The sequence below is a fragment of the Mytilus trossulus genome, unplaced genomic scaffold, assembly GCF_036588685.1.
Source record: "Mytilus trossulus isolate FHL-02 unplaced genomic scaffold, PNRI_Mtr1.1.1.hap1 h1tg000110l__unscaffolded, whole genome shotgun sequence".
NCBI lineage: Eukaryota > Metazoa > Mollusca > Bivalvia > Mytilida > Mytilidae > Mytilus > Mytilus trossulus.
Window position 1 is genome coordinate 1355393 of NW_026963297.1, and position 72089 is coordinate 1427481.

The 72089-nt window shown below is 34.5% G+C and overlaps 1 long non-coding RNA gene across 2 annotated transcripts; it reads right to left on the minus strand.

Moving 5' to 3' along the window:
- Positions 1 to 4401: 4401 nt before the first annotated feature.
- On the minus strand, positions 4402 to 60044 carry LOC134700024 (uncharacterized). Of its 2 annotated transcripts, none has more exons than XR_010103730.1 (5): positions 59941 to 60044; positions 49662 to 49859; positions 48026 to 48225; positions 44968 to 45034; positions 4402 to 5167 (listed from the first exon to the last, which is right to left on the minus strand). It is a non-coding gene; the product is annotated as an uncharacterized LOC134700024 (long non-coding RNA). The 2 variants fall into 2 exon arrangements; XR_010103732.1 differs by having other exon boundaries at positions 48026 to 48234.
- Between the last annotated feature and the right edge of the window lie 12045 nt (positions 60045 to 72089).

Consider the following 72089-nt stretch of genomic DNA (forward strand, 5'->3'; position numbering starts at 1 on the left):
TTCATATAAATGTTAATTGCAAAAAACTAAGTCAATTTATCAGTAAAATATGGAAAATTCGTAAGGGTTCCCCGGAACCCATGCAGTGTCTCGCCTACTTTTGCTATTAATCGCGCACTAAACAAAAACGAGGGAAAAAAATCAATAAAAATATTTTTCTCGATACTGTCTTTGTAAGAAGCTTCAGTGCAAGTTTGGAAAAAATCTGGGATATTTTCTGAATCTTATAAATGTTTTAAAAACTTTAATTCCAGACTGTATGTAATGTTTAATGAAAGAAAAACTAAGTCCATTTATAAGTAAAATACGGAAAAAAAGGATTTTTTTACAATACATTTGTATTTACTACTGGATACTATCTTATGATCAGAAACAACCCGGCTCTTTAAGTTTGGTAAACAATCCAGGATAGTTTAAGAAAGTTATTAAGATTTTAAAAAAATTAACAAACAAAGTGAATGTAATGTTTCCAGGCAGAAAAACTAAGTCCAGTTATAAGTAAAATACGGAAAAAATGGAAAACTATTTTTACAAAATTTAGATACTATCTTATGATCATAAAGAAGCTTCTGTCCAAGTTTGGTAGAAATCCAGAATAGTTTAAGAAAGTTTATCATTTTAAAATCTTTAACCACAGAGTGAATGTAATGTTTCGTGGCAGAACAACTAAGTCCATTTATAAGTAAAATACGGAAAAAAGGAATTTTATTTTTATTTTTACAAAATTTACTTCTGGATACTATCTTATGAACATAAACAAGCTTCTGTCCAAGTTTGGTCGAAAACCAGGATAGTTTAAGAAAGTTATTAAAATTACAAAAACCTACACCACAGAGTGAATATTTGTGGACGCCACCGACGACGGCGACGCCGACGACAGCGACGCCGACGGAATGTAGGATCGCTATGTCTCGCTTTTTCGACTAAAGTCAACGGCTCGACAAAAATGAAAAAAAAATGTTTTAATATTACTGTCTTTTTGGACGTAAAAAGCTTCTGTAAAAATTTAATAAAATGAAGTTTTGCAAAGTAAATGATGTCTGAAAAATCTTAATCCACAGACTGAGAATAATGTTGACGCCGTCACTGACGATGATGGAATATAGGATTGTTATGTCTCGCTTCCGCTACATAAATGTTGCAGGCTGATCAAAGGAAAAGGTAATATCTGTACATTTACATTACTGACATGAATTGTGTCTATGTTGAATCCCAGCTGATTATCATATGAGTAAAATAAACGCTCAAATTAATGGCTTTCTCATCTATGGAATGAGACAATAAACTGTCTTAAATTGGTATAAATCAAATCTGGTTTTGGCAACCAATTTGAGTCGAAGAATTCCTGTAAACCCTTATGGAACCCTGTTAAGAAGATATAAACAACAACCACCAAGGAATCTTCTGACTAAAAGTTCAGAAATGATTATTTATGAAAAGATTATTAAACAAGTTCTGTGTTGGATAAAAGTATAGAATTTCAAATTAATCACCAGAGTTGCATTCTAAAATTGGGAATACTCTTCCATGTTGATCTCATCAAGTTACTGTAATGCCATGAAATAACCCAGAAGGAAAAGAAACGAAAAAAAAAGGAAACTTTTTAAAGTATAACTGTAGCACTATAATTATATAAATATGACACATTCCACATGTATCTACAATTGGTAATATGCATTTTGTAACATAATCTCTTATTCAAAATAAAATACATCATTAAAAACCCATCAGTCCTAAAGGTCTTGAACATATTATTTTACATTATAACAATCATTTAGATAGCTTCTTTATATATACATTTATGCATTTAATTTAATAGGATAACAAGTATATGTTACATACAATTATGACAAAATTATAATCATTTATAACATGTGCAACAAGATACAAAATAGCCCACAACTGATGCTTACAGTAAATCAATGCAATACAAATGACGTATTGTTAGCTTTGACAAATGCTGTGTCATTTTTTGGTTCAAATAGTTGTGTAGCAAAAAGTAAGAACTTCATATACTTTATTATTTCCCTAGAGCATAAAAAATAAAAGCTGCCTTCACAAATGTCATTTAAAACACTATTATTATCTGTTTCTACGTTTGTTTATCTTACTTCTTATTTTTCATAACCGAAAATTGAAAAAGAAACAAGGACATTCGTTTATCTTGTATTGTATTTTTATAGTATATTTCTTTTTTACATTTAGGCAGAATATAAATACAACTAATGCTCTTTATGGTGTATGCCTTTTATCTATTTATCACATGAAGAGACATTTCTTGTGTCATACTACTGCATGGAATGTGATACGAAAATTGTGTAATTTGATTGACTTATTCAGCATCTTGAAGCAATATTGCGGCATTTCTATCGGCTATTCATTGGGTCATTAATGACTTTGAAAGGTCAAAACGATGCACATATCCTCCATGTCAAAGGAGATATGCGATTTTCCATCATGTACAAAATACTCGCACTTTTAACCTGCAAATATTATTTTTGTCAAATTTTATTACATTCTGAAGGGTGCAAAAAGTTTTAAAATGTCAATAGTTCAAGTTTGATGCCAGAACAGGATATATGATGTCATGTTGGTACATCAATTATGGGCAAAAAACTATCTATATATTAGGGTTGTCAACGAGTACTCGAGTACTCAAATATTGCTTGGTAGTACTGACCATCGAACACCAAAAGGATACTCTACTTATCAGTTTCCTGTTAGAATACCCTTTTTATATAAAATTAATTTTCCTGTGAATGCCCATCTAACAATTAAATAGTAATCAAAGATTATTCATAGTTAGAATACGTTTTGTTAAGCTTGTTTGTGCTTAATTGTCATTTAAAATGGTCCCAAGAAGAAGTCGTCTATACACAAGGACAGTTTCCCTAAGCTAACATTTTAGTCAAAAATGTTGACCTTAGCCTATCCGCTACAACCGTGTAATTCAAGCAGACATTTTCGTCTGCAGGACTGTTTGTTCAAAAATTGTGAACCAAGCTTTCAGAAATAGTTGGCAATAATATTACTTAATAAACACAAATTTGTAGCACCCTCTTGTGGCCCCCAATGAATGTATAATCACACATTTTTTAAATGATCAAAGATTTTTCTTTATGGTTACCAAATACTGTTGTTTAATCTGGTTTGACTTTGACCCCACCATGTATACATTTTAAATTGGTTATTTCAATTAAACGTTCAAGCAATCTTTCTTAAATAACCACCACCCACTAAATTGTAATAAAAGTGCCGTCCTTCCTCCCCCTCCCCCCATACAATTAATTCTTGGTTTTTTTTGCCTAAAAAAGTGGATATAACTTATATCTAAATAAAGTATGTCCATCATTAAAATGGTCTGAATAAGCTGTTTTTTAGGCATCAATTATATACAGTCCGCCAAAAGTTAAGCACCACCGAAACATAACTGGCAATATTTTTATAACTATTGCGAAAACAATATTTATGTTTGGTGTTATGAATTACCTTTAACATACACTAAGAAAATCCATTTCGACCAAAAAAATTTAACTCCGATAAAGCAGTCAAGCAACCTCTTATCAAAGGTCATCTGCGCGCTTACACATACACTGTTTCTTCAAGTGATCGTGTTAGTGTTCGCACATTGATCAGTCTACTTCTCAGAGGCAACCAAAGAGCAAGTCTTGGTGTATAGAGACCTGAACTTTCAGGTAGGCACTCTACCGTCAGGTTTTAATGGGAAAATGACCATATATGCTTGAACATAATAAGCTGACAAAACACTCATTGTTCAGATGGTAGTCAATTTCTGTTACTGCCAATAGACGCCATAATACGAATTTCGGTGGGAAATAAAACGGCCTATGACCAAAAACAATGTTTGCACAAGGACTGCATTCAGTGCAGGTGATGTTCCAATACGGGATTGCTTCTTATGCCGTTATAAGCTGGGTATACATTTCCTGCAGGGTAACATCAACGGACAGACATACAGTAATTTGGTGCCTTTAAACATTGTTGTCCCTCATTTTAATAATCCCCCACTTGCGTCTTCATTGCCAAGACCTTTGTACATGGACGACAACACTAGAACACACATGGCAAGCATTTTAACCGAGTCCAAAGAGCAACAAGCCATTTACACTATTTTTTAACCTTCCATGCCCCATACATAAACCCTATCAAACATGTCTGAGATGCCATTGATGGAAATCTCAATCACAGAGATCCACCTTCACAATATTTTGTCGATTTAAAAGTGGTATTTGTTGCTTAATGCAACAGATTTCCTAAACTAAAGCTTGAAGGCTTGCACCGAGAATGATACGTCGTGTTATGAAACTGTAGCGGAAGTGACGTTGTAACACATGCTTTTGACTCAAATATTGACATAAATTTTGCCAAATATACCAAAGCTAATGTGTAGAAAATTTTATTAATATTGGGTGATCAATTGTTGTAAAAAAGTAAAATCACACTGAAACTTAAATTATGTTTCTGAATTGTGTAATTCACACTATTTCTATGAACGGAAAACCTACATGCATAAAACCTTTATAAGTGACTAAAATTACATTTCTGGTTTGTTTATGGTATACATAAGCAAAATTGCTAAATGATTGTTTTCTTTTTTTTGTGGAATAATTGATTTTTTTAATTTGCAAAAAAATCTATGCAATAAAAATAGGTGGTGCTTAACTTTTGGCGGACTGTATATTATTGTAATCAATTGCATTGCACCAAGTAAATGTTAACACACAATGATAATGCACATGTACCAATACACCGTATATCAGGTTACTTTTGCATCAAATTTTGTATGCAGTTTGGGCCTTTGAAAAGTTAAATAATCACTGCTTTTATTTTTTTCTCCTTTCATGGCCAAGTACAATCCATTTCAATGAACAAAAACATTGGGGTACAATAACTACCGATTAAGTTGCACAATATTTCCAGATATACAGTATAATTTTATATTATTTGGTGAAATAAAAACATGTCTATTTATATTCAATATTGTTTAATCTCATAAAGCAGTCAATTAAAGTGTTTCTATCATTAACATAAATGATATCAAAAGGTCTGGAGTAATAAATAACAGCTTTGTCACTTTCCTCAATTCGTTGTTGATTTTTTAGTTTATCAAAGTGATCCAGCGACATTTCCAACATGTTAGTATCACCTGAAACAAAACAACAATAATCAATATATATGTACATTTCCAAAAAAAAAAAATATGAGGGTAAATTTGGTAAATATGAATAAAAGTTCCAGTCTCCCCCACGTTCAACATTTTTTATAGGTCCAAGGGCAAAAACTAAAAAACAATTTTTATTTTTTTTGTACTTTAAAACGTTTTATAAATATCTTATAGAAATGTAAGCTTTGGAATGCTTCAGTGCAATTTTCAATGTAATTGATATTTTCAAGAGGCATAACTCTTTTAAAAACAATTGATCGGCACTGATTATCGAACTTATCTGACACATTGCTAATATAAGTTTCATAAAAATCTGGCAAGAATTGTATACAAGATAGCGCTAACAATGCAACTTTCCATGTAATTAATTCCAAGGGGCATACCTCTTTTAAACATAGTACATTTTCAAACTTGTCTAAGACATTGCTGATATAAATCTATGATATAAGATTCATAAAAATCTGGCAAGAATTATACACATGAGAGTGCTAGCAATGCAATTTTCCATGTAATTAATATTTCCAAGAGACATAACTCTTTTAAAAATAGTTGATCGGCACTGATTTTCGAACTTGCCTTAGACATTTCTGATATAAACCTATGATATAAGATTCATAAAAAATATGGCAAAAATTATACACATGAGAGTGCTAGCAATGCAATTTTCCATGTAATTAATATTTCCAAGGGACATAACTTTTTTTAAATAGTTTAATAACATTTTATACTGCATATCTTGCTGATCTGATTCATATCTTTTATATGTCAATGAAGGTGTTACCTAACACTACAGGGATATAACTCTGTAAAATCAGCTAAACATTTATTCACATTGTGTTGTTAAGGAAATATTTAGCTTCTCAATGATCAAAATTATTGTTTGTCAAACTGCTATGTAACCATTGCATTTTTCTGATAAAATGGTTGGTTTAATTTTTTTTTTTTTTTATGTTTTTGTCAAAGAGTCAAAGTAAATGCTTTGTCAAAATTTTATGAAAATTAAACGAATCAAATTAATTTTAGTGCAGGTGTTGGGTATCACCATAAGGTGTATACTTAATATTTACATCTGTTTTGTTTACTTTAATTCCTGGTATCGTAAGTTTTGTCATTTTTAAAGTCTTTCCTCTACGCGAGGAAAGACCTTATTGTTTTTCTAATGTTTTTTTCCAACATTTTCTTGACATGCCCGCATCTTGTTTATTTTAAAGTTATGAATACCAAATAAGAACCATCGATAGACCTCATCATGAAGTATTACCAGATGACATTGTTAAGGATTTCATCATCCCCTTATGAAGGTATCTCCCTTTTATTGATTTTTTTTCAACATAGCCCCCCCTCGTTGTTTTTAAAGATATCATGACCTTATTTGTCTCATCATGATGTATTACCATATGAGGCTGAATAGGATTTCATCTTCCCCTATGAGAGTTATATCCCCTTGAAACGATTTCTTTCCTTTGCATTTTTTTTTTTAAAGTATTTGAGATAGAATCGATTTGAAAACGGCAACATGTACAGGAACAGAGAGCAATGTTAATGAACATAAAGAATTATTTTATTATTAACCCTTATAAGGAGTTATTTCCCTTGATAAATTGTACACAATTTTAGAAAAAATCTATTTCGAGAACCGGAAGTCGTAGAGACTTTGGAACTTCACCAATAATCTGTAATGCATGTGACCTTCAATATGCACACAAGGTCAATTTAAAGCTTACATATTAGGAAAACGATAAGACTTGGCTGCCTACATACAGCGTATAAAATGTTCCTCTCGACGAGCTCTACATTTTATATAATTCGCCCAAAAATGTCCGACCGTCTGTTCAAAAGTTACAACGGGATGATTCTTATAAATATAGTATTTTGTGTATATCTTTTTAAAGGTGCAAAGGGAATCTTGGTAGCTGGGGTATACTGGAGAAGAAACCCAAGGTGTTCTTCCGCACATTTTTTTTGGAACGTAGGTCCAAATTTAGGGTAAGACACCCAATCCCGCTACCTTACAGAAAAGTTAATGAAAAATATTGTACGGCAATACTTTTGTCGCACTAGGTCCAAAGAAAAGCCAGGTTGCAATGGTTTACTTTAGAAAAAAACACAGGGTGTTCTTCGGCTTAGTTTATTCTGTTTAAAAGAAAGTGCAAAGTTGGGGCCGGACACCCTACCCCACTACTTTAAAGAAAAAAATTATAAAAAATGTTCTTTGTCAAATCCTTGTCCACAATAGGCGTAAAGGGGATCTGGGTAGCTGTGGTCTACTTGAGAAAAAACACAGGTTGTACTTCGGCTTAGTTTATTGTTTTTCATGTAGGCTCAAGGATTGAGTCGGACAGTCTTCTCACCTTAAAGTCTTCCATGCAGAAAAGTTAATAAAAAATGTTCTACGGCAAAACTTTTGTCTGCACTAGGTGCAAAGGGAAGCTGGGGTATACTGGAGAAGAAACCAAGGTGTTCTTCCGCACAGTTTGTTTGGAACATAGGTCCAAATTAAGGAACAGACACCCAACCCCGCTACCTTACAGAAAAGTTAATACAAAATATTGTACGGCAATACTTTTGCCCGCACTAGGTGCAAAGAAAAGTCGGGACACCCTACCCCATTGAGAAAAAACACAGGGTGTTCTTCGGCTTAGTTTATTTATTTGAAAGAAAGTGCAAAATTGTTGTCGGACACCCTACCCCATCACCTTACAGAAAAATTAATAAAAAACATTTTGACGTCAAATAATTGGCCGCAATAGGCATAAAGATAAGCTGTGTAGCTGTAGTCTACTTCAGAAAAAAATAAAGTGTGTTCTACGGCTTAGTTTATTGTTTTTTTAAGCAGGTTCAAGGATTGAGTCCGTCAGTCTTAGTACCTTAAAGTCTACCTTACACTTACAGAAAAGTAAATAAAAAATGTGCTACGGCAAAACTTGTGTCTGCACTAGGTGCAAAGGGAAGCTTGGTAGCTGGGGTATACTGGAGAAGAAACCCAAGGTGTTCCTCCTCACAGTTTTTTTGGAACGTAGGTCCAAATTTGGGAACAGACACCCAACCCCGCTACCTTATAGAAAAGTTAATAAAAAATATTGTACGGCAATACTTTTGTCCGCACTAGGTGCAAAGGAAGGTCGGGTAGCTGTGGTTTACTTGAGAAAAAACACAGGGTGTTCTTCGGCTTAGTTTAATTTTTTGAAAGAATGTGCAAAATTGATGTCGGACACCCTACCCCATCACCTTACAGAAAAAAATAATAAAAAAAATATTGACGTCAAATAATTGTCCGCAATAGGCACAAAGGGAAGCTGTGTAGCTGTGGTCTACTTCAGAAAAAAACACAGTGTGTTTTACGGCTTAGTTTATTGTTTTTTATGTAGGTTCAAAGATTTAGTCCGTCAGTCTTATTACCTTACAGTCTACCTTACACTTACAGAAAAATTAATAAAAAATGTTCTACGGCAATACTTGTGTCTGCACTAGGTGCAAAGTGAAGCTGGGTAGCTGAGGTATACTGGAGAAGAAACCCAAGGTGTTCTTCTGCACAGTTTTTTTGGAACGTAGGTCTAAATTTAGGAACATATACCCAACCCCGCTACCTTACAGAAAAGTTAATAAAAAATATTGTACGGCAATACTTTTGTCCGCACTAGGTGCAAAGGAAGGTCGGGTAGCTGTGGTTTACTTGAGAAAAATACAGTGTGTTCTACGGCTTAGTTTGTTTGTTTTTTGAAAGAAAGTGCAAAATAGATGTCGGACACCCTACCCCATCACCTAACAGAAAAATTAAAAAAAAAATATTGACAAATAATTGTCCGCAATAGGCACAAAGGGAAGCTGTGTAGCTGTGGTCTACTTATGAAAAAACACAGTGTGTTTTACGGCTTAGTTTATTGTTTTTTATGTATGTTCAAAGATTTAGTCCGTCAGTCTTATTACCTTACAGTCTACCTTACACTTACAGAAAAGTTAATTTAGGAACAGACACCCAACCCCGCTACCTTACAGAAAAAATAATAAAAAATATTGTACGGCAATACTTTTGTCCACACTAGATGCAAAGGAAGGTCGGGTAGCCGTGGTTGACTTGAGAAAAACACAGGCTGTTCTTCGGCTTAGTTTATTTTTTTGACAGAAAGTGCAAAATTGATGTCGGACACCCTACCCCATCACCTAACATTAAAATTAATAAAAAAAATATTGACGTCAAATAATTGTCCGCAATAGGCACAAAGGGAAGCTGTGAAGCTGTGGTCTACTTCAGAAAAAAAAATACAGTGTGTTTTACGGCTTAGTTTATTGTTTTTTATGTAGATTCAAAGATTTAGTCCGTCAGTCTTATTACCTTACAGTCTACCTTACACTTACAGAAAAGTTAATAAAAAATGTTGTAAGCAAAAATACTTGTGTCTGCACTAGGTGCAAAGGGAAGCTGGGTAGCTGAGGTGTACTGAAAAAGAATCCCAAGGTGTTCTTCGGCACAGTTTTTTTTGGAACGTAGGTCCAAATTTAAGAACAGACACCCAACCCCGCTACCTTACAGAAAAGGTAATAAAAAATATTGTACGGCAATACTTTTGTCCGCACTAGGTGCAAAGGAAGGTCGGGTAACTGTGGTTTACTTGAGAATAAACACAGGTTGTTCTTCGGCTTAGTTTATTTACTTGAAAGAAAGTGCAAAATTGGTGTCGGACACCCTACCCCATCACCTTACAGAAAATTAATTAAAAAAATATTGACGTCAAATAATTGTCCGCCGTAGGCACAAAGGGAAGCTGTGTAGCTGTGGTCTACTTCAGAAAAAAATACAGTGTGTTTTACGGCTTAGTTTATTGTTTTTTAAGTAGGTTCAAAGATTTAGTACGTCAGTCTTATTACCTTTCAGTCTACCTTACACTTACAGAAAAGTTAATAAAAAATGTTCTACGCCAATACCTGTGTCTGCACTAGGTGCAAAGGGAAGCTGGGTAGCTGAGGTGTACTGGAGAAAAAACCCAAGGTGTTCTTCCGCACATTTTTTTTGGAACGTAAGTCCAAATTTAGGAACAGACACCCAACCCCGCTACCTTACAGAAAAGTTAATAAAAAATATTGTACGGCAATACTTTTGTCCGCACTAGGTGCAAGGGAAGGTCGTGTAGCTGTGGTTTACTTTAGAAAAAAACACAAGGTGTTCCTCGGCTTAGTTTATTTTTTGGAAAGAAAGTGCAAAATTGATGTCGGACACCCTACCCCAGCACCTTACAGAAAAATTAATAAAAAAATATTGACGTCAAATAATTGTCCGCAATAGGCACAAAGGGAAGCTGTGTAGCTGTGGTCTACTTCAGAAAAAACACAGTGTGTTTTACGGCTTAGTTTATTGTTTTTTATGTAGGTTCATAGATTTAGTCCTCAGTCTTATTACCTTACAGTCTACCTTACACTTACAAAAAAGTTAATAAAAAATGTTCTAAGGCAATACTTGTGCCTGCACTAGGTGCAAAGGGAAGCTGGGTAGCTGAGGTGTACTGGAGAAGAAACCCAAGGTGTTCTTCGGCACATTTTTTTTTTGGGAACGTAGGTCCAAATTTAGGAACAGACACCCAACCCCGCTACCTTACAGAAAAGTTAATAAAAAATATTGTACGGATATACTTTTGTCCGCACTAGGTGCAAAGGAAGGTCGGGTAACTGTGGTTTACTTAAGAATAAACACAGGGTGTTCTTCGGCTTAGTTTTTTTTTTTGAAAGAAAGTGCAAAATTGATGTCGGACACCCTACCACATCACCTTACAGAAAAATTAATAAAAAAAATATTGACGTCAAATAATTGTCCGCAATAGGCACAAAGGGAAGCTGTGAAGCTGTGGTCTACTTCAGAAAAAAACACAGTGTGTTTTACGGCTTAGTTTATTGTTTTTTATGTAGGTTCAAAGATTTAGTCCGTCAGTCTTATTACCTTACAGTCTACCTTACACTTACAGAAAAGTTAATAAAAAATGTTGTAAGCAAAAATACTTGTGTCTGCACTAGGTGCAAAGGGAAGCTGGGTAACTGAGGTGTACTGGAAAAGAATCCCAAGGTGTTCTTCGGCACAGTTTTTTTTTGGAACGTAGGTCCAAATTTAAGAACAGACACCCAACCCCGCTACCTTACAGAAAAGTTAATAAAAAATATTGTACGGCAATACTTTTGTCCGCACTAGGTGCAAAGGAAGGTCGGGTAACTGTGGTTTACTTGAGAATAAACACAGGTTGTTCTTCGGCTTAGTTTATTTACTTGAAAGAAAGTGCAAAATTGGTGTCGGACACCCTACCCCATCACCTTACAGAAATATAATTAAAAAAATATTGACGTCAAATAATTGTCCGCCGTAGGCACAAAGGGAAGCTGTGTAGCTGTGGTCTAGTTCAGAAAAAAATACAGTGTGTTTTACGGCTTAGTTTATTGTTTTTAAAGTAGGTTCAAAGATTTAGTCCGTCAGTCTTATTACCTTTCAGTCTACCTTACACTTACAGAAAAGTTAATAAAAAATGTTCTACGGCAATACTTGTGTCTGCACTAGGTGCAAAGGGAAGCTAGGTAGCTGAGGTGTACTGGAGAAAAAACCCAAGGTGTTCTTCCGCACATTTTTTTTGGAACGTAAGTCCAAATTTAGGAACAGACACCCAACCCCGCTACCTTACAGAAAAGTTAATAAAAAATATTGTACGGCAATACTTTTGTCCGCACTAGGTGCAAGGGAAGGTCGTGTAGCTGTGGTTTACTTTAGAAAAAAACACAAGGTGTTCTTCGGCTTAGTTTATTTTTTTGAAAGAAAGTGCAAAATTGATGTCGGACACCCTACCCCAGCACCTTACAGAAAAATTAATAAAAAAAATATTGACGTCAAATAATTGTCCGCAATAGGCACAAAGAGAAGCTGTGTAGCTGTGGTCTACTTCAGAAAAAACACAGTGTGTTTTACGGCTTAGTTTATTGTTTTTTATGTAGGTTCATAGATTTAGTCCTCAGTCTTATTACCTTACAGTCTACCTTACACTTACAAAAAAGTTAATAAAAAATGTTCTAAGGCAATACTTGTGTCTGCACTAGGTGCAAAGGGAAGCTGGGTAGCTGAGGTGTACTGGAGAAGAAACCCAAGGTGTTCTTAGGCACAGTTTTTTTTGGAACATAGTTCCAAGTTTAGGAACAGACACCCAACCCCGCTACCTTACAGAAAAGTTAATAAAAAATATTGTACGGCAATACTTTTGTCCGCACTAGGTGCAAAGGAAGGTCGGGTAGCTGCGGTTTACTTGAGAAAAAAACACAGGATGTTCTTCGGCTTAGTTTATTTTTTTGAAAGAAAGTGCAAAATTGATGTCGGACACCCTACCCCATCACCTAACAGAAAAATTAATAAAAAAAATATTGACGTCAAATAATTGTCCGCAATAGGCACAAAGGGAAGCTGTGTAGCTGTTGTCTACTTCAGAAAAAAAACACAGTGTGTTTTACGGCTTAGTTTATTGTTTTTTATGTAGGTTCAAAGATTTAGTCCGTCAGTCTTATTACCTTACAGTCTACCTTACACTTACAGAAAAGTTAATACAAAATGTTCTACGGCAATACTTGTGTCTGCACTAGGTGCAAAGGGAAGCTGGGTAGCTGAGGTGTACTGGAGAAGAAACCCAAGGTGTTCTTCGGCACATTTTTTTTTTTGAAACGTAGGTCCAAATTTAGGAACAGACACCCAACCCCGCTACCTTACAGAAAAGGTAATAAAAAATATTGTACGGCAATACTTTTGTCCGCACTAGGTGCAAAGGAAGGCCGGGTAACTGTGGTTTACTTGAGAATAAACACAGGGTGTTCTTCGGCTTAGTTTATTTTTTTGAACGACAGTGCAAAATTGACGTCGGACACCCTACCACATCACCTTACAGAAAAATTAATAAAAAAATATTGACGTCAAATAATTGTCCGCAATAGGCACAAAGGGAAGCTGTGAAGCTGTGGTCTACTTCAGAAAAAACACAGTGTGTTTTACGGCTTAGTTTATTGTTTTTTATGTAGGTTCAAAGATTTAGTCCGTCAGTCTTATTACCTTACAGTCTACCTTAGACTTACAGAAAAGTTAATAAAAAATGTTCTACGGCAATACTTGTGTTACGCACTATGTGCAAAGGGAAGCTGGGTAGCTGAGGTGTACTGGAGAAGAAACCCAAGGTGTTCTTCCGCACAGTTTTTTCGGAACGTTAGTCCAAATTTAGGAACAGACACCCAACCCCGCTACCTTACAGAAAAGTTAATAAAAAATATTGTACGGCAATACTTTTGTCCGCACTAGGTGCAAAGGAAGGTCGGGTAACTGTGGTTTACTTGAGAATAAACACAGGATTTTCTTCGGCTTAGTTTATTTTTTTGAAAGAAAGTGCAAAATTGATGTCGGACACCCTACCCCAGCACCTTACAGAAAAATTAATAAAAAAAATATTGACGTCAAATAATTGTCCGCATAAGGCACAAAGGGAAGCTGTGTAGCTGTGGTCTACTTTAGAAAAAACACAGTGTGTTTTACGGCTTAGTTTATTGTTTTTTATGTAGGTTCAAAGATTTAGTCCGTCAGTCTTATTATCTTACAGTCTACCTTACACTTACAGAAAAAATAAAAAAAAATGTTCTACAGATGGGTGCGGTCCTAACCTTGACAAAAGTTAACTTAGAGTTAACTTGTTGACTGCTTTCTAAGTTAACTTGATAATTTTTAAGCAGTCAAGCAAGTTAACTTCGTCGTTGGTGGACCAGACCTACGGTCTGCTTTTTTAGGACTGCTGCAGACCTATCGACAAGTCTGCTCCAGACCAGACCTGTGGACAAGTCTGCTTTTGACCAGTCCTGAGGACAGGTCTGCCCAGACCAGACCTGTGGACAAGTCTGCTTTTGACCAGTCCTGAGGACAGGTCTGCCTCATACCAGACCTGTGGACAGGTCTGCTCCTGACCAGACCTGAGGACAGGTCTGCTTTTGACCAGACCTGTGGACAAGTCTGCTATTGACCAGACCTGAGGACAGGTCTGCTTATGACAGATTATCGTTATAAGAGTTTTCATATCAGACTTGAGCTTTCAATAAAATATGTAAACAATTAAACATTCGCATTGTTTTTCCACAGATATCATTTATTATTTACTGACTCTACTAGATATCATACAAATGCTCTCTTTTATTTGATATACATGTATTCTTATATAAATAAAAAATGGCTATACGATCACACAGAGGTTTTTTTTATTAGAAGGCGGATAGAAAGGTTATCCAACGCATCGGAACACTATTCTTATATCACGGGATATCGGCAACATTGTCTACGTTACTTCGTTCCCCGTTGTTTACCTGTCCCTTCCTAAATTTTACTTTATGCATAAATTTATGCTTGCATGGATATTTCATTGATATTCAACTTGTTTGCATTGGATTTACTATTCTATTTCCCGCAGAATATTCTAACAGAGATTGTACAGGGTCCGTAAGCATACGGTGTGGTAAAACTATCAACAATCTCGTCAAATTTGTCAGATTTATCGAGAGATTTGTCATTGCCGATATTTATATGGGACGTCCTAAAATTATACTCAATGCGCACTTTAATGAAATAGTTGCCACTTGACGTTTAACTATAAACAAAATCAATCAACCGACATAATAGATTCCAAATAGAGAACCTCGTATACTTTTTTTTTATTAAATCATTGTAAATAGTACAAATGAATTCAGACATGTCAGTGTTGGTACTTTGATGATGTGGCATAATAGTTTTGTTTTACACGTACACCGTCATGAACTCCTATATATATGATGTGACTGTTATTATGAATAAAGAGATGAAATTCTGACATTCTCAATTTATTCAGAATATTTTTTGCATTAATAGTTTTCTAATATTATTGATTACGTGTACATTTACGGTATTACTAAAATGTGAACAGGAGCGCCAGGAAAAGACATAAAGGCGCTCGATACAATGGTATGCGGGTATATAGATTTGCAAATAAAAGTGCACATATGATCAGTTTTGGTCAAATAGTTTTGTTTTCCAAGTCAGCATGAGGTATTAAAACTACTGAAATTTTGTTACGTATCAATATTTTGAATAAAAGGAGGACACACTGGTATCCTAAATTTATGCGAACAAAAATTTGTTGTTATTAAATTGCAATATTGCTGTCCATTGTCATGATTATATTATACATTGATTCCTGACATAAAAAATATGGCTGATTAATACTATGCGGGTATGTCATGGTGTATATAGATTTACAAATTAAAGTGCACATATGGTCAGTTTTGGTAATGCGGTCAAATAATTTTGTTGTACAAGTCAGCTGGAGGTATCAAAACTACTGAAATTTTGTTACGTATCAATATTTTGAATAAAATTAGGACATGCTGGTATCCTTAATTAAGGCGAACAAAAATTTGTTGTTATTATATTGCAATATTGCTGTCCATTGTCATGATTGTATTATACATTGAATCCTGACATTAAAAATAAGGCTGATTTACTATGCTGGTATATAGATTTACAATTTAAAGTTCACATATGGTCAGTTTTGGTAATGTGGTCAAATAATTTTGTTGTACAAGTCAGCTGGAGGTATCAAAACTACTGAAATTTTGTTACGTATCAATATTTTGAATAAAATGAGGACATGCTGGTATCCTTAATTTATGCGAACCAAAATTTTTTGTTATTGTATTGCAACATTGCTGTCCATTGTCATGATTGTATTATACATTGAATCCTGACATAAAAAAAATATGGCTAATTTACTATGCAGGTATATAGATTTACAAATTAAAGTGCATATATGGTCAGTTTTGGTTGATGCGGTCAAATAATTTTGTTGTACAAGTCAACTGGAAAAATCAAAACTACTGAAATTTTGTTACGTATCAGTATTTTAAGTAAAAAGAGGACATGCTGGCACCCTTAATTAAGGCGAACAAAAATTTGTTGTTATTATATTGCAATATTGCTGTCCATTGTCATGATTGTATTATACATTGAATCCTGACATTAAAAATAAGGCTGATTTACTATGCTGGTATATAGATTTACAATTTAAAGTTCACATATGGTCAGTTTTGGTATTGTGGTCAAATAATTTTGTTGTACAAGTCAGTTGGAGGTATCAAAACTACTGAAATTTTGTTACGTATCAATATTTTGAATAAAATGAGGACAAGCTGGTATCCTAAATTTATGCGAACAAAATTTTTTTGTTATTGTATTGCAATTTTGCTGTCCATTGTGATGATTGTATTATACATTGAATCCTGACATAAAAAAATATGGCTGATTTACTATGCAGGTATATAGATTTACAAATTAAAGTGCACATATGGTCAGTTTTGGTGGATGCGGTCAAACAATTTTGTTGTACAGGTCAGCTGGAGGTATCAAAACTACTGAAATTTTGTTACGTATCAATATTTTGAATAAAATGAGGACATGCTGGTATCCTAAATTTATGCGAACAAAAATTTGTTGTTATTATATTGCAACATTGCTGTCCATTGTCATGATTGTATTATACATTGAATCCGGACATAAAAAATATGGCTGATTTACTATGCAGGTATATAGATTTACAAATTAAAGTGCATATATGGTCAGTTTTGGTGGACACGGTCAAATAATTCTGTTGTAGAAGTCAACTGGAGGCATCAAAACTACTGAAATTTTGTTACGTATCAGTATTTTAAGTAAAAAGAGGACATGCTGGCACCCTTTATTTAGACGAACAAAAATTTGTTGTTATTATATTGCAATATTGCTGTCCATTGTCATGATTGTTTTATCGTTGAATCCTGACATTAAAAATAAGGCTGATTTACTATGCTGGTATATAGATTTACAATTTAAAGCTCATATATGGTCAGTTTTGGTAATGTGGTCAAATAATTTTGTTGTACAAGTCAGCTGGAGGTATCAAAACTACGGAAATTTTGTTGCGTATCAATATTTTGAATAAAATGAGGACATGCTGGTATCCTAAATTTATGCGAACCAAAATTTTTTGTTATTGTATTGCAATTTTGCTGTCCATTGTCATGATTGTATTATACATTGAATCCTGACATAAAAAAATATGGCTGATTTACTATGCAGGTATATAGATTTACAAATTAAAGTGCACATATGGTCAGTTTTGGTGGATGCGGTCAAACAATTTTGTTGTACAGGTCAGCTGGAGGTATCAAAACTACTGAAATGTTGTTATGTATCAATATTTTGAATAAAATGAGGACATGCTGGTATCCTAAATTTATGCGAACCAAAATTTTTTGTTATTGTATTGCAATTTTGCTGTCCATTGTCATGATTGTATTATACATTGAATCCTGACATAAAAAATATGGCTGATTTACTATGCGGGTATATAGATTTACAAATTAAAGTGCATATATTGTCAGTTTTGGTGGATGCGGTCAAATAATTTTGTTGTACAAGTCAACTGGAGTCATCAAAACTACTGAAATTTTGTTACGTATCAGTATTTTGAGTAAAAAGAGGACATGCTGGCACCCTTAATTTAGACGAACAAAAATTTGTAGTCATTATTTAAATGAATTAAACTATTGCTGAATGTGGATGCATAGTTCAAGGATGTATAACTAACAAGGACGTATACACCTAACATCAAATATACTTCTTTTCAAAAATATACATAATAAGATTGAATTTGATCTCGGAATATATATATATTCAGTGCCTGTTATCATTGTAACCGAGATCGTTTATATAATAGATAAATTTTCAGATCACAGATAAATTTGTATTACGTTCTGTGCGTACTTATTTTCAAATATTTGTATTTAATCCTGTTCATAAAACGGAAGTATTAATTTTCAAATTACTTTATTTTCGATGTTTATACTACGAAACAAAGATATTATTTTTTTTTAAATCAACGAAGAGCGGTCCTGGTTACAAGTTAACTTAGTGTTGAGCAGACCAGTCAAAAGTTAACTTGGGAACAGGTCTGGTTTTGATCGGATTTGTCCAAGCAGAAGTTAACTTTGTGGCAGGACCTGTTTCCAAGTTAACTTATGTTAACTTTATGACAGGACCGGTTCCGAAGTTAACTTATGTTAACTTATGACAGGACTGGTTCGAAGTTAACTTATATCAATAGCGGACCTGTTTCCAAGTTAACTTTTTGGCAGACATAAAAACAGTCCTAGGACCAAGTCCGCTTTTCAAGTTAACTAGATTTTGGTCCTAGGACTGGTCAGAGCAGTCCTATATTCGGTCACAGGTTAACTTTGACCAGTCCAAATGACTGGTTATCATGTTAACTTGCTGTACAGGTTAGGAGTGCACCCATCTGTACGGCAATACTTGTGTCTGCACTAGGTGCAAAGGGAAGCTGGGTAGCTGAGGTGTACTGGAAAAGAAACCCAAGGTGTTCTTTGGCACAGTTTTTTTTTTGGAACGTAAATCCAAATTTAGGAACAGACACCCAACCCCGCTACCTTACAGAAAAGTTAATAAAAAAATATTGTGCGGCAATACTTTTGTCCGCACTTGGTGCAAAGGAAGGTCGGGTAACTGTGGTTTACTTGAGAATAAACACAGGATGTTCTTCGGCTTAGTTTATTTTTTTGAAAGAAAGTGCAAAACTGATGTCGGACACCCTACCCCATCACCTTACAGAAAAATTAATAAAAAAAATATTGACGTCAAATAATTATCCGCAATAGGCACAAAGGGAAGCTGTGTAGCTGTGGTCTACTTCAGAAAAAAACACAGTGTGTTTTACGGCTTAGTTTATTGTTTTTTATGTAGGTTAAAAGATTTAGTCCGTCAGTCTTATTACCTTACAGTCTACCTTACACTTACAGAAAAGTTAATAAAAAATGTTCTACGGCAATAATTGTGTCTGCACTAGGTGCAAAGGGAAGCTGGGTAGCTGAGGTGTACTGGAGAAGAAACCCAAGGTGTTCTTCGGCACAGTTTTTTTTTGGAACGTAGGTCCAAATTTAGGAACAGACACCCAACCCTGCTACCTTACAGAAAAGTTAATAAAAAATATTGTACCGCAATACTTTTGTCCGCACTAGGTGCAAAGGAAGGTCGGGTAACTGTGGTTTACTTGAGAATAAACACAGGGTGTTCTTCGGCTTAGTTTATTTTTTTGAAAGAAAGGGCAAAATTGATGTCGGACACCCTACCCCATCACCTAACAGAAAAAATAATAAAAAACATATTGACGTCAAATAATTGTCCGCAATAGGCACAAAGGGAAGCTGTGTAGCTGTGGTCTACTTCAGAAAAAAACACAGTGTGTTTTACGGCTTAGTTTATTGTTTTATATGTAGGTTCAAAGATTTAGTCCGTCAGTCTTATTACCTTACAGTGTACCTTACACTTACAGAAAAGTTAATGAAAAATGTTCTACGGCAATACTTGTGTCTGCACTAGGTGCAAAAGGAAGCTGGGTAGCTGAGGTGTACTGGAGAAGAAACCCAAGGTGTTCTTCGGCACAGTTTTTTTTGGAACGTAGGTCCAAATTTAAAAACAGACACCCAACCCCGCTACCTTAAAGAAAAGTTAATAAAAAATATTGTACGGCAATACTTTTGTCCGCACTAGGTGCAAAGGAAGGTCGGGTAGCTGCGGTTTACTTGAGAAAAAAACACAGGATGTTCTTCGGCTTAGTTTATTTTTTTGAAAGAAAGTGCAAAATTGATGTCGGACACCCTACCCCATCACCTAACAGAAAAATTAATAAAAAAAATATTGACGTCAAATAATTGTCCGCAATAGGCACAAAGGGAAGCTGTGAAGCTGTGGTCTACTTCAGAAAAAAAACACAGTGAGTTTTACGGCTTAGTTTATTGTTTTTTATGTAGGTTCAAAGATTTAGTCCGTCAGTCTTATTACCTTACAGTCTACCTTAGACTTACAGAAAAGTTAATAAAAAATGTTCTACGGCAATACTTGTGTTACGCACTATGTGCAAAGGGAAGCTGGGTAGCTGAGGTGTACTGGAGAAGAAACCCAAGGTGTTCTTCCGCACAGTTTTTTCGGAACGTTAGTCCAAATTTAGGAACAGACACCCAACCCCGCTACCTTACAGAAAAGGTAATAAAAAATATTGTACGGCAATACTTTTGTCCGCACTAGGTGCAAGGGAAGGTCGGGTAGCTGTGGTTTACTTGAGAAAAAACACAGGGTGTTCTTCGGCTTAGTTTATTTTTTTGAAAGAAAGTGCAAAATTGGTGTCGGACACCCTACCCCATCACGTTACAGAAAAATTAATTAAAAAAATATTGACGTCAAATAATTGTCCGCAATCGGCACAAAGGGAAGCTGTGTAGCTGTGGTCTAATTCAGAAAAAAACACAATGTGTTTTACGGCTTAGTTTATTGTTTTTTATGTAGGTTCAAAGATTTAGTCCGTCAGTCTTATTACCTTACAGTCTACCTTACACTTACATAAAAGTTAATAAAAAATGTTCTACGGCAATAATTGTGTCTGCACTAGGTGCAAAGGGAAGCTGGGTAGCTGAGGTGTACTGGAGAAGAAACCCAAGGTGTTTTTCGGCACAGTTTTTTTTTTTGGAACGTAGGTCCAAATTTAGGAACAGACACCCAACCCCGCTACCTTACAGAAAAGTTAATAAAAATATTGTACGGCAATACTTTTGTCCGCACTAGGTGCAAAGGAAGGTCGGGTAACTGTGGTTTACTTGAGAATAAACACAGGGTGTTCTTCGGCTTAGTTTATTTTTTTGAAAGAAAGAGCAAAATTGATGTCGGACACCCTACCCCATCACCTAACAGAAAAAATAATAAAAAACATATTGACGTCAAATAATTGTCCGCAATAGGCACAAAGGGAAGCTGTGTAGCTGTGGTCTACTTCAGAAAAAACACAGTGTGTTTTACGGCTTAGTTTATTGTTTTTATGTAGGTTCAAAGATTTAGTCCGTCAGTCTTATTACCTTACAGTCTACCTTAGACTTACAGAAAAGTTAATAAAAAATGTTCTACGGCAATACTTGTGTTACGCACTATGTGCAAAGGGAAGCTGGGTAGCTGAGGTGTACTGGAGAAGAAACCCAAGGTGTTCTTCCGCACAGTTTTTTCGGAACGTTAGTCCAAATTTAGGAACAGACACCCAACCCCGCTACCTTACAGAAAAGTTAATAAAAAATATTGTACGGCAATACTTTTGTCCGCACTAGGTGCAAAGGAAGGTCGGGTAACTGTGGTTTACTTGAGAATAAACACAGGATTTTCTTCGGCTTAGTTTATTTTTTTGAAAGAAAGTACAAAATTGATGTCGGACACCCTACCCCAGCACCTTACAGAAAAATTAATAAAAAAAATATTGACGTCAAATAATTGTCCGCATAAGGCACAAAGGGAAGCTGTGTAGCTGTGGTCTACTTTAGAAAAAACACAGTGTGTTTTACGGCTTAGTTTATTGTTTTTTATGTAGGTTCAAAGATTTAGTCCGTCAGTCTTATTATCTTACAGTCTACCTTACACTTACAGAAAAAATAATAAAAAATGTTCTACGGCAATACTTGTGTCTGCACTAGGTGCAAAGGGAAGCTGGGTAGCTGAGGTGTACTGGAAAAGAAACCCAAGGTGTTCTTTGGCACAGTTTTTTTGTTGGAACGTAAATCCAAATTTAAGAACAGACACCCAACCCCGCTACCTTACAGAAAAGTTAATAAAAAAATATTGTGCGGCAATACTTTTGTCCGCACTTGGTGCAAAGGAAGGTCGGGTAACTGTGGTTTACTTGAGAATAAACACAGGGTGTTCTTCGGCTTAGTTTATTTTTTTGAAAGAAAGTGCAAAACTGATGTCGGACACCCTACCCCATCACCTAACAGAAAAATTAATAAAAAAAATATTGACGTCAAATAATTGTCCGCAATAGGCACAAAGGGAAGCTGTGTAGCTGTAGTCTACTTCAGAAAAAAAACACAGTGTGTTTTACGGCTTAGTTTATTGTTTTTTATGTAGGTTCAAAGATTTAGTCCGTCAGTCTTATTACCGTACAGTCTACCTTACACTTACAGAAAAGTTATTAAAAAATGTTCTACGGCAATACTTGTGTCTGCACTAGGTGCAAAGGGAAGCTGGGTAGCTGAGGTGTACTGGAGAAGAAACCCAAGGTGTTCCTCCGCACAGTTTTTTTGGAACGTAGGTCCAAATTTAGGAACAGACACCCAACCCCGCTACCTTACAGAAAAGTTAATAAAAATATTGTACGGCAATACTTTTGTCCGCACTTGGTGCAAAGGAAGGTCGGGTAACTGTGGTTTACTTGAGAATAAACACAGGGTGTTCTTCGGCTTAGTTTATTTTTTTGAAAGAAAGTGCAAAACTGATGTCGGACACCCTACCCCATCACCTAACAGAAAAATTAATAAAAAAAATATTGACGTCAAATAATTGTCCGCAATAGGCACAAAGGGAAGCTGTGTAGCTGTGGTCTAATTCAGAAAAAAACACAATGTGTTTTACGGCTTAGTTTATTGTTTTTTATGTAGGTTCAAAGATTTAGTCCGTCAGTCTTATTACCTTACAGTCTACCTTACACTTACATAAAAGTTAATAAAAAATGTTCTACGGCAATAATTGTGTCTGCACTAGGTGCAAAGGGAAGCTGGGTAGCTGAGGTGTACTGGAGAAGAAACCCAAGGTGTTTTTCGGCACAGTTTTTTTTTTGGAACGTAGGTCCAAATTTAGGAACAGACACCCAACCCCGCTACCTTACAGAAAAGTTAATAAAAATATTGTACGGCAATACTTTTGTCCGCACTAGGTGCAAAGGAAGGTCGGGTAACTGTGGTTTACTTGAGAATAAACACAGGGTGTTCTTCGGCTTAGTTTATTTTTTTGAAAGAAAGAGCAAAATTGATGTCGGACACCCTACCCCATCACCTAACAGAAAAAATAATAAAAAACATATTGACGTCAAATAATTGTCCGCAATAGGCACAAAGGGAAGCTGTGTAGCTGTGGTCTACTTCAGAAAAAACACAGTGTGTTTTACGGCTTAGTTTATTGTTTTTTATGTAGGTTCAAAGATTTAGTCCGTCAGTCTTATTACCTTACAGTGTACCTTACACTTACAGAAAAGTTAATAAAAAATGTTCTACGGCAATACTTGTGTCTGCACTAGGTGCAAAGGGAAGCTGGGTAGCTGAGGTGTACTGGAGAAGAAACCCAAGGTGTTCTTCGGCACAGTTTTTTTTTGGAACGTAGGTCCAAATTTAAAAACAGACACCCAACCTAGCTACCTTACAGAAAAGTTAATAAAAAATATTGTACGGCAATACTTTTGTCCGCACTAGGTGCAAAGGAAGGTCGGGTAACTGTGGTTTACTTGAGAATAAACAAAGGGTGTTCTTCGGCTTAGTTTATTTTTTTGAAAGAAAGTGCAAAATTGATGTCGGACACCCTACCACATCATCTTACAGAAAAATTAATAAAAAAAATATTGACGTCAAATAATTGTCCGCAATGGGCGCAAAGGGAAGCTGTGTAGCTGTGGTCTACTTCAGAAAAAACACAGTGTGTTTTACGGCTTAGTTTATTGTTTTTTATGTAGGTTCAAAGATTTAGTCCGTCAGTCTTATTACCTTACAGTCTACCTTACACTTACAGAAAAGTTAATAAAAAAATGTTCTACGGCAATACTTGTGTCTGCACTAGGTGCAAAGGGAAGCTGGGTAGCTGAGGTGTACTGGAGAAGAAACCCAAGGTGTTCTTCGGCACAGTTTTTTTTGGAACGTAGGTCCAAATTTAAAAACAGATACCCAACCCCGCTACATTACAGAAAGGTTAATAAATAATATTGTACGGCAATACTTTTGTCCGCACTAGGTGCAAAGGAAGGTCGGGTAACTGTGGTTTACTTGAGAAAAATACAGTGTGTTCTACGGCTTAGTTTATTGTTTTGTAAGTAGGTTCAAATATTTAGTTCGTCAGTCTTATTACCTTACAGTCTACCTTACTCTTATATAAAAGTTAATAAAAAATGTTCTACGGCAATACTTGTGTCTGCACTAGGTGCAAAGGGAAGCTGGGTAGCTGAGGTGTACTAGAGAAGAAACCCAAGGTGTTCTTCGGCACAGTTTTTTTTTTGGAACGTAGGTCCAAATTTAGGAACAGACACCCAACCCCGCTACCTTACAGAAAAGTTAATAAAAAATATTGTACGGCAATACTTTTGTCCGCACTTGGTGCAAAGGAAGGTCGGGTAACTGTGGTTTACTTGAGAATAAACACAGGGTGATCTTCGGCTTAGTTTATTTTTTTGAAAGAAAGTGCAAAATTGATGTCGGACACCCTACCCCATCACCTAACAGGAAAATTATTAAAAAAAGTATTGACGTCAAATAATTGTCCGCAATAGGCACAAAGGGAAGCTGTGTAGCTGTGGTCTACTTCAGAAAAAAACACAGTGTGTTTTACGGCTTAGTTTATTGTTTTTTATGTAGGTTCAAAGATTTAGTCCGTCAGTCTTCTTACACTTACAGAAAAGTCAATAAAAAATGTTCTACGGCAATACTTGTGTCTGCACTAGGTGCAAAGAGAAGCTGGGTAGCTGAGGTGTACTGGAGAAGAAACCCAAGGTGTTTTTCGGCACAGTTTTTTTTTTGGAACGTAGGTCCAAATTTAGGAACAGACACCCAACCCTGCTACCTTACAGAAAAGTTAATAAAAAATATTGAACGGCAATACTTTTGTCCGCACTAGGTGCAAAGGAAGGTCGGGTAACTGTGGTTTACTTGAGAATAAACACAGGGTGTTCTTCGGCTTAGTTTATTTTTTGAAAGAAAGTGCAAAATTGATGTCGGACACCCTACCCCATCACCTAACAGAAAAATTAATAAAAAAAAATATTGACGTCAAATAATTGTCCGCAATAGGCACAAAGGGAAGCTGTGTAGCTGTGGTCTACTTCAGAAAAAAAACACAGTGTGTTTTACGGCTTAGTTTATTGTTTTTTATGTAGGTTCAAAGATTTAGTCCGTCAGTCTTATTACCTTACAGTCTACCTTACACTTACAGAAAAGTCAATAAAAAATGTTCTACGGCAATACTTGTGTCTGCACTAGGTACAAAGGGAAGCTGGGTAGCTGAGGTGTACTGGAGAAGAAACCCAAGGTGTTCTTCGGCACAGTTTTTTTTTGGAACGTAGGTCCGAATTTAGGAACAGACACCCAACCCCGCTACCTTACAGAAAAGTTAATAAAAAATATTGTACGGCAATACTTTTGTCCGCACTTGGTGCAAAGGAAGGTCGGGTAACTGTGGTTTACTTGAGAATAAACACAGGGTGATCTTCGGCTTAGTTTTTTTTTTTGAAAGAAAGTGCAAAATTGATGTCGGATACCCTACCCCATCACCTAACAGGAAAATTAGTCAAAAAAGTATTGACGTCAAATAATTGTCCGCAATAGGCACAAAGGGAAGCTGTGTAGCTGTGGTCTACTTCAGAAAAAAACACAGTGTGTTTTACGGCTTAGTTTATTGTTTTTTATGTAGGTTCAAAGATTTAGTCCGTCAGTCTTATTACCTTACAGTCTACCTTACACTTACAGAAAAGTCAATAAAAAATGTTCTACGGCAATACTTGTGTCTGCACTAGGTACAAAGGGAAGCTGGGTAGCTGAGGTGTACTGGAGAAGAAACCCAAGGTGTTTTTCGGCACAGTTTTTTTTTTGGAACGTAGGTCCAAATTTAGGAACAGACACCCAACCCTGCTACCTTACAGAAAAGTTAATAAAAAATATTGAACGGCAATACTTTTGTCCGCACTAGGTGCAAAGGAAGGTCGGGTAACTGTGGTTTACTTGAGAATAAACACAGGGTGTTCTTCGGCTTAGTTTATTCTTTTGAAAGAAAGTGCAAAATTGATGTCGGACACCCTACCCCATCACCTAACAGAAAAATTAATAAAAAAACATATTGATGTCAAACAATTGTCTGCAATAGGCACAAATGGAAGCTGTGTAGCTGTGGTCTACTTCAGAAAAAAACACAGTGTGTTTTACGGCTTAGTTTATTGTTTTTTATGTAGGTTCAAAGATTGAGTCCGTCAGTCTTATTACCTTACAGTCTACCTTACACTTACAGAAAAGTTAATAAAAAATGTTCTACGGCAATACTTGTGTCTGCATTAGGTGCAAAGGGAAGCTGGGTAGCTGAGGTGTACTGGAGAAGAAACACAAGGTGTTCTTCGGCACAGTTTTTTTTTGGAACGTAGGTCCAAATTTAGGAACAGACACCCAACCCCGCTACCTTACAGAAAAGTTAATAACAAATATTGTACGGCAATACTTTTGTCCGCACTAGGTGCAAAGGAAGGTCGGGTAACTGTGGTTTACTTGAGAATAAACACAGGGTGTTCTTCGGCTTAGTTTATTTTTTTGAAAGAAAGTGCAAAATTGATGTCGGACACCCTACCCCATCACCTAACAGAAAAATTAATAAAAAAAATATTGACGTCAAATAATTAACCGCAATAGGCACAAAGGGAAGCTGTGTAGCTGTGGTCTACTTCAGAAAAAACACAGTGTGTTTTAAGGCTTAGTTTATTGTTTTTTATGTAGGTTCAAAGATTTAGTCCGTCAGTCTTATTACCTTACAGTCTACCTTACACTTACAGAAAAGTTAATAAAAAATGTTCTACGGCAATACTTGTGTCTGCTCTAGATGCAAAGGGATGCTGGGTAGCTGAGGTGTACTGGAGAAGAAACCCAAGTCGTTCTTCGGCACAGTTTTTTTTTGGAACGTAGGTCCAAATTTAGGAACAGATACCCAACCCCGCTACCTTACAGAAAAGTTAATAAAAAATATTGTACGGCAATACTTTTGTCCGCACTAGGTGCAAAGGAAGGTCGGGTAACTGTTATCTACTTGAGAATAAACACAGGGTGTTCTTCGGCTTAGTTTATTTTTTTGAAAGAAAGTGCAAAATTGATGTCGGACACCCTACCCCATCACCTAACAGGAAAATTAATAAAAAAAAGTATTGACGTCAAATAATTGTCCGCAATAGGCACAAAGGGAAGCTGTGTAGCTGTGGTCTACTTCAGAAAAAAAAACACAGTGTGTTTTACGGCTTAGTTTATTGTTTTTTTATGTAGGTTCAAAGATTTAGTCCGTCAGTCTTATTACCTTACAGTCTACCTTACACTTACAGAAAAGTTAATAAAAAATGTTCTACGGCAATACTTGTGTCTGCACTAGGTGCAAAGGGAAGCTGGGTAGCTGAGGTGTACTGGGGAAGAAACCCAAGGTGTTCTTCGGCACAGTTTTTTTGGAACGTAGGTCCAAATTTAGGAACAGATACCCAACCCCGCTACCTTACAGAAAAGTTAATAAAAAATATTGTACGGCAATACTTTTGTCCGCACTTGGTGCAAAGGAAGGTCGGGTAACTGTGGTTTACTTGAGAATAAACACAGGGTGATCTTCGGCTTAGTTTATTTTTTTGAAAGAAAGTGCAAAATTGATGTCGGACACCCTACCCCATCACCTAACAGGAAAATTATTAAAAAAAGTATTGACGTCAAATAATAGTCCGCAATAGGCACAAAGGGAAGCTGTGTAGCTGTGGTCTACTTCAGAAAAAAACACAGTGTGTTTTACGGCTTAGTTTATTGTTTTTTATGTAGGTTCAAAGATTTAGTCCGTCAGTCTTCTTACACTTACAGAAAAGTCAATAAAAAATGTTCTACGGCAATACTTGTGTCTGCACTAGGTGCAAAGAGAAGCTGGGTAGCTGAGGTGTACTGGAGAAGAAACCCAAGGTGTTTTTCGGCACAGTTTTTTTTTTGGAACGTAGGTCCAAATTTAGGAACAGACACCCAACCCTGCTACCTTACAGAAAAGTTAATAAAAAATATTGAACGGCAATACTTTTGTCCGCACTAGGTGCAAAGGAAGGTCGGGTAACTGTGGTTTACTTGAGAATAAACACAGGGTGTTCTTCGGCTTAGTTTATTTTTTGAAAGAAAGTGCAAAATTGATGTCGGACACCCTACCCCATCACCTAACAGAAAAATTAATAAAAAAAAATATTGACGTCAAATAATTGTCCGCAATAGGCACAAAGGGAAGCTGTGTAGCTGTGGTCTACTTCAGAAAAAAAACACAGTGTGTTTTACGGCTTAGTTTATTGTTTTTTATGTAGGTTCAAAGATTTAGTCCGTCAGTCTTATTACCTTACAGTCTACCTTACACTTACAGAAAAGTCAATAAAAAATGTTCTACGGCAATACTTGTGTCTGCACTAGGTACAAAGGGAAGCTGGGTAGCTGAGGTGTACTGGAGAAGAAACCCAAGGTGTTCTTCGGCACAGTTTTTTTTTGGAACGTAGGTCCGAATTTAGGAACAGACACCCAACCCCGCTACCTTACAGAAAAGTTAATAAAAAATATTGTACGGCAATACTTTTGTCCGCACTTGGTGCAAAGGAAGGTCGGGTAACTGTGGTTTACTTGAGAATAAACACAGGGTGATCTTCGGCTTAGTTTTTTTTTTTGAAAGAAAGTGCAAAATTGATGTCGGATACCCTACCCCATCACCTAACAGGAAAATTAGTCAAAAAAGTATTGACGTCAAATAATTGTCCGCAATAGGCACAAAGGGAAGCTGTGTAGCTGTGGTCTACTTCAGAAAAAAACACAGTGTGTTTTACGGCTTAGTTTATTGTTTTTTATGTAGGTTCAAAGATTTAGTCCGTCAGTCTTATTACCTTACAGTCTACCTTACACTTACAGAAAAGTCAATAAAAAATGTTCTACGGCAATACTTGTGTCTGCACTAGGTACAAAGGGAAGCTGGGTAGCTGAGGTGTACTGGAGAAGAAACCCAAGGTGTTTTTCGGCACAGTTTTTTTTTTGGAACGTAGGTCCAAATTTAGGAACAGACACCCAACCCTGCTACCTTACAGAAAAGTTAATAAAAAATATTGAACGGCAATACTTTTGTCCGCACTAGGTGCAAAGGAAGGTCGGGTAACTGTGGTTTACTTGAGAATAAACACAGGGTGTTCTTCGGCTTAGTTTATTCTTTTGAAAGAAAGTGCAAAATTGATGTCGGACACCCTACCCCATCACCTAACAGAAAAATTAATAAAAAAACATATTGATGTCAAACAATTGTCTGCAATAGGCACAAATGGAAGCTGTGTAGCTGTGGTCTACTTCAGAAAAAAACACAGTGTGTTTTACGGCTTAGTTTATTGTTTTTTATGTAGGTTCAAAGATTGAGTCCGTCAGTCTTATTACCTTACAGTCTACCTTACACTTACAGAAAAGTTAATAAAAAATGTTCTACGGCAATACTTGTGTCTGCATTAGGTGCAAAGGGAAGCTGGGTAGCTGAGGTGTACTGGAGAAGAAACACAAGGTGTTCTTCGGCACAGTTTTTTTTTGGAACGTAGGTCCAAATTTAGGAACAGACACCCAACCCCGCTACCTTACAGAAAAGTTAATAACAAATATTGTACGGCAATACTTTTGTCCGCACTAGGTGCAAAGGAAGGTCGGGTAACTGTGGTTTACTTGAGAATAAACACAGGGTGTTCTTCGGCTTAGTTTATTTTTTTGAAAGAAAGTGCAAAATTGATGTCGGACACCCTACCCCATCACCTAACAGAAAAATTAATAAAAAAAATATTGACGTCAAATAATTAACCGCAATAGGCACAAAGGGAAGCTGTGTAGCTGTGGTCTACTTCAGAAAAAACACAGTGTGTTTTAAGGCTTAGTTTATTGTTTTTTATGTAGGTTCAAAGATTTAGTCCGTCAGTCTTATTACCTTACAGTCTACCTTACACTTACAGAAAAGTTAATAAAAAATGTTCTACGGCAATACTTGTGTCTGCTCTAGATGCAAAGGGATGCTGGGTAGCTGAGGTGTACTGGAGAAGAAACCCAAGTCGTTCTTCGGCACAGTTTTTTTTTGGAACGTAGGTCCAAATTTAGGAACAGATACCCAACCCCGCTACCTTACAGAAAAGTTAATAAAAAATATTGTACGGCAATACTTTTGTCCGCACTAGGTGCAAAGGAAGGTCGGGTAACTGTTATCTACTTGAGAATAAACACAGGGTGTTCTTCGGCTTAGTTTATTTTTTTGAAAGAAAGTGCAAAATTGATGTCGGACACCCTACCCCATCACCTAACAGGAAAATTAATAAAAAAAAGTATTGACGTCAAATAATTGTCCGCAATAGGCACAAAGGGAAGCTGTGTAGCTGTGGTCTACTTCAGAAAAAAAAACACAGTGTGTTTTACGGCTTAGTTTATTGTTTTTTTATGTAGGTTCAAAGATTTAGTCCGTCAGTCTTATTACCTTACAGTCTACCTTACACTTACAGAAAAGTTAATAAAAAATGTTCTACGGCAATACTTGTGTCTGCACTAGGTGCAAAGGGAAGCTGGGTAGCTGAGGTGTACTGGGGAAGAAACCCAAGGTGTTCTTCGGCACAGTTTTTTTGGAACGTAGGTCCAAATTTAGGAACAGATACCCAACCCCGCTACCTTACAGAAAAGTTAATAAAAAATATTGTACGGCAATACTTTTGTCCGCACTTGGTGCAAAGGAAGGTCGGGTAACTGTGGTTTACTTGAGAATAAACACAGGGTGATCTTCGGCTTAGTTTATTTTTTTGAAAGAAAGTGCAAAATTGATGTCGGACACCCTACCCCATCACCTAACAGGAAAATTATTAAAAAAAGTATTGACGTCAAATAATAGTCCGCAATAGGCACAAAGGGAAGCTGTGTAGCTGTGGTCTACTTCAGAAAAAAACACAGTGTGTTTTACGGCTTAGTTTATTGTTTTTTATGTAGGTTCAAAGATTTAGTCCGTCAGTCTTCTTACACTTACAGAAAAGTTAATAAAAAATGTTCTACGGCAATACTTGTGTCTGCACTAGGTACAAAGGGAAGCTGGGTAGCTGAGGTGTACTGGAGAAGAAACCCAAGGTGTTTTTCGGCACAGTTTTTTTTTTTTGGAACGTAGGTCCAAATTTAGGAACAGACACCCAACCCTGCTACCTTACAGAAAAGTTAATAAAAAATATTGAACGGCAATACTTTTGTCCGCACTAGGTGCAAAGGAAGGTCGGGTAACTGTGGTTTACTTGAGAATAAACACATGGTGTTCTTCGGCTTAGTTTATTTTTTGAAAGAAAGTGCAAAATTGATGTCGGACACCCTACCCCATCACCTAACAGAAAAATTAATAAAAAAAAATATTGACGTCAAATAATTGTCCGCAATAGGCACAAAGGGAAGCTGTGTAGCTGTGGTCTACTTCAGAAAAAAAACACAGTGTGTTTTACGGCTTAGTTTATTGTTTTTTATGTAGGTTCAAAGATTTAGTCCGTCAGTCTTATTACCTTACAGTCTACCTTACACTTACAGAAAAGTCAATAAAAAATGTTCTACGGCAATACTTGTGTCTGCACTAGGTACAAAGGGAAGCTGGGTAGCTGAGGTGTACTGGAGAAGAAACCCAAGGTGTTCTTCGGCACAGTTTTTTTTAGAACGTAGGTCCGAATTTAGGAACAGACACCCAACCCCGCTACCTTACAGAAAAGTTAATAAAAAATATTGTACGGCAATACTTTTGTCCGCACTTGGTGCAAAGGAAGGTCGGGTAACTGTGGTTTACTTGAGAATAAACACAGGGTGATCTTCGGCTTAGTTTATTTTTTTGAAAGAAAGTGCAAAATTGATGTCGGACACCCTACCCCATCACCTAACAGAAAAATTAATAAAAAAAAATATTGACGTCAAATAATTGTCCGCAATATGCACAAAGGGAAGCTGTGTAGCTGTGGTCTACTTCAGAAAAAAACACAGTGTGTTTTACGGCTTAGTTTATTGTTTTTTATGTAGGTTCAAAGATTTAGTCCGTCAGTCTTATTACCTTACAGTCTACCTTACACTTACAGAAAAGTCAATAAAAAATGTTCTACGGCAATACTTGTGTCTGCACTAGGTACAAAGGGAAGCTGGGTAGCTGAGATGTACTGGAGAAGAAACCCAAGGTGTTCTTCGGCACAGTTTTTTTTTGGAACGTAGGTCCGAAGTTAGGAACAGACACCCAACCCCGCTACCTTACAGAAAAGTTAATAAAAAATATTGTACGGCAATACTTTTGTCCGCACTTGGTGCAAAGGAAGGTCGGGTAACTGTGGTTTACTTGAGAATAAACACAGGGTGATCTTCGGCTTAGTTTATTTTTTTGAAAGAAAGTGCAAAATTGATGTCGGACACCCTACCCCATCACCTAACAGGAAAATTATTAAAAAAAGTATTGACGTCAAATAATTGTCCGCAATAGGCACAAAGGGAAGCTGTGTAGCTGTGGTCTACTTCAGAAAAAAACATAGTGTGTTTTACGGCTTAGTTTATTGTTTTTTATGTAGGTTCAAAGATTTAGTCCGTCAGTCTTATTACCTTACAGTCTACCTTACACTTACAGAAAAGTTAATAAAAAATGTTCTACGGCAATACTTGTGTCTGCTCTAGATGCAAAGGGAAGCTGGGTAGCTGAGGTGTACTAGAGAAGAAACCCAAGGTGTTCTTCGGCACAGTTTTTTTTTTTGAACGTAGGTCCAAATTTAGGAACAGATACCCAACCCCGCTACCTTACAGAAAAGTTAATAAAAAATATTGTATGGCAATACTTTTGTCCGCACTAGGTGCAAAGGAAGGTCGGGTAACTGTGGTTTACTTGAGAATAAACACAGGGTGTTCTTCGGCTTAGTTTATTTTTTTGAAAGAAAGTGCAAAATTGATGTCGGACACCCTACCCCATCACCTAACAGAAAAATTAATAAAAAAAATATTGACGTCAAATAATTGTCCGCAATAGGCACAAATGGAAGCTGTGGTCTACTTCTGAAAAAAACACAGTGTGTTTTACGGCTTAGTTTATTGTTTTTTATGTAGGTTCAAAGATTTAGTCCGTCAGTCTTATTACCTTACAGTCTACCTTACACTTACAGAAAAGTTAATAAAAAAATGTTCTACGGCAATACTTGTGTCTGCACTAGGTGCAAAGGGAAGCTGGGTAGCTGAGGTGTACTGGAGAAGAAACCCAAATTGTTCTTCGGCACAGTTTTTTTTGGAACGTAGGTCCAAATTTAGGAACAGACACCCAACCCCGCTACCTTACAGAAAAGTTAATAAAAAATATTGTTTGGCAATACTTTTGTCCACACTAGGTGCAAAGGAAGGTCGGGTAGCTGTGGTTTACTTGAGAATAAACACAGGGTGTTCTTCGGCTTAGTTTATTTTTTTGAAAGAAAGTGCAAAATTGATGTCGGACACCCTGACCCATCACCTTACAAAAAAAATAATTAAAAAAATATTGACGTCAAATAATTGTCCGCAATAGGCACAAAGGGAAGCTGTGTAGCTCTGGTCTACTTCAGAAAAAAACACAGTGTGTTTTACGGCTTAATAAAAAAATGTTCTACGGCAATACTTGTGTCTGCACTAGGTGCAAAGGGAAGCTGGGTAGCTGAGATATACTGGAGAAAAAAAACAAGGTGTTCTTCCGCACAATTTTTTGGAACGTAGGTCCAAATTTAGGAACAGACACCCAACCCCGCTACTTTACAGAAAAGTTAATAAAAAATATTGTACGGTAATACTTTTGTCCGCACTTGGTGTCCGTTGTACCGATGTACCGATGTACCAAACCCCGCTACCTTACAGAAAAATTAATAAAAGATATTGTTTGGCAATACTTTTGTCCGCACTAGGTGCAAAGGAAGGTCGGGTAACTGTGGTTTACTTGAGAATATACACAGGGTGTTCTTCGGCTTAGTTTATTTTTTTGAAAGAAAGTGCAAAATTGATGTCGGACACCCTACCCCATCACCTAACAGAAAAATTAATAAAAAAAATATTGATGTCAAATAATTGTCCGCAATAGGCACAAATGGAAGCTGTGTAGCTGTGGTCTACTTCAGAAAAAACACAGTGTGTTTTACGGCTTAGTTTATTGTTTTTTATGTAGGTTCAAAGATTGAGTCCGTCAGTCTTATTACCTTACAGTCTACCTTACACTTACAGAAAAGTTAATAAAAAATGTTCTACGGCAATACTTGTGTCTGCACTAGGTGCAAAGGGAAGCTGGGTAGCTGAGGTGTACTGGAGAAGAAACCAAAGGTGTTCTTCTGCACAGTTTTCGTGGAACGTAGGTCCAAATTGAGGAACAGACACCCAACCCGCTACCTTACAGAAAAGTTAATAAAAAATATTGTACGGCAATACTTTTGTCCGCACTAGGTGCAAAGGAAGGTCGGGAAGCTGTGGTTTACTTGAGAAAAAACACAGGGTGTTCTTCGGCTTAGTTTATTTTTTTGAAAGGAAGTGCAAAATTGGTGTCGGACACCCTACCCCATCACCTCATAGAAAAATTAATAAAAAAAAATATTGACGTCAAATAATTGTCCGCAATAGGCACAAAGGGAAGCTGTGTAGCTGTGGTCTACTTCAGCAAAAACACAGTGTGTTTTACGGCTTAGTTTATTGTTTTTTATGTAGGTTCAAAGATGTAGTCTGTCAGTCTTTTTACCTTACAGTCTACCTTACACTTACAGAAAAGTTAATAAAAAATGTTCTACGGCAATACTTGTGTCTGCACTGGGTGCAAAGGGAAGCTGGGTAGCTGAGGTGTACTGGAGAAGAAACCCAAGGTGTTCTTCGGCACAGTTTTTTTTTGGAACGTAGGTCCAAATTTAGGAGCAGACACCCAACCCCGCTACCTTACAGAAAAGGTGCAAAATTGATGTCGGACACCCTACCCCATCACCTAACAGAAAAATTAATAAAAAAAATATTGACGTCAAATAATTGTCCGCAATAGGCACAAAGGGAAGGTGTGTAGCTGTGGTCTACTTCAGAAAAAAAACACAGTGTGTTTTACGGCTTAGTTTATTGTTTTTTTATGTAGGTTCAAAGATTTAGTCCGTCAGTCTTATTACCTTACAGCCTACCTTACACTTACAGATAAGTTAATAAAAAATGTTCTACGTCAATACTTGTGTCTGCACTAGGTGCAAAGGGAAGCTGGGTAGCTGATGTGTACTGGAGAAAAAACCCAAGGTGTTCTTCCGCACAGTTTTTTTTGGAACGTAGGTCCAAATTTAGGAACAGACACCCAACCCCGATACCTTACAGAAAAGTTAATAAAAAATATTGTACGGCAATACTTTTGTCCGCACTTGGTGCAAGGGAAGGTCGGGTAACTGTGGTTTACTTGAGAATAAACACATGGTGTTCTTCGGCTTAGTTTATTTTTTGAAAGAAAGTGCAAAATTGATGTCGGACACCCTACCCCATCACCTAACAGAAAAATTAATAAAAAAAATATAGACGTCAAATAATTGTCCGCAATAGGCACAAAGGGAAGCTGTGTAGCTGTGGTCTACTTCAGCAAAAACACAATGTGTTTTACGGCTTAGTTTATTGTTTTTTATGTAGGTTCAAAGATTTAGTCCGTCAGTCTTATTACCTTACAGTCTACCTTACACTTACAGAAAAGTTAATAAAAAATGTTCTACGGCAATACTTGTGTCTGCACTAGGTCCAAAGGGAAGCTGGGTAGCTGAGGTGTACTGGAGAAGAAACCCAAAGTGTTCTTCGGCACAGTTTGTTTTTTGGAACGTAGGTCCAAATTTAGGAACAGACACCCAACCCCGCTACCTTACAGAAAAGATAATAAAATATATTGTACGGCAATACTTTTGTCCGGACTAGGTGCAAAGGAAGGTCGGGTAACTGTGGTTTACTTGAGAATAAACACAGGGTGTTCTTCGGCTTAGTTTATTTTTTTGAAAGAAAGTGCTAAATTGATGTCGGACACCCTACCCCATCACCTAACAGAAAAAATAATTAAAAAAATATTGACGTCAAATAATTGTCCGCAATAGACACAAAGAGAAGCTGTGTAGCTGTGGTCTACTTCAGAAAAAAACACAGTGTGTTTTACAGCTTAGTTTATTGTTTTTTATGTAGGTTCAAAGATTTAGTCCGTCAGTCTTATTACCTTACAGTCTACCTTACACTTACAGAAACGTTAATAAAAAATATTCTACGGCAATACTTGTGTCTGCATTAATTGCAAAGGAAAGCTGGGTAGCTGAGGTGTACTGGAGAAAAAACACAAGGTGTTCTTCGGCACAGTTTTTTTTTGTTTGGAACGTAGGTCCAAATTTAGGAACAGACACCCAACCCCGTTACCTTACAGAAAAGTTAATAAAAAATATTGTACGGCAATACTTTTGTCCGCACTAGGTGCAAAGGAAGGTCGGGTAACTGTGGTTTACTTGAGAATAAACACAGGGTGTTCTTCGGCTTAGTTTATTTTTTTGAAAGAAAGTGCAAAATTGATGTCGGACACCCTACCCCATCACCTAACAGAAAAATTAATAAAAAAAATATTGACGTCAAATAATTAACCGCAATAGGCACAAAGGGAAGCTGTGTAGCTGTGGTCTACTTCAGAAAAAAACACAGTGTTTTTTACGGCTTAGTTTATTGTTTTTTATGTAGGTTCAAAGATTTAGTCCGTCAGTCTTATTACCTTACAGTCTACCTTACACTTACAGAAAAGTTAATAAAAAATGTTCTACGGCAATACTTGTGTCTGCACTAGGTGCAAAGGGAAGCTGGGTAGCTGAGGTGTACTGGAGAAGAAACCCAAGGTGTTCTTCGGCACAGCTTTTTTTTGGAACGTAGGTCCAAATTTAGGAACAGACACCCAACCCTGCTACCTTACAGAAAAATTAATAAAAAATGTTCTACGGCAATACTTTTGTCCGCACTAGGTGCAAAGGAAGGTCGGGTAACTGTGTTTACTTGAGAATAAACACAGGGTGTTCTTCGGCTTAGTTTATTTTTTGAAAGAAAGTGCAAAATTGATGTCGGACACCCTACCCCATCACCTAACAGAAAAATTAATAAAAAAAAATATAGACGTCAAATAATTGTCCGCAATAGGCACAAAGGGAAGCTGTGTAGCTGTGGTCTACTTCAGCAAAAACACAGTGTGTTTTACGGCTTAGTTTATTGTTTTTTATGTAGGTTCAAAGATTTAGTCCGTCAGTCTTATTACCTTACAGTCTACCTTACACTTACAGAAAAGTTAATAAAAAATGTTCTACGGCAATACTTGTGTCTGCACTAGGTCCAAAGGGAAGCTGGGTAGCTGAGGTGTACTGGAGAAGAAACCCAAAGTGTTCTTCGGCACAGTTTGTTTTTTGGAACGTAGGTCCAAATTTAGGAACAGACACCCAACCCCGCTACCTTACAGAAAAGATAATAAAATATATTGTACGGCAATACTTTTGTCCGGACTAGGTGCAAAGGAAGGTCGGGTAACTGTGGTTTACTTGAGAATAAACACAGGGTGTTCTTCGGCTTAGTTTATTTTTTTGAAAGAAAGTGCTAAATTGATGTCGGACACCCTACCCCATCACCTAACAGAAAAAATAATTAAAAAAATATTGACGTCAAATAATTGTCCGCAATAGACACAAAGAGAAGCTGTGTAGCTGTGGTCTACTTCAGAAAAAAACACAGTGTGTTTTACAGCTTAGTTTATTGTTTTTTATGTAGGTTCAAAGATTTAGTCCGTCAGTCTTATTACCTTACAGTCTACCTTACACTTACAGAAACGTTAATAAAAAATATTCTACGGCAATACTTGTGTCTGCATTAATTGCAAAGGAAAGCTGGGTAGCTGAGGTGTACTGGAGAAAAAACACAAGGTGTTCTTCGGCACAGTTTTTTTTTGTTTGGAACGTAGGTCCAAATTTAGGAACAGACACCCAACCCCGTTACCTTACAGAAAAGATAATAAAATATATTGTACGGCAATACTTTTGTCCGGACTAGGTGCAAAGGAAGGTCGGGTAACTGTGGTTTACTTGAGAATAAACACAGGGTGTTCTTCGGCTTAGTTTATTTTTTTGAAAGAAAGTGCAAAATTGATGTCGGACACCCTACCCCATCACCTAACAGAAAAAATTATAAAAAAAATATCGACGTCAAATAATTAACCGCAATAGGCACAACGGGAAGCTGTGTAGCTGTGGTCTACTTCAGAAAAAAACACAGTGTGTTTTACGGCTTAGTTTATTGTTTTTTATGTAGGTTCAAAGATTTAGTCCGTCAGTCTTATTACCTTACAGTCTACCTTACACTTCCAGAAAAGTTAATAAAAAATATTCTACGACAATACTTGTGTCTGCATCAGGTACAAAGGGAAGCTGGGTAGCTGAGGTGTACTTGAGAAGAAACACAAGGTGGTCTTCGGCTCAGTTTTTTTGTTTGGAACGTAGGTCCAAATTTAGGAACAGACACCCAACCCCGCTACTTTACAGAAAAGTTAATAAAAAATATTGTACGGCAATACTTTTGTCCGCACTAGGTGCAAAGGAAGGTCGGGTAGCTGTGGTTTACTTGAGAAAAAACACAGGGTGTTCTTCGGCTGAGTTTATTTTTTTGAAAGAAAGTGCAAAATTGATGTAGGACACCCTACCCCATCACCTAACAGAAAAATTAATAAAAAAAAATATTGACGTCAAATAATTGTCCGCAATAGGCACAAAGGGAAGCTGTGTAGCTGTGGTCTACTTTAGAAAAAAACACAGTGTGTTTTACGGCTTAGTTTATTGTTTTTTTATGTAGGTTCAAAGATTTAGTCCGTCAGTCTTATTACCTTACAGTCTACCTTACACTTACAGAAAAGTTAATAAAAAATGTTCTACGGCAATAATTGTGTCTGCACTAGGTGCAAAGGGAAGCTGGGTAGCTGAGGTGTACTGGAGAAACAAACCAAGGTGTTCTTCCTTACAGTTTTTTTGGAACGTAGGTCCAAATTTAGGAACAGACACCCAACCCCGCTACTTTACAGAAAAGTTAATAAAAAATATTGTACGGCAATACTTTTGTCCGCTTTAGGTGCAAAGGAAGGTCAGGTAGCTATGGTTTACTTGAGAAAAAACACAGGGTGTTCTTCGGCTTAGTTTATTTTTTTGAAAGAAAGTGCAAAATTGATGTCGGACACCCTGACCCATCACGATACAGAAAAAATAATAAAACAAATATTGACGTCAAATAATTGTCCGCAATAGGCACAACGGGAAACTGTGTAGCTGTGGTCTACTTCAGATAAAAACACAGTGTGTCTTACGGCTTAGTTTATTGTTTTTTATGTAGGTTCAAAGATTGAGTCCGTCAGTCTTATTACCTTACAGTCTACTTTACACTTACAGAAAAGTTAATAAAAAACGTTCTACGGCAAAACTTGTGTCTGTACTAGGTGCAAAGGGAAGCTGGGTAGCTGAGGTGTACTGGAGAAGAAACCCAAGGTGTTCTTCCGCACATTTCTTTTGGAACGAAGGTTCAAATTTAGGAACAGACACCCAACAACGCTACCTTACAGAAAAGTTAATAAAAAATATTGTTTGGCAATACTTTTGTCCACACTAGGTGCAAAGGAAGGTCGGGTAACTGTGGTTTACTTGAGAATAAACACAGGGTGTTCTTCGGCTTAGTTTATTTTTTTTGAAAGAAAGTGCAAAATTGGTGTCGGACACCCCACCCCATCACCTTACAGAAAAATTAATTAAAAAAATATTGACGTCAAAAAATTGTCCGCAATAGGCACGAAGGGTAGCTGTGTAGCTGTGGTCTACTTTAGGAAAAAACACAGTGTGTTTTACGGCTTAATAAAAAATGTTCTACGGCAATACTTTTGTCTGCACTAGGTGCAAAGGGAAGCTGGGTAGCTGAGATATACTGGAGAAAAAAATCAAGGTGTTCTTCCGCACAGTTTTTTGGAACGTAGGTCCAAATTTAGGAACAGACAACCAACCGTTACTTTACAGAAAAGTTAATAAAAAATATTGTACGGCAATACTTTTGTCCGCACTTGGTGTCCGTTGTACCAATGTACCGATGTACCCAACCCCGCTACCTTACAGAAAAGTTAATAAAAAATATTGTTTGGCAATACTTTTGTCCGCACTATGTGCAAAGGAAGGTCGGGTAACTGTGGTTTACTTGAGAATAAACACAGGGTGTTCTTCAGCTTAGTTTATTTTTTTGAAAGAAAGTGCAAAATTGGTGTCGGACACCCTGACCCATCACCTTACAGAAAAAAAATTAAAACAAATATTGACGTCAAATAATTGTCCGCAATAGGCACAACGGGAAACTGTGTAGCTGTGGTCTACTTCAGAAAAAAACACAGTGTGTTTTACGGCTTAGTTTATTGTTTTTTATGTAGGTTCAAATATTGAGTCCGTCAGTCTTATTACCTTACAGTCTACCTTACACTTACAGAAAAGTTAATAAAAAACGTTCTACGGCAAAACTTGTGTCTGCACTAGGTGCAAAGGGAAGCTGGGTAGCTGAGGTGTACTGGAGAAGAAACCCAAGGTGTTCTTCCGCACATTTCTTTTGGAACGTAGGTCCAAATTTAGGAACATGCACCCAATCCCGCTACCTTACAGAAAAATTAATAAAAAATATTGTTTGGCAATACTTTTGTCCGCACTAGGTGCAAAGGAAGGTCGGGTAACTGTGGTTTACTTGAGAAAAAACACAGGGTGTTCTTCGGCTTAGTTTATTTTTTTGAAAGAAAGTGCAAAATTGGTGTCGGACATCCTACCCCATCGCCTTACAGAAAAAATAATTAAAAAATATTGACATCAAATAATTGTCCGCAATAGGCACAAAGGGAAGCTGTGTAGCTGTGGTCTGCTTTTTTTTCAAATAGGTCAACAGATTAAGTCGGCTTCACTACCTTACAGAAAAATTAATAACACATGTTCTACGTCAATACTTTTGTCCGCACTAGCCGCAAAGGATAGTTAAATAGATGTGGTCTACCTGACACAAAACACACGGTGTTCTTCGGCTAAGTTTATTTTATTTAAAGTAGGACCACAGATTGAGACGGACAGTCTACTTCACTACCTTACAGAAAAGTTGATCAAACATGTTCTACGTCAATACTTTTGTCCGCAATAGGCGCAAAGGGAAGCTAGGTAGATTTGGTGTATTTGAGAAAGAACGCACGGAGTTCTTCGGCTTAGTTTATTTTGTTTGAAAGTAGGTCCAAATATTGACTCGGACAGTCTACTTCACTATCTTACAGAAATTTTAATAAAATATGTTCTGTGTCAATAGTCCTGTCCACACTAGGCGCAAAAGAAAGCTAGGTAGCTGTTGTCTACAGGGTGTTCTTTATTTAGTTTATTTTTTAAAGTAGTTCCACAGTTCGGATCGGACACCCTACTCCACAACCTTACAGAAAAATTAATAAAGAATAGTCTACGTCACTACTTTTGTCCGCTGAAGGCGCAAAGGGAAGCTGGTTAGCTGTGGTCTACTTAAGAAAAAAAACACAGGGTGTTCTTCGGCTTTGTATTTTTTTTAATAGGTCCAAAGATTGAGTCGGACAGTCTAATTCACTACCTTACAGAAAAGTTAATTATAATTTTCTACGTCATTACAGTTGTCCGCACTAGGTGCAAATGGAAGCTGGGTAGCTGTGGTCTACTTAAGAAAAAACACAGGGTGTTCTTCGGCTTAGTTTATCAATTTTTTTTAATAAATCCAAAGATTAATTCGGATAGTCTACTTCAGTACATTACAGAAAAGTTAATTAAGGTGGTATGGGAGTCTAAAATAAAAATGATAGAATTTGTTCATACTTTGCCAAAACGTTGTATCTATTGATACATGTTGAAAAATATAATAAAAATGATAGGTCACCGCGGATTTTCTCAAGCTACAGGACGGGACAAAATGACACATTTTGTATTGATTATACAGGAAAAAACACCATTTTGTGATTAGAAACTAAACAAAATGATAGAATTGTTAAAAACTTCAGGAAAAGATAGCTTTCAGACACTGCTTTGAGAATATCAAAAGAAAAGATAGGGGCACCGTACGTTTTTTCCGGCTAAAATACAAAATAGGAAAATTCCATACAGAATCTTTCAGAAAATGCACTTTTTTAGAGTTACCTACCCTTAAAATGCCAATTTAAAAAAAAAAAAAAAACAACCAAAAATAATTAACATTTGCAAAAATATCAATATTTAGAAGTTATATTCTTATAAATTGGTACTTTTAAATGAAAATGTACATTAAACATCTGCATTCCTGCATCAAATTTTGCTAACTTGATGGAAAATCTGGACCTTTGATTCTCTGTTTTTTACAATCCAAGATGGAGGAAGACACCCATACCACCTTAAAATGTTCTACGTCAATACTTTTGTCCATACTAAGAGCAAAGGAAAGCTAGGTAGCTGTGGTGTACTAGAGAAAGAACACAGGGAGTTTTTCGGCTGAGTTTAATTTTGTTTAAGTAAGTCCAAAGTTGGGGTCGGACACCCTACCCCATTACCTTACAAAAAAGTTAATAGAGAATGTTCTACGTCAATACGTGTTTCCGCAATAGGTACAAAGGGAAGCTGGGTAGCTGTGGTCTTCTTGAGAAGAAACACAGGCTGTTCTTCGGCTTTTTATTTTCTTTCAGTAGGTCCGAAGTTGGGGTCGGACACCCTACCCCATCACCTTACAGGAAAATTAATAGAGATTTTTTTTACATAAATAAGGCCGTTAGTTTTCTCGTTTGAATTGTTTTACATTGTCTTATCGGGGCCTTTTATAGCTGACTATGCGATATGGGCTTTGCTCATTGTTGAAGGCCTTACGGTGACCTATAGTTGTTAATGTCTGTGTCATTTTATGTTTTTTGTGGTGGATAGTTGTCTCATTGGCAATCATACCACATCTTCTTTTTTAAATGTTCTACGTCAAGACTTTTGTCCGCACTAGGCGCAAAGAGAAGCTGGTTAACTGTGGTCTACTTGAGAAAAAACATAGCGTGTTCTTCAGCTTTGTTTTTTTCTTTCTTTTTAAATAGGTCCAAAGATTGAGTCGGACAGTCTACTTCACTTCCTTACAGAAAAGTTAATAAAACATGTTCTACGTCAATAGTTTTGTCCGCGCTAAGAGCAACAGAAAGCTAGGTAGCTGTGGTGTACTAGAGAAAGAACACAGGGAGTTTTTCGGCTGAGTTTTTTTTTTTGTCCAAAGATTTACATGGACAGTCTTCTTCACTACCTTACAGAAAAGTTAAAAAAAACATGTTCTACGTCAAAACTTGTGTCCGCACTAGGCGCAAAGGATAGCTGAATAGCTGTGGTCTACCTGAGAAAAAACATAGTGTGTTTTTTCGGCTTTGTTAATTTTTTTAAAGTAGGTCCAACGATTGACTCGGACAGTCTACTGTACTACCTTACAGACAAGTTAAGCAACACTGTTCTACGTCAATAATTTTGTCCGCAATAGGCGCAAAGGGAAGCTGGTTAGCTGTGGTCTACTTGAGTTAAAATTCAGGCTTAGTTTTTTATTATTCTTTGAGTAGGTCAAAAGGTATGGTTGGACACCCTACCCTTTTACCTTATAGAAAAGTAATTAGAAAATGTTCTACGGCAATACTGTTGTCTGCACTAGGGGAAAAGAGAAGCTTGGAAGCTGTGGTCAACTGGAAACAAAAACACAGCGTGTTCTTCGGTTAAGTTTATTTTTTTAATTTTTCAAAGAAAAAGTTAATAACAAATGTTCTTTGGCAAAACTTTTGTCAGCAGTAGGTGGAAAGGGAAGCTGGGTAGCTTATGATTACTTGAAAAAAAACAGGGTGTTTTTGGGCTCATTTGTTTTTGTTTTTAAGTAGGTCCAAAGTTGGGGTCGGACACCCTGCCCCACCATTACAAAAAAGTTAATAAAAATGATCTACGGCAATACTTTTGTCCACATTAAGTGCAAAGGGACGCTCGGTAGCTGTGGTTTACTGGAGAACAAATTTTCTTTTTTTTAAGTAGGTCCAAAGTTGGGTTCGGACCCCTACCAAACTCTCACAGAAAAGTAAATATAAAATGTTATACGGCAAAACTTTTGTCCGCAATAGGTGTAAAGGGAAGCTGGGTAACTGAGGTCAACTTGAGTTAAAATCCATGGTGTGTTACGGTTAATTTTTTTTTTGTAAAGTAGGTCCTAAGTTGGGACAGGACATCGCTCCCAACTCTTACAGAAAAGTTACTAACAAATATTCTATGGCAATTGTTTTGTCCCTACTAGGTTGAAAATAAATCTAGGTAGCTAAAGTCTACTTGAATAAAATCAAGGGTGTTTTACGGCTTATTTTGTCTAAAGTTGGGACCGGATATCGTTCCCACATGTTACAAAAAAATGTTCTACGGCAACTCTTTTGTCTGACTATGTGCAGAGAGAAGCTAGGTTGCTGAGGTCTGTCTGAGAAAAAAATCAGGATGTTCTTCGGCTTAGTTTTTTTTCTAAGTTTGTCTAACGTAGGGGTCTGACACCCTCTACAACCCTTACAGAAAAGTTGATCAACAAATGTTCTTCGGCAATGCATCTGTCCGCACGATGCACAAAAGGGAAGCAGGGTAGCTGAGGTCTACTTGAGAAAACAAATCCAGGGTATTGTTCGATATTTTTTTTTATTGTTAAACTAGATCCACAGTTGGGGTCAAACACCCTACCCCACCTTACAGAAAAGTTAATAAAAAAAGTTCTCCGACAAGACTTTTGTCCGTACTAGATGAAAAGGGAAGCTTGGTAGCTGAGATCTACTTGACAAAAAAACAGTATGTTGTTCGGCTTGAAGTTTTTTTTTTAAGTAGGGTCCAAACCTTGTAAAAGTCGCCGAAAGTTTTTGTTCTTCTGTTTAGATATTATTCCACAAGTTGAGAAATTCTCCTGAAATAAATAATAAAAAATAGTCAATAATTGAATACTAAATAAATGTAGTATTATGTAATCAATGTACAATAGAAGATCGTGTATATTCACGCCAAACAAATGGCATTTTTAACTGAAAAAAAAAGAATAGCAAATTGCTCTTCACACTTTAAACATGATGCAAAACTCTTTTGAAGTGACTTTTGAAAAACATTTTCTTAATGTTATTTGAAATTTGGGATTACAATTTTTGATTTCACAAGGATATTAAAAAAAGATAATAATTCAACAGTTTGAATACATCAAATAATTTGCAGATGCTTGTTTTAGAAAGAAAAATAATATAAGTTCATTTCAGACGAAAAATTGAAATGAATTACATTAAGCATTTTTCAATTTGACTTTAAATGTTGAAAAATGAAAAATGCATTTTTCATTTTGAATTGAAATTACTTCGCAATATAAAAATTTGAAAAGATGCTCAAAACTGCATCATTTTTTTTAATTTTTAATGAGTAGATCTAGAATGAAATGAAATTTGTTTTAAATATTCAAATTGTCGACACTATTTTAAAATTATTCACGGTTTCTTTTTTCTTTTTCCTCGTTTTAAGCAAAACATCTTGAAGAACTTGTTAACTATGTATACGTGTGCACTATGTGTGTATCACCTAATTTTGAACATGAGAAATATACTAAAAGGTACTATAATGACCAAAAAGATGTGAATTTTTATTAATTAGTTTACCCGCAGAACACACGACTTAATACATACACGTGCATGGAACATGACAAATATCCTTAAATGTTTATGATAACATTGAGAATGGAAATGTGGAACGTGTAACAAAGGCAACAATCCGATCAAAGGGCAAACAAGAGCTCAAGATCACCAATTGGTCTTCAACACAGGGTGAAATTCCAGCGCCTGAAGGTGGGCTTCATGCAGCTGGCCCCTTATCATCTGTGCGTATGCAGTAAAATAGAAGCTACACACAAGTCCAATATATAAGAAAACAATTAATTAAATTGACAAAACATAAACAAGACTTACAAAAGACGGCTGCTCCTGACTTAGACATTAATATGTATTGTTAGACCATCTAATACCTCTAAACAATGTAGAATATACATAGACACGAAATCATGCACATTAAAACTCAGATATCTTCTTGGCCCAAAACCACAATTAATGATCCCCATTTCGTTGTCTACGAATATAGTTCCCTACTATCAATTACTGACATGCCCGCTCCAGACATAAATTAATCTGATTGAAAGATAATGTCTTCCTCAACGGAATTTCTAGCACAATCTTTCTCATTAAGGGTTTTGTTTATGATATCATCATAAAACATGTGAAAAGAACATAACCCGTTTGATGCCAACAACTTGTTTTATAATAAATTTGTTTATTTACAATGCAAAAACCCTATGAGTAAATAAATATTTATACTAAAATATGCCATCCTTAGGGACATTATCGTAACTGTATCCCTTTTGAATAAGCCTGTGTGGTTAGCTTTTGAGATGAATGCCGACATATTTGTGTTTTATATAGAATATTACTGTTACAGAATAAGATTTGATGTGTAGATCTGAACATATAACATGTCCGTGTGTTGATTTGTATTTTTTTTTTTGGCGAATGGTGTCATTGTACCGTTGATACAATTTAGTGAATGTAATGACTAGTTTGCGATACAGAATACCATGGTGTAATATATTTTAGTAATACAGAGATTGATGTCGTGAAAATCAAATACATATACTACGTTACTTGTTCAGACATCGAACTCCGACTTCTTTTGAAATGATCAGTACTGTGCGTATTGCTATGTGTTTGTTGACTAGAGGTATATTAAAGATTCATTGGTGGCCTTCGGCTGTTTTCTGCACTTTTGTCGAGTTGCTGTCTCTTTTGCGCATTCCCCATTTCTATTCTCAATGTCATCATATATATAATATATTAATACTACTCATGTTCGGAATAAGTTGATACCAAAAGAAAGTGCACACGTATACATCATTAACAAATTCTTCGAGATTGTTTGCTTTAAACAAGGGAACAGACATACTGCAAACTAAAATGACAAATGATGTACGTTAGAGGATTTTTCATTTTTCAATTTATAATGTCAAAAGGAAAAATAAAAAATGCTCCATATTGGAGCATTTTTCAGTTTTCAATATTTGATGTCAAATTGAAAAATGCTCCACGTTGGAGCAGTTTTCATTTTCAATATGTAAAGTCAAATAAAAAAATGCTTAAAAATTTTTTGTTTCTTAAACAAGCATATACAAATGTTTTATTTATTTAAACTGTTGAACAATTAAATCATTTTTAACACAAACTTATTATTAGTTTTTTAGATATCCTCATGCAATCAAAAGGTGTAATCTCAAATTTCAAATTTCATTCAGGAAAAGATTTTTATGAGTTGATGTCAAAAGATGTTTGTTACTTTTTTCCAAACAATGAACTTAAAAAATGCAGAGTAATTTGCAAACTGTATTTTTTTATTTCAAAATAGCAAAGGTTTGACGTCAATGCACACATAAGAATAAAGAACAGTGTACACTTAATTTGTTTAAGTTCATTTAGATTTTTTACAAAAATAATCAGTTATCTCGAATTCAGATATATTTGATTGAATGCGTTTACGACTAATTGTCTGAACTATGAACTTACCATTTTTTGTTTGTTGAAAGCGTCTTTTGATAAAAGTGTTTACTTATTCTTTTTTATTATACTTTGTCACTTGTTTCGACTTTTTAAAGACACTTATCGGGGCCTATTATAGCTGACTATGCGGTATGGGCTTTGCTCATTATTGAAGGCCGTATGGTGACCTATAGTTGTTACTGTCTGTGTCATTTTGGTCTTTTGTGGATAGTTGTCTCATTGGCAATCATACCACATCTTCTTTTTTATATCTCCATGCAATAAAAAAAAAAACATCATTTTATTTGTAATTGCTTTTGGATAAGACCGTTTTACGTGCATACCTTTTTTATTTGTTTTTCAGCAAAATTAAACCACATTTAATAGTGCCGTTATATTAGACAGATAGCATGTGCAGTTGATAATCTTGATCTTGATATATTGCTTTTTTTCTAATAGTCCATCGAATTTACCGGTTTATAAAAGTCGCCAAACTGTTTCTTCTGATGTTGTGAGAGATTATTTCACAAGTTGGAAAATTCTCCTGAAATTACTAATAGAAAGAGTCAATAATTGAACATAAATGAAGTTTAATTTAATTAGTAATTTATGTACAATAGAAAATAGTGACCATACCAAACCAATGAACACCAACTGTCATATTCCTGACTTGGTACAGGCATTTTCTTATTAAAAAAAAATGGTGGATTAAATTGGGTTTAAAGCTAGCTAAACCTCTCCCTTGTTTGACTGTCGTATTAAAATCCATTATATTGAGAACGATTTGTGAACAAAACAAACAGACATAACAGGTAAAATGTCAAAAATAGAGGCACAGCAGTCAACATTGTGGTATAACACAAACAAATATATTAACAAACATTAACCATGGCACAATAATACAATGATGGGATGTATAAGTACAAAGCCACGTCATATGTAAGAAATAAATACAAAAAGGCATATAGACAAAAAGTTATATAGACATATATGTGTTCGAATGCATTTAAGGATGTACACCTCTGAGGAGCCAAAAATTTCTAGAATTAAACTTTTTTTCTTAACCTGATTTTTAGGTTTATAAGACTGTAACAAAACAATTGGTGAAGAAAAAATCATATGGTAGTGTGCTTCTTTTTTTGCTACGGCCCTTCGAAAATGCCCAATTTTGATGATTTTCTCACTTTTCATCGATTTTTACCTATTTTTGGGCTATTATCGTGAAAAAAATCACAGTTCCACAATTAAACTTTTTTTCATACTTTCCATAAAGATGAAGTGGACCAATCTGAATAAATTTAACTTACAAAAACTATAGGTAGGTGTTCATATAAGAAAGTTTTATCATATTTTGATGCTTTTTTGTGTAAAATTTACCATACTGCCAATTTTGTATTTTTATGATTTTTCTCATTTTAAAGAACAAAATGCATATTAATTCAACTTTTTTGTTATAAATGATTGAAAAAATACATATCTAAGAAATTTGAAAAGACCAAAATGAGATGGGATGTATATTATTCTTGTAAAATCATTTTTTGTATCCCTCACCCATTTTCTCAAAATTTTGACTAACAATACTGACTTGAATGGTCGTAAAATTTGAAAACTGGATTATTCAAAAACCGTTCATGGTAAATACACAATTTTTTCACAGAGTTATGTTTGATTATAATTTTTTTAAAATTCATTGATATTTTCCACTTCTATCATATGTTTTGGAAATAATTTAAGAACGAGATTTCAACGAGACTGAACGAGACTGAAAAGACAGAAGAATACATCCTTAAGACTAATGGTCTGAACTATGAACTTACCATTTTATGTTTGTTGAAAGCGTCTTTTGATAAAAGTGTTTACTTATTCTTTTTTATTATACTTTGTCACTTGTTTCGACTTTTTAAAGACAGTCCATGCAATAGAAAAAAAACATCATTTTATTTGTAATTGCTTTTGGATAAGACCGTTTTACGTGCATACCTTTTTTATTTGTTTTTCAGCAAAATTAATCCACATTTGATAGTGCCGTTATATTATACAGATTGCATGTGCAGTTGATAATTTTGATCTTGATATATTGCTTTTTTTCTAACAGTCCATCGAATTTACCGGTTTATAAAAGTCGCCAAACTTTGTCTTCTGATGTTGTGAGATTATTTCACAAGTTGGGAAATTCTCCTGAAATTTATAATAGAAAGAGTCAATAATTGAACATTAATGAAGTTTAATTTAATTAGTAATTTATGTACAATAGAAAATAGTGACCATACCAAACCAATAAACACCAACTGTCATATTCCTGACTTGGTACAGGCATTTTCTTTTTATAGAAAAATGGTGGATTAAAATGGTTTTAAAGCTAGCTAAACCTCTCCCTTGTTTGACTGCCGTATTAAAATCCATTATATTGACAACGATTTGTGAACAAAACAAACAGATATAACAGGTAAACATGTCAAAAATAGAGACACAGCAGTCAGCATTGTGTTATTATCTTAATCCCTATAAAACAAACAAATATATTAACAAACATTAATCATGGCACAATAATACAATGATGGGATGTATAAGTACAAAGCCACGTCATATGTAAGAAATAAACACAAAAAGGCATATAGACAAAAAGTTATATAGACATATATGTGTTCGAATGCAGTTAAGACTAATTGTCTGAAAAATGACCCTACCATTGTTATGTTCATTGAAATAATCTTGTTATAACCGTGCTTATTTTTTTTTGTGCATACTTTTCCTCTAGTTTCAACTTTTTAAAGACTCTCCTTGCAAAAGAAATCATCATCATCATCATCATCATCATCATCATCATCATCATCATCATCATCATCATCATCATCATCATCATCATCATCATCATCATCATCATCATCATCATCATCATCATCATCATCATCATCATCATCATCATCATCATCATCATCATCATCATCATCATCATCATCATCATCATCATCATCATCATCATCATCATCATCATCATCATCATCATCATCATCATCATCATCATCATCATCATCATCATCATCATCATCATCATCATTCATCACCACCACCACCTTTGTTGTGTATGATGATGGGAATTTTCTTCTAAAGCCCTTAACGTCCCTGCGAAAACGCAAAACTGCAAAACTCCGAAGAAGTGTACTATTTATATCAACTTCTTATTAGTATCGCATTGATATTAGAATTAATGGCCGAGTTAAATCACTAACAGAATTTAAAATTATGCTAGACTTTTATTTACAAGTAATTCCAAACTGGGTAAAAACAGGAGAAAGTTTTACAAAATTCAAATATTAGAAAACAGATTATTTTTGGAAACCGATACGTTAAACATTGCAACAATAGTTTGTTCTTTCAAAACTGGGTAGCGAGTGGATTGATTTATATCAACGACTTACTTGATCTTTCGGGAAAGTGATCAGATGTTTTTGTTTTTTTTATTTTAGAAAAATTAAACAATCAGTCTAATTGGATTGTAAAGTTTACAATCGTTAAATCTTCCATCCCAACGGAATTGAAGGAAACTCTCTAAAGAATAAAATCAGTATCAATAAGGACAATTTGATATGTGGAAATAAACAAATACAATCAAAATATATCTATAATAAAATGTTATATAATAGTCTAGTAGATCAAAAATATTCACAGGCAATTGGTATAAATATTTGGACAAGCAATTTATAGTTAGATAGCAAGCTAAATTTCATTCGTAAACGATTTTATATCTAAATCTTTAAGAGAGAATAAGATGAAAATGTTTAGATGGAAACTACTACATTATAGTATTCCAACAAAGTAATTACTATGTAAATGGAAAATTTCTGATAAAAATGAATGTAATTGTTTGTTAAACAGAAGAGGAAGATTACTTTCATTTCTTTATAACGTGTTATTTTTTAAAATACTTTAGGGATAAAGTAGAACATCTTGCACAAATAAATTTTGTAAAATAAAATATCAGTTAAACATATAGTATTTGGATTCAACATATCGGATAAGGGTTCTTATGGTTTTAACTATTTTGTGACAGTTTCAGATTTTTGCATTTTCAAATTATACTATGTTTCAGAGCAGAAATTGAAATATATAGATGTGTATGAATTGTTTATAAAGAAATTAAGAAGGGTTATGAATGAAAGCAAAATAATTTCTCGAAGTGTATATTTCATTAATTTTAAGAAATTGATTTGATAGAATAATTTGCATATACTATAATAGTTTAGGTAATATTGTTGATTATATTGTGAGTATGTTCCTGGCAACTCAGAGTTTTTTTCACAGGAATACTCCACTGGCGCTTGGACAGTAAAGTATAATTGTAACAAACTATCTTTAGAATAAGGAATGTATTTGTTGTGAAAAAAACATAATATTTATTACGAAGAAATTGCTGAAAACAAAGTAAAGGAGGTAGCTTAAATGTCGTTCAGTATTACAAAAACCTACATAATATTAATCATATTTGACAATATAACATTCAGATATTTGAAAGAAAACATAAATACAACTAAAGTAGGAAAATTCTATCTGTTGCCTAAAATACTTAAACTATTTGAAAATATACCAACAGAAATGGAGAGAAATGAAACAGCTAGACGAGAAAATTTAATTCCGAGCAGACCAATTGTATCCTTGTGTAAAACACCTCTACACAATAGTGGACACTATATCGATTATATTCCTGTTCCGTTTGTTAAACAAGAGGCTCTCAAGAGTCTAAATCGCTCACCTGTTATTGTTTTACTGAAATCTTTCATCAATGATCATTTTTGCTTTTTAATGTATTTTAATATGTGGCTTTCAAATGCAATTCAAATGTGCATAGTATCAGTCATATTTTCTTCAAAAGCAAATAAATGCATTTTAGCCATACTGTCTCTGTTTCTAGACTTACAACAAGTAAATACAATACAACATTTATCCTAGATTCATTTGCGAAGATTTGTTTAAAAACATAGACATGTGTAAAATTGTCCTTAAAGAGCAAATACATCCATAACGGGTCAATTGAAAATTTTGGTAACATAAAACCTTGACCTTACTTTGTTGAAAATTTTTGCTGTTTACAATTTATCTTAATCTTCAATAATATTCAAGATAATAACAAAAAACTGAACATTTTCCTTAAAAACCAATTAAGTAGCAACAACCCAACAATGGGTTCTTCGGTTTATCTGAAAATTTCAGGGCTGATACATTCAGACCTTTTAAACCAGTTTACCCTGCGTCAGATTTGCTCTAAATGCTTTAGTTTCTGAGATATAAGCCAAAACTGGCGGCGGCAGACGACGGACGACGACGGACGCCAAGTATTAGTCAAAGCTCACACGGTGCCCTTCGGACCTCGCTGAACTTAAAATAATATTCATATATATAAAAGATAAGTCAAGTTTTATTAATTCGATTGAAAATATAAAACCCAAACGTGACTGTTACCTATAAGTAGCATTCGATGCCAATTATATGTACACTTTTTTTTACATTTAATGACATACTGGAAGCCACAAACGGGGAACTGACCAATATTGATCCAAGCAAGATTGAAATCAAAGTGCCAACAAAGGACAGTATACAACGCCTATTAAGGCTTATTTTAGAGAAAAAAATGAAAATGAATTTATATTTAACAATAAACATTACCGTGAAACCTTGGGCGGACCTTACAATGTTTGTGTTTCTTCAAAACATTTTACAACGCTTTCAACACAGAAACCCTATGATAATCACTTCCAGATTTAGGGATGACGGCTGGATTATATATTCCGGGCCTATAGAGGAAATACACGAGCTAATAATAATAGATAATTCTCCGCTCACTGACCTACTGAATGACGAATGCACGTTTCAATCCCAGGAGCTGCATGCAAACTGCAAAATCACAAACGGTGTTGTACACTTTCTATTAGTCTGCTCAAAATATGATGCGCATCGAAAATAGATGTTTGATACGTTTAAAAAAAATGACATAATAGATCTCTCATTGAACCACCTTCTATCCGGATACACACACACTTTTAGTCCCATACGGGACACTAATATACTTATAAGAAAATAAGAAAAACTCTCCAATATTAGTTTCATTTAGTCTTAGTTTAGATATTATAAAATAAACAATAATATATTTTGAACCAGTGTATATGAAGTAAATCTCAGATGGTCCCTCAAGTTAAACTATTTTATCAAGTTAAACAATAAACAATTTTTAAGAAAAATACAAACTCACCCAAATCTGAAATCATTTCCTTTTTTAATACACATAGAATAATTATAAGCAAGTCAGAAGTGCAATGCACACTTCACCTTTGTGTCAGTCCATTTAGCGAAATAAAATATACCTTTTCTACCTGTGTTATACATCAGTAAATCAATCACCTTTCAAACACGAGTACCAATTGACCATGAAATGCACGCATTTAATTTTAACAAGTATCAACATTCAATTTGAACACTGTGATCTATCGAAGATTAGAACACTATATAATTTAACAGTATATAATAAGGGTAAAATACAACATCACTTTAATATTCTCTACAATGGATAATTACCGTCATATTTTTTTAAAAATTAAAAAATAAAAACAACACAACACAACACGCTTTGTTTGTATACTTAACAATAGAAACATTTGCTACAGCCGTTTTTCATGAAAAGTGCGACTAACATTTGTCTTGCTTATTTAACGTTATATGTTAAAAGCTAAAGGAAAAGTGAGAACACAGAAAAAATGCAATATATGTCTTTTCAGATCATCCCAAACTGACAATTAGAGTCATATTATTAGAAAATAAGAAAAACCAACAAACACAATCAATACGCTCATATATTTTTTTTGGAATAGAAGTGCTAAATGCTTTATATGAGAATAGAATGATAAAATCTTAATTCGGACTAGAGGATGTCAGTTACATAAACACACACAGAGTTTTGTATATATAGTCAAATGCGTTTTGTTAGAAGATACTTTTTCACTTTTTTCGTCTTTTGGAAAATGTTGTTTGCGCTGTATTTAGACCCTTCATCAACGAAAATTGTTTGACATGCTAACATTGGTAGCATTTTTCAAACTAGCATATGTCTTGTTCTATGTTTCTAAATATACTTTGATAAGTATATCACAGACGACAAAAAGGTGAACAAACAGATAAATTTCTAAACAATTATATGATACCTATCAGTTCATAATTTACATTTCATTAGTAACTATCATTTGCTTTTTTTCATTTTCCTATTATATGTTTCTACTGTTATTTGTTTTTTCCTCCATAGATAAACACTCTATGGTAACAAAGTCAACCATGTTCGTCACATATTCATCTAATTAATCGCCAAAATGTAATACATAAAATAAATTAAGGACTAAACATATATATACATAATATTTATGCTGTATGAATTTAAGACGCAATTACTACATAAGTAAGCCGCCAACCAAAAGCAATAACAACAACGTCACACATGTACAAATAAAATAATTGTTTCGTTCAATGTATGATTGGATGCAATAGTACAGAGTCACGTCAAATGAATAACAGACCTGACAGTAAAAGTAATATTAAAAAAGACAAATGAAAGAACACTATAACACGTTATTATTTTTAAAAATACTGCACTTCAATAAAAAATCAAAACGGCAGTCCTTCACCAAATGGTAAAATCAAAAAGTCATAATGCAAATTGTTGCAAACTGGTTACTAGTATATGATAAACAACAAACTATGAAGATGTCAAAGAATCACCTTTACGTCGTGAAAAGGAAGCAAATGATACCCAAGGGACATTCAAACTCATAAGTCGAAAATAAACTGACAACGCCATGTAGGTTTACTTGTTTAGTACGAAATTACATGAAGTGAGTACGATTTTGCTTTATTACGAGACTCTCGCTATTTGACATATTCGACTTAAAACAAAATATTTCAAATTACTATCTTCAATGTTGACGACAATATGGCTGAACTTTAATTGGAAATAAAAGACAGAAATTATATAGTTCAGGTTCAAATGAATAATATTTCAAATAAGTCAAACAACTGTGAAAATGTCTCGAAAACAACCCTTTCACCCCATTGCAAGTGAAATGAAAATATTTGATCAAAATTGTTTGGAAAATTGATCGTCTTGGCGAGTCATGCTAGTCATGCTATAAGCTCACGAAGGCATGTGTCCATTTTGATTCATAAAAAGAGTGTAACGGAACGCAAATGTACTTTAGAAATGTCTTAAATTACTAGTTGCGGACATCTGTATGATTTGTTAAATGATAGTTGACTTTTCGACATATTACTATTATTATCGTAATCTATGAATTATCTTCAGGTGTGTAATAAAAAAATCTACAAATTAAAGATTTTCTTTATTAGACCGTCTATTTAGCCAAACAGAATAAATGAAACAAACTTACCATCATTCGTTAACTACAAATTATCGTCAAAAGTGTAATGAAAGGTAATTTAAATTTCGCTACACAAAAAGATTTTCTTTACTTAAACGTTAAGTAAGCCAAACATAATGATTAAAGTAAAATTATCATTCACGTTAGCTTTATAAATTTTATCACCGATCACAAACTGTCAAATTTATACACATTAATTCCACTTCGAACATCTGTCTCTTTTTGTATAAAACCTTATATAAATTATGGTATAAAATTTCTAACCTTGTAATAACAAAGTCATGAATGGACATTGGTATAATAAAAATCAACATTGATATCAATAAAAGTGAGACGAAGTGTATCAGTTTAAATTCAATATTTAGGCTATACTAAAATATAGAAAATAAAAGAATGAAATGTATTTGGGTTGATAGTTAAAATAATGTTGACGTCTGTAATATCTGAAAACGAAATGTCTTTTGCATTATTCGAAGGTGGTCTAATATCTAGAACTGCTGTATTGATGGGATATATAAAATGAGTTTAGTTATATTTGGTTAGAGAAAGCTTGTGGTCATTAAAAACGTAAATTAAAAAAGAACAAGATAATGTAATTCTCTTTTCTATGATGCACTTAAACGAAGTTTCGTTCGTTCAAATATCGAAACTATTTCACAGTTATAGCATACATTATCTAGTTGAAATAGGTTCACGGAAAAAGAGTCAAGGGAAAAACGTCATTAATTGGGAAAGTAAAGAGTCACACATTTTGATAAATGTAGGGAGAAACAGCCACAAATCTAAAATGTCAACATTAAATTTTGTATAATTATTTGATATTTCATCGTCCATTTTTGAAATTATACTGAAATATAAATGGCAACTTATGTCCCTCTGGTATCTTTCGTCCCTCTTTTATGATATTGTGTATATGAGAAACCACTATATTTAAGGTTTCAATTTTGTATCTGTCCAGATATTACACAATTGACAGGGAAACAGTTATCTGGAGCCGTGTAGTTAGTAAGTAACCGCCTGTTGGATTGTAATCATGTGTTTTGATCTTATAAACGTAATTATTTGCAATAAACACAAATTCGAAACGTCCCGGTATTTTAGAATTAAACACTCAATTCAATTCAATCTTGAGACCAAATATCAATATACTCTTTTCATAGAGCTTTTTTACATTTTGCCAAAAGGTACGAACGAACGTAAAAGAAGCACGTATTACATTTAAACAATAACAATAAAGAGTCTTTGGTTGATCCGGTAAAACAGCATTAATCTGCTTGACCACAATACGTTTTTGTCAAATTGGGAATCAGAATATTTGTTTAGGAAAAGTCATAACCCCCTGAAGTTAAATGCTCGTGCTTTTACACTGATAGCAAAAATGAAAAACTTTTTGGGGGAAAATTAAACGGTCTCTCTCTCTCTCTGTCTGATTAATTGTGTTTACTAGATTAAGGCTAAGATCTAGAATTGGAGGCTATGAACGTGTCTGTTGGGTAGAGGTACTCTTGTACGCCACACTCCATAATCTGCTCTTAAAACCAACTAAATATATACAAGTAGATCGTTTAGTTCATCTACATACACATTTTATCACATTAATATATATTAAGAAAATAAATCTGCAGTTTTGCATCCAATATATTGTAGAAATAATAATGACCATTAAACAGTAAACAAACTTGAAAGATAGACCCATATTGGTCACTCGACACCCAGGGCCAAAAACGCAAATATACGCTAAAATAACCGTTCCATTATGACCCTAACTCCGGTGTATGGACACATCACAAGGTGATAATGAATAGTACATAGGAAAAGGCGATGCTTCACAAGTTAATAACGAGCATCAGCATTTATTTGCTTTGGTATTTTCTTATGTTGATCAATTCAACATTGTAATTTTAAAAGTGTACGGGTGGGGTCGGGGTGTAGGAGTACTTTAACAAAATTTAGGGGTATTTTTTCTTCTGACTACCATGCCATATATTTAGAAATTTTTGTTAACTCCTTCCACCTGGTGGTACTATAATTTTACCTATCGTACGTCCCAACATCCTATATCTCACGAAAAATATAATTTAATAAGTGTCGTTGCATGTAGGGAACTGGTCCTAGATAGGCTCACATTGGGTTGAAATGCTATCGAAGTTATAGGACTATTATTGAAACATGTCAAAATAAAGGATCCCTAAAACGACTTTTACTCTACTGTTATTTAAACATATTTTAGTGTCCAAAAATGAAAAATAGATCAGACAAACTGTTTTTCAATTTGAAGGTTTTTTTTATACATGTATTAATAGCATGCGTCGGAAGCGCTTTTACGGACTTCTGAGTTGAAACCTTATTTTTCATTATAGCCTAAGGTGACCAGAACATCATACAACAAAATTACGCAAATTACATCATACTTTTGTATATTAATGCAGAATAATACGAATAATATGGGTTGGATTGCCAATTTAAAAATTTGAATTGATGGTTTATTTATTGGACGTAGAAGAGATTAAATCTATAATTTAACATTAAGAATTACGGTAAGAATTTCAATTTTAAAGCAATCGATAATAGTTGTCAAAACACTTGAGTGGTTTGTTCATCATATGCATGTTCAATGTGTGTGAATGAATTGAACAATCTAATCTCTGGTATCTGGTCTCAACAAAACATAAGACTCAAGGTAATAATTGCATTAAAACCCTACCGCAGACTTACAGAGAAGTTAATAAAAAATGTTCTACGGGAATATTTATGTCCGCACTAGGTGCAAAGGGATGCTGGGTAGCTGAGGTCTACTTGATAAAAAATCCAGGGTGTTTGGATTATTTTTTTTTCTTTTAAAGTAGGTCTAAAGTTGGGGTCGGACATCTGACCCAACCCTTACAGAAAAGTCAATAAAAAAATGTTCTACAGCAATATTTTCGTCCGCACTAGGTGCAGAGGAAAGCTGGGTAGCTGATGTCTACTTGATAAAAAATCCAGGGTGTTTGGATTAGTTTTTTTTTAAAGTAAGTCCAAAGTTGGGGTCGGACACCCTTTTACAACCCTTACAGAAAAGTAAATAAAAAATGTTCTACAGCAATACTTTCGTCCGCACTAGGTGCAAAGGGAAGCTGGGTAGCTGAGGTCTACTTGAGAATAAATCCAGGGTGTTTTTCAGCTTATTTTATTTTAAAGTAGGTCCAAAGTTGGGGTCTGACATCCTACCCCACCCTTAGTGAACAGTTAATGACAAATGTTCTACGGCAATACTTTTGTCCGCACTAGGTGCAAAGGGAAGCTGGATAGCTGAGACTACTTGAGAAAAAATCTAGAATGTTGTTTGGCTTAGTTTTATTCAAAGTAGGTCTAAAGTTGGGGTCGGACACCCTATCCCACCCTTTCAGAAAAGTTAATAAAAAAATGTTCTACAGCAATTCTTTTGTCCGCACTAGGTGCAAAGGGAAGCTTGATAGCTGAGGTCTACTTGATAAACATCCAGGGTCTTGTTCGGCTTAGTTTTATTCAAAGTAGGTTCAAAGTTGGGGTCGGACACCCTTCTCCACCCTTACAGAAACGTTAACAAAAAATGTTCAACGGCAATACTTTTGTCTGCACTAGGCGCAAAGAGAAGCCGGGTAACCTAGGTCTACTTGATAAAACATCCAGGTTCATTTTGGAACATCAGTGATAAAAGCTTTTTAAAAAAGGGAGAAATAACGTTCAATATAATACAGTTCATATTTTAATCAAATGTAACCTTTGGCAAGCATTTGCAAGGACAGAACTGTTCTTCAAATTTCAAAACAAATAAATCAAGAATTTTTTACCATTTAAGAAATCATAATACAAATCAATAAACTTACTGCAAAGGTTTAAATCCAACATGCTATGACTTCATTTAATAGATTTTGTTTTACTTCAATAACGACCAGTATTACCTGTGTAACATGATACATTTGAATGACATAATGACAGACCCCCTTTGCACTTTTTAGTTTTGCACTGTATGACACGATGTCGTTTTTCGTGAAAAGAAAACACTTTTCTACTTTGACATCCTGTTAATCAGCTTTCAACATTACAAAACGGACATGATCGTTATCCATGGACAGACTGTAAATGTTAAGAAACTTTATCAATGGATAATATAATTTTTTTTCTCAAATTCAAAGAAAAACAACAACAAAAATGACTAAATCCCGAATATTCTCTTTAAAATATAATCTATAATAATATCTCATTTATGTAACATATAGTTATGGTTAAAATTAACAAAGTGGTCAGCCGTACGTTTACAACTTAGTAACGTCTTTTCCGAAGCAATAAGAAAAATACACATCTATAAATGAACGCATAACATATTCTATACGAAGAAAATAGCAAAACATAACGACATGAAGCTTAAATGAGACTGTTCAAACTAATCAATGGATTTTTATCAAGTGCATTTTATTTACAATATAAATAAAAATAAGCCCACCGACTTTCCAATGTGTAATTTTTAGATGCGCCATCTAATCTTGTGGAGATATAGCTTGTTCATACTCATAATTCTTCATGTAATATACACGTTTTTGTTTAAAAGGATATACACGAAACAGCGGTAACTATTAATTAATTCGTATTCTTCCATTAACATTCAATGAATTGTTATTGGTAACATAATATGATAGTAATTATACTTCAATATCATTCGGTTATAGCCCTTATATAGAAATGTTTTAATCGCGTGTATTGTTTACAGGGAATTTCCGTTATCAACGCACAGAAAAACGTTCGGTATTTTTATATACTTTTGAAAAGACAGACACTTAACATAATTTTCTTCAGTACTCAACGAATCACTCCGACACAATAGTAAATCGATTGTAATATCGACATTATAAACACTTGTAATTTTATTTGACAATAGATTTCTAGGTGATGAAAAAATAATACAATAAATTAAATAGTGGTCGATATTTTCATTGATTAAACCACAGGAACAATTAATACTTTGTATCAAATTTGATTTGATAAAGTCAGAATGCAGAACGCTGCATCTGTTGTAAAAAACGCAAATGGTCTTCCTCGAAAAAAATCGCGGAGATTTTTTAGTTTCTATAATATAGTTTATGCAACTTTCGTTTAAACAAAACAATTAAGCAATAGGTCTAACACTTCTGTCCGAAGGATTCCACAATGTAATGGATGATGAAAAAGACTGGAGATGTTGATGAATGGTTTACGGGAGTTGTGGTATTCTGATTGTTACTCAAATTATTATAATTAATATCTGATACAAAATTCGGAACCAAATAATCTGGAGCTTGGTTATTTAATCTTATAAAAAAAGCTAGTGTTTTTACCTCCTATCTTCCGTTAATTTTTTTTTCAAATTACGCCTCATTAAAGATACTGTTCACACTATCGTTATTTGTTGATCCCGTAACTATTCGAGCAGCCTCGATATGGTTACTCTCCAATCGATCAGAATTTACTTTCTCATTGTTATCCCTAACTTGTGATAAATACACCAGAATTGGACAAATACAAGTGATGTAATTATTCTCCAAATATTCCCTTCTTACAATGTCTAAGTGTAAATTTCCTTTTTTGTAAAATATTAAACTACTTTCAAGGTTTTTTTTCCTCAGTTTATCATCATGATTACCCCCTTCACAATCATTACTAAATATGACACCGATATACTATTGCGTATGAAATGTTTCTAATGTAACATCCTCAAAATAAAAAGAAAAATTACTATGTATAGTATCTCATATTGAATATCATAACTATTAATAATTCTGTTATATTTGGATAAACTTTACCAGCCTTCTTTTTGACCACTTCCTTAAACAATAACAAAATATTAAATTCATTAGGTACAGTAAGATCTATAGGCGTATTATCTGTAAAAAGCCTTTCGCCTCCAGAGTCACCATCAACTCATTGTCAAATCAAACCATATCATTAATATATTTTAAACATCATAACGGCCCTTACACCGAATACTGAGGCACAAATGTGTTTTATTTTGAAAACATAGTTGTTAATATATTAAATCAAGCCTGTAGTAAGAGGGTAATGATTTGTCATCACTTTTGAAAAAGGGAATAACATATGCAAAGTTCTATTGATCGGGAAATAGTGGTTTGGATATTTTATTTCTAACAACAAGTGACATTTTGTTGCTAACGATCTCTTGTCTCACACTCTTATTTGCATCTAGCGTGAACACAAACACATTTAAATCGTGGTCACCTGAAATAAGTAGTGAAAGAAAACAACATAGCGATCTTTAAATTTAGGTAAATCTTTGCTAGCATGATCAAAATTGAACACTTCTTTTAGGCACAATCAAAACTCCCTAGAGACGCCGAAAGTCACTTGTTATTGACTTTAAAAGCACGAACGTTTTATGGAAACATTTAATAGTATTACATTGTAAGTAAACATGACACACTAAATACAATGTTATGTAATTAGCATTCCAGTCTACAGGAATAACTGAAAATCAAGGGAAATAACACACTTCATACGAATAAAATGTGATACATCATTACGTGTGCTTTACACCAATAATTTGACCGTTAATTATTAGCTGGTCATTAGAATATGCAAATAACAGACAAACATGTCTTAAGAAAATCATGAATAACTATATTTTAATGCACACTAGCAAATCACAAGATATTGTCTTTTCTCAAAGAAAATGTGGAGGGTCAAACCTTTTGGAAAAATAGCGCTACACCTATTCAGCTATTAAGCTACTTCTGATTGCTCCTCGTATAAAAGGTTTAAATGAAGGTTTCTAAGCCACAAGGGAGAAGAATCTCTCTTTTTTGTGTTAAACTTTCAAAGATTTTTTTTTCTCTCTCAATTATCATGATACTACTTATGCATTAAATCAAATGATAACAAAACCTGAGTAATCTTTAACTCTTATTTCTGTTTCAGACATATCATTGAAGAATTGAATGCTCTTTTTTGTAAATTTATTGGAGTGTAAAAGCGTTGACCGAAGTACATTTTGTATGAAGCGCGAAAGCGCTTCATACTAAAAATGTGCGCACGGTCAACGCTTTTACAACCCTATAAAGTTACAAAAAAAGCATTCAATACTTATAATTACATTTTTACCTATGTGATCATGAAAACACGCCTTTTATCAAGTTTTTATTTCATTTACCTGTGCACTTTATTGTGGGACTTGTGTCATCACGAATGAAAAGTTTTATTGTGTGATACAACTGCTTAAGGAATAACACGTGATGTACAGTTAGCCAATGAGAATAACGTATTATAGTGAAACATACATTTAATGTAATTATTGCTATTTAAACTGAGACGGCCAATTCGGGGTTTATAAAAAAGTTTTGAATAACTGGTAAGCATTTTGTTTTATTAAGCAAGCTCTATATTGTTTATTAGGGGTATTTATGCAAGTGAAATAACAGTCAGAATGTGGAAAATATGCTGATATAAAAACTGTTGCTATGGTCTTGATATTATATAAAAAATTCTTAGTTAATGATCTTTTCGGCTCGATATTTCGAGTTAAACCTTGAGGCAACTGTTTCTCCATGCAACACTGCAACCTGTACTTAGAATTAATTTGATCGGTAGTTATTTAATGACATCGTATTACGTGTGATGTCACAATGTTTCCTTAAAATCCTCATGTGCATTTCTCACTGATAAGTGGTTTTCAATGACATGCATTAATAGAAAGATGTGAAAGGACAAGTTTGAAAATTTGCACTTCATTTCACTTTATTTATATGATAACAATGACATTCACAGTAGTTAAGAGTGGTTTGACAGAGCTTGTGTATGGTAGTTTGAGGTTATCATCAGATGTTTTGTCCATATTATGACTAGTGAAGGTATACTGAAAGACATTAATTATACGTACACATTGTGTTCAGAATAGATAAGTTTAGCAATAAAAGGGGCATTGCCTTATAGTTCTGAAACAACTTTATTTTTTTCAGAAATGGACAAAAATACACAGATTTGTTCACAGATTTGAGACGAAATCCGTCAAGATTTGGTTGTTGAAAATTGTGATACATTTCCAGAAGTGAAAATATATTAAAATTGACGGGGTACAACAATCATTAACTAGAAACTTTTTTTTTTGTTATACACATTAAGGTTGTTTTGTTGCTCATGCTAAAGCCAATATAATTGAAAGGATCATAATCATAAATTAACTGTTAACAAAACTATGAATTTCTGAAATACTAAGGTTTTACGACCTCGGGAATATATTACCTTAGCTGTGTTTGGCAAAACGTTTAGGAATTCTTGGTCCTAAATGCTGTTCAACTTCGTACTTTATGTGGTCTTTCTGGTTTTTCTTAATCGAGCGTCACTGATCAGTCTCTTGTAGACGAAACGCGCGTCTGGCGCAAATACAAAATTTCAATCATGGTATCTATGATGAGTTTATTGGTGAGTATAAATTCTCAACTACTGAAACAGAAATTGGATGTATACATATCATTAATTATCTAGTTTGAATAGCGGCAAAACAATTATTTTTAATTTTTGTAAACGAATGACCTCACTTTATAATTTATGTTGAAATGTTTTGATTATTGGGTAATGTATTTGACACACAGCTCGGCAGCGAACCCCTACGTTATGGCCGTTGACAGTATAACCACAATCTGCTTTTACAGTCAACGTGGTCAATGTAGCAGAATTCGCTGCATTAAAACACATTTCGTTTTCAAAATGGTATCTGTCACTACATACATATTAACACTATAAGGGGTTTGATACTTCAACTGTATTCCCACATGGATCCAAACTGTTTTGATGTTATCTTCAGTTACCACAACATGGGGTAGTCATTTATATGTATTTGATAATACGGTTGCCATAATCAGAGATATGCCGGTAACCTCATAATTTCAAATATAACAGTCACGGTTACATTGCCAGCGATATGTGGCACATACATACATGTATATTGATATTACTTATATACAATATATATAAATATAAATAATACTACTTATATACAATATGTATGAATTTAAATAATACTACTTATATACAATATGTATGAATTTAAAATAATATTACCAATAAAGACTATGAGTTGTGTACCTAAAACGACAAAGTTATTTTTCATTTACCTGTAGATATTATGAAAACCGTTTAACTGTGCATTTGCATTCAGGTATCGCAGATCAAATTTACTCGTTCATAGTGTGTAAATTTACATTTTTTGATTGAGTTAAACCTTCCAATTGATATTTTATCGTGTGGTTTTCTATGTTGTGATGTTATGCTATTGTTTCAGAAAAAGGGAGAAGGTTTGGTACCATTAAAACGTTTAATCTCGCTGCAAATGTTTGCACCTGTCCTAAGTCAGGAATCTGATGTGCAGTAGTTGTCATTTGTTTATGTAATTTATACGTGTTTCTCGTTTCTCGTTTTTTCATATATATATAAGACAGTTGGTTTTCCCGTTTGAATGGTTTTACACAAGTAATTGTGTAGCCCTTTATAGCTTTTTGTTCGGTGTGAGCCAAGGCTCCGTGTTGAAGGCCTTACATTGACCTATAATGGTTTACTTTCATAAATTGTTATTTGGATGGAGAGTTGTCTCATTGGCACTTACACCACATCTTCCTATATCTATATATTGTGGCCAAATACTGCCAATTTGATGTGTTTTAACAAGCATCGGGGATAATATCTTGTGTAAATATCCGTAGTAAATAAAAAAAAAATTTTGGCTATCTAAAAAAAAACTATCATCAATTAACGAACGGTAAGCCTGTTTTACCAAAATACATATCTAGTTCTTGATAAAAACTCAGAGAACCAGATAAAAACACGATAAAACGAGTTGTAAAACAGCCAAAGTGAAATAAAATTTGATGTGTCCTTTGTTAGATAAGCAATATATTGCATGGACTTTTACATATTCAAAAAAAGTTGAAATGTGGAAGAGGCATGAGTATTTACTCTCTATTGATCGCACGGCCTTGAATACAAAATTAATTGCTAATTTCATTCTTAAAATGTCAGTGTTATATTAGATTTGTTATTCTCTGTTCAATGACCTTGCTCTGTTTACTTTTTCTCTAAAATTCTGCATTTAACAAAAAACGTCATACATATGTTTGCATAGAGTAAAGAAGCAAAAATACTGCACTCTAAGGAATGTTCAAAACGAAAGTCTTTTACCAAATGGTAAAATCATCAGCTCAAATTCATCAAACGAATGAAAAACAACTGTCAAATTGTTGCAGACTGGTAACAAGTATATGACGAACAACTGAATACGAAGCCGTCAAAGAATTTCCCTTTTTACATAGGTATCATCTTTACATCGTATAAAAGAGGCAAACGATACCAAAGGGACATTAAAACTCATGAGTTGAAAATAAACTGACAACGCCATAGATTAAAACGAAAAAGACAAACAGACAAACAACTGTACGCAAACCTCAACATAGAAAACTTCAGACCAAGCAACACGAATTTACGACATCCTTTCCTATTTGTTTTCCACGGGAGATTTCATAAGGCAAATAGATATTTCAGTATAGTTCAATTTTTCGAAGTTGATATACATTTTTCTTAGTAATCCATAGATCGAAGTAGACGAATTAGTCAGTCCAAAAAATGTATAAATATTTATTATTAGTTCAATATATTATAAAAGTAATCCTGCTGGGGTTTAATTTATGTTTACCTGTTTAGAACGACAGTACATGAAGTGAATTCGTTTTGGCTTTCATACGAATCTCTCGCTATTTGACATATTTGACTAACAATAACATATTTCAATTTTAAATTAGTATCTTATGTTGACGACAATGTGGCTAAACTTAATGTGGAAATAAAAGAAAGAAAATATATGTTATGCTCAAAAGAATGATAGTTCAAATAAGTCTAACAACTGTGTAATAGTCTCGAAAATAACCCTTTCACCCCGGTACAAGTGGGATGCAAACATTTAATTAAAGTTGTTTAGTAAATTTATCACCTTGGCGAATCAGGCTGTTAGATCACGAAGGCAGGTATCCATTTCGATTGATACAAAGGGTGTAAATGTACTGTAGAGATATCTTAAATTACAAGTTGCGGACATGTTATATGAGTTGTTAAATGCTAGTCCTTTTTCGACAGGTTAATCTTATCATTATTCTTTAGAAGTGTAATACAAAGTTATTTACATTTCGCTTCAAAATAAATAGTATCTTTATTAGTACGTCTATTAAGTCAAACAAAATGAATAAACACAATTATCATTCCTGTTAGCTTTATAAAATATATCACCGCGCAAAAGATCACTAACTGTCAAATTTATACAGATGAATCCCACCTCCAAAATCAGTCTCTTTTTTTGTGAAAACCTTTTATAAATTATGGTATTAATTTTATAAAGTTGTATAAATAACGAAATCTTAAATGGACATTGGTATCAAAACCGACATTGATATCGATAATAGGTGAGGCGATGTGGATCAGTTTAACATGTTTAAATTGTATATGTAGGCCAATCTGAAAAAGAAAATAAAAGACAATGTATTTTGGGGGATTTCACATGGCAAATAGATATTTCAGTATAGTTTAATTTTTCGAAGTTGATATACATTTTTCTTAGTAATCCATAGATCGAAGTAGACGAATTAGAACATTTAGAAAAATGTTCAAACAAAAATTGTACAGTGTGTGTATAGGGATATTATTAAGGTGTTGTATAAGTATGTACATGTGTACCATCTCGTCAATGTATACACACTTATCCATAACGCACATGCAAACAGTTGCTGATAGTAAAAGTTGTTTATCCGTGCTATATTACAAAAGTAGTGGTACTCCAGATAGTAGAGGAAATAATAAAGAAGAAGAAGAATACAAACCATCCCAAAATACTGACTTTAGTGACTGTTCATTATTTTGGATACAGAGAGGAAATGATGGCACTCTAAATTGATGTGGACAGCATTTTGTAGTCATTGTCCTTCGGCGAAAGACAATATTTTTTGGAGACGGGTCGAAAACATTTTATTTCTTTCATTTCAATTTTAGCATTACATATAGTGACAGAACAATTAGAAACAAACTTAAACCCAACATAGCCCCCCCCCCCCCTGAAAATGAAATGATTGCTGCCTAAGTTTCGTGAATGTCCTGTTGAAACTTTGACTATCATTGTGTTTGGTAATATATGACACTTGCATATGGACAGATTACGCATATTGATTTTGGTTACTTCTTTTAAAGTAACATAAGTAGAAAATGATAACATTTAATAGATAGGTTATTAAAATCAGTCCATCTTGTTCGACTGCATGAGGGGCAGTGGCGGATCCATTCATTTTAAAAAGAAAAAAGGGGGAGTCCCCAATCCAGGACACAAGGAAGGGGTTCCAACTATATGTTCCCATTCAAATGCATTGATCTAAAAAAAAAAAAAAAAAAGGGTTCCTATCCCCAGAACACCCCTGGACCCGCCACTGAGCTGTTACAAAAAACATCGCTATAAACTGTGTACTGCATGCATCTTGCACTTTAAGATTAGCATTAACACTAATGCAAAATTGTTTAAGTAATTACCACTTTCGTTGGTTTTTTCTTATCTTTGTTTGAAATGTGTTTTATTTAAAGCTTCTTTGTGTACCATTCTTTGTTTATTCGAAAGGGGTAGTAGATATATATATATACAATAAAATAGATAGAACATAGATAACGATGTGTATGCGTTAAATAATGATACATATAAACAAGAAGCTGTGGTATAAATCCCAATGAGACAACTGTCCACAAAAGGACACAGAAATTATCAACTGTAGGTCACCGTACGGCCTTCAACAATGAACAAAGTCCATATCGTTTTGTCATCTATAAAAGGTTCAGAAATAACAATGAAATCCAATTCAAACGAGAAAACTAACGGCCTTAATTATATAAAACAAATGAACAAAAACAAATATGTAGCACATACTAGTAAACAAACGACAACCACTGAATTACAGGCTCCTGACTTGGGGCAGGCACATACGGGTTTTTTTTCTCATAAAAGTTGTACAAACAATCGATGTGTGAAAAGTATTCCATCAATTATATCAAAGTATAAATAATCATAAATCTTTATCATTTAAGCAAAGCATACATTTATAGATCCGTATTTTACTCGATTGGCTTTAAAATAGTTAATAATATATGACACTAACATATGGACAGATTACGCATATATTGATTTTTGTTACTTCTTTTAAAGTAACATAAGTAGAAAATGATTACATTTAATAGATAGGTTATTGAAAATCAGTCCATCTTGTCCGACTGCATGAGGGGCAGTTGCGGATCCATCCATTTAAAAAAAAGGGGGGTTCCCAATTCAGGACACAAGGAGGGGGTTTCAACTATAAGTTTCCATTCAAATGCATTGATCTCCAAACAAAAGGGTTCCTATACCCAGAACACTCCTGGACCCGCCACTGTTCATTGTTCAACTACTAAATTGTCTGTTTTACTTACAAGTACACTTGGTACAATAAAAAACCTGATAATAAATTGTTCAAATAAGGCCTTTGAAAATAGTGGAATTTTAAAATTACTTTTGGAGTGTCAAAAACTCGTTGGAAGTACTTGATAAATTGCATGCATATATTGGTGATTTAAAATCTGTTTAAAGTTTTGATTTTTCTACCCTATATACAACTTTGCCTCATATTCTTATTAAGAAAAAAATCACATCCCTAATTAACTGGGCATTTAAAAAGTCGGAATGCGAGTACATTTTTTTGTACATATGTTCAAACTCTTAATTTTTAAGTAGCAATAAACAAAAGAACTATGTCAATTGGACATGCTTTGATACTATTAATCCGCTTGAATTTTTATTTGATAACATTTTTGTTCGCTTTAGAGATTCTGTATATCGTCAAGTTATTGGAATTCCAATTGGGACTTAATGTGAGCCAATTATTGCGGACCTGTTTTTGTATTGTTATGAGTTACAATTTATGACTTAAATTAGCAAAGACCCATCAAAACAATATTTGATACAAAAATTTAACAATACTTTTAGATATTTGGGTGATATATTGGCTCTCAATAATAACGACTTCCGTATGTATACTAAAGAAATTTATCCTGTAGAACTTACTTTAATTAAATCTAATGATAACAATGACCACTGCCCTTTCCTCGATCTTGATATCTATATCATAAACGGGAAGATTAATACAAACATTGTTGATAAGAGAAATGTTTTTTTTCATTTCCTATTGTTAATTATCCATTTGTAGATGGTGACGTTCCATTGTCATCATCTTATGGTGTTTATATATCTCAACTTGTACGATTCTCTCGTGTATGTAACAACGTATTAGATTTTAGCGAGAGAAATTTATGTATTACTAAAAAATTATTACACCAGGGTTTTCGATATCACAAACTGGTCAAAACATTTACTAAATTTTATCATCAGTATAAGGAAATAATTCGTAAATATAACTCAACATGCAGACACCTTATACGTTCAGGTATTTCACATCCAATTTTTTATGGAAGTATTCTATATAAAGAACAAAAATGTCAGTATTCTCCTCAGAAACTATATAAACCTTTAAATAGACTTATAAAAAAGGGATATAGTTACGATACTGTTGTCAGGTCATTAAAGATTGCATATTTTGGCTTTAATATTGATTCACTGATAGAGTCTTTGAATCGGAACTAAACACATCTATTTCTAAAAAACAGTTGTTGGCATGACACGGGTTATGTTCTTTTCATATATTCTATTATAGTATGATACCAAACCCCTAACGAGAGGGATTGTGCCTGATATTCATATGATGAATACATAATCTTTCAATCAGTTTAAATGAGGTCTGGAGCTGGCATGTAAGTTAAATGCTAGTAGTCTGTTGTTATTTATGTACTATTGTCATTTTATTTATTTTATTTATTTTCTTTTGTTACATCTTTTGACATCGGACTCGGATTTCTCTGGAACTGAATTATAATGTGCGTATTGTTTTGCTTTTACTTTTCTACACTGGCTAGATGTATAGGGGGAAGGTTGAGATCTCATAAACATGTTTAACCCCGCCTCAATTTTGCGCATGTCCCAAGTCAGGAGCCTCTGGCCTTTGTTAGGCTTGTACTTTGTATTTGTTTGGTTTATAACTAATTCGATATGAGCGTCACTGATGAGTCTTATGTAGACGAAACGCGCGTCTGGCGTACTAAATTATAATCCTGGTACCTTTGATAACTATTGTATGATTTTAAATTTTAGTTTCTTGTGTATAATTGGGAGTTTAGTATGACGTCCATTATCACTGAACTATTATGCATATTTTTAGGGGCCAGCTGAAGAACACCTACAGCTGCGGGAATTCTCGCTACATTGGAGACCCTTTGGTTGCCTTCGGCTGTTGTCTGCTCTATGGTCGGGTGGTTGTCGCTTTGACATATTCACCATTTCCTTTCTCAATTTTAATAACTATGTTTCTGATCTAATTTTGTATTCTATAAACGGCATCTATGTATTTACACTACAAATCTACAACTCTCAGTCTATGGCTACACGTGCTGATCTTATCTATATTTATGCATAATATTCATTAGCTGTGTATGAGTATCAAAATCGTATCATACGCGATGATTAACAGCCAGTACACACTGTAAGGATTTTATTCACCAGTATTAAAAAAGAGAAACATTGCAGTACGAACAGTTATCTTTTTTTTTTCTTCATTTGACATTACTTTGAAAGTAACGTAGTTACAAGCACAGGTTATATAGTATATAACTGCTTTTTTGAAAATGTTAATTGTCTTAATAAATCTTATTTGAGAGATGTTGGATATTTTCAAGAAAAAACCTAACATCTCCAGTGGACTTTTGTACATGGTCAGATAACCTTAGGTCATCTCTAAATTACTGTGTATTTCCTGTATCTCAGATCATATCTATGATTGCTCACATGGTGAGGTTACCTCAGGTCACCTCTGTATGATTGAACATTGTGAGGTTA